Raw genomic sequence first — 51,499 nt, forward strand, 5'->3', positions numbered from 1 at the left:
GGGATCATGACCTGAGCCGAAGGCAGACACTTAACCATCTGAGCCACTCAGGCACCCCCTTTTTTTAAAAGATTTTATTTATTCATTTGACAGAGAGTGAGAGAGCAGAAGCAGGGGGAGCGGCAGGCAGAGGGAGAGGGAGAAGCAGGCTTCCTGCTGTGCAGGAAGGCCGGATGCGGGCTCAATCCCAGGACCCTGGGATCATGACCTGAGCCGAAGGCAGACGCTTAACCCACTGAGCCACCCAGGCATCCCAGCAAACTGCTTTTTAAACAATACTATTTATTGGGGCAGGGGCACCCGGGTGACTCAGTTAAGAGTTCAGCTCCTGGGCACCTGGGTGGCTCAGTGGGTTAAGCGACTGCCTTCGGCTCAGGTCATGATCCTGGAGTCCCGGGATCGAGTCCCACATCGGGCTCCCTGCTCGGCGGGGAGTCTGCTTCTCCCTCTGACCCTCTCCCCTCTCATGCTCTCTCTCTATCTCATTCTCTCTCTCAAATAAATAAATAAAATCTTAAAAAAAAAAAAAAGAGTCCAGCTCCTGATTTCAGCTCAGGTCTCCATCTCAGGGTCATGAGTTCAAGCCCCATGTTGGGCTCCATGCTGGGCTGGAGCGTACTTTAAAAAAAAATACTTTTTATTTTATCCCACTCTTTAAACTCTATTTTTTTTGTGGATTATACAAAATATCATATTAATATGGTCAAGGGTTTCCTCTAGGACATGCCCCAGGGAGGACAGGAGCCCATGGTGCCACTGTTCTAGAAAGGCGGGTCAGGCTGCTGGGCCGTCCGCCATCAGTGACTCAAGCCTTTCAAGTGTGAAGGCTTCGGGGTGCTGTCCAAAGTCCGACCTCACTCCACAGCTGGGGCCAGCCCACTGTCCCCCACCCCTCCACTCAGGCACTTGTGGAGGGGTGGGTATAAACAGCCACAAGCCCCCAGGGCTGGCTAACTGACTGGCATCCCCCCGTTTCCCCTGTGCCTTGTAGCATTTATTGAAGAGACTGTCTGTCCTGCCCAAACCCAGGATCAGGTAGAACGAGCAGAGAGTCCAGCTCCAGGTCGAGCTCGGGTTCTCCTGGGTGCAGGAACAAGACAAGGATGCTGCTCTTGCCACTTCCCCACATTGTGCTGGCAGTTGTAGCCAGAGGAGGTAGGCAAGAGCAAGAAGTCAAAAGCAGCCACGTTGGAAAGGAAGAAGTAAAACTGTGTTTGCAGATGACATGATCTTATACGTAGAGAACCCTCAAGAAGCCACACACACACACACACACACACACACACACGCACACACACAGCGCCAATAAATGAATTCAGCAAAGTTGTAGGACACAAAAGCAACATACAAGCATCAGTTGTGTTTCTATACACTAGCAATTAACAATCTGAAAAGGAAATAAAGAAAGCAGTAATTTATTTATAACAGTATGAAAAGAAGAAAATACTTAGGAATAGCTTTAGTCAAGGAAGTGTGTTAAGACTTGCACACTGCATACTACGAACCATTGCCAAGAGAAATGAAAGGAGACCTAAGTAAATGGGGAGACAGGGTGTTCATGGATTATAAGACTTCACATAGTTTTGTTTTTTTTTTTAAGATTTTTTAACGATTGAGCCACCCAGGTGCCCCAAGACTTCATATCGTTAAGATGTTAATACTACCTGGGGCGGCCGGCTGGCTCAATCAGTGAAGCATGTGACTCTTGATCTGGGGGTTGTGGGTTTGAGCCCCATGTTGGGCATAGAGATTACTTGAAAATAAAATCTTGAAAAAAAGATGATAATACTACCCAAAGCAATCTACCAATTCAATGCAATCCCTATCAAAATCTCAATGGTGTTTTTTTGAAATGGAAAAATCCATCCTAAAACTTTTTTTTCCATCCTAAAATTCAGGGACACAGAATTTCCAGGGACACAGAATAGCCAGGACAATCTTGAAAAAGAAGAATAAAGTTGAAGCACTCATATTTCCTGATTTCAAAACTTACTCCAAAGCAATCAAAGCAGGTGGTACTGTGTGCTAAGGTTAGACGTGTAGACCAATGGAATAGAATTGAGAGCCCAGAAAGAAACCTTCACATCCATGGTCAATTGAATTTTTTTTCAGATTTACCTATTTATTCATGGGGAGGGGTGGGAGGAGCAGAGGGAGAGGAACAAGCAGACTTCTCACTGAGCACAAGCCTAACCTGTAACTCGATCTCAGGACCCTGAGATCATGACCTGAGCTGAAACCAAGAGTCAGACGCTTAAGCAACTGAGCCACCAAGGCACCCCATGGTCAACTGAGTTTTGACAAGGATACCAAGACCATTTGATGGGGAAGAGACAGTCTCTTCAATAAATAGTTCTGGGAAAACTCGTTCTCCAGATGCAAAGAATTAAGTTGGACCTTTACCTCACACCATATACAAAAGTTAACTCAAAATGGATTGAAGACCTAAATTTAAGAGCCAAAACTATAAAGCTCTCCGAACAAAATGCAAGAGAAAATCTGCACGACCTTGGATTGGCATTGGTTTCTCAAAAGACACCAAAAGCACAGGCAACAAAAGAAAAAAAACGGATGAACTGAGCTTCATTAAAATTAAAACCTTTTGTGTATCAAAGGACATTATCAAGAGAGTGAAAAGACAACTCACAGAATGAAAAAAAATTTGTAAATCACATATCTGATGAGGATTTCATATCCAGAATATATATAAGAACGCTTATAACTCAACTATTTTTTTAAGCAGGCTCCACGCTCAGTGTGGGGCTTGAACTCATGACCTTGAGATCAGGAGTCACGTGCTCGATAGTCTGAGCCAGCCAGGCACCCCTAAGAACACTTATAACTCAACGACAAAAAGACAAGAAACTCAATCTTAAAATGGGCAAAGGGCTTGAATGGACATTCTCCCAAAGAAGATGTACAGATGGCCAATAAGCACATGAGAAGATGTTCATCGTTGGTCATTATGGAAATGCCAATCAAACCCCAACCAGTTTGCCACTTCATATCTACTAGGATGGCTATAATTTAAAAAATGGAAAATAACAAGTGTTGGTAAGGATGTAGAGAAATCAGAACTCTTGTACGTCGATGCAGAATGTTCCTATTTGCATTAAGAAAGGAAAAGGGGGTGGGGAGGCAGGTATGACCTCTAGGTCACAAACTCAGGTGCTGGTCACGCAACAGCTCCTGGAAGGCACCCAACTGGCATCTGTGGTTGCCGTCACTGGGAGGCTTACCATTTTTTAGAAATTTATTTTATTATTTTTTAAAGTAATCGCTACACCCAACATAGGGCTTGAACTCACAACGCCAAGATCAAGAGCCACATGCTCTGCTGACTCAGGCAGCCAGGGCCCCAAGGGAGTCTTACCTTTCATGGCATACTCTTTTGTTCCTTGAATTGTTCTTTCTTATATAAATATGTTACCTTTTCCAAAATTGCAAAAATTATATCCATCTGTTTGTTCATCTACCCTCCCACAAGTTCATTCACCCACTCATTCACCCAGGTACCCATTCACCCACCCATCCATCATCCTTCCTTCCATCATCCATCCATTCATCCACCCACCCACCTCCCCATCCATCCATCTACCCATCCATCTCTCCATTCATCCACCCACTTACCTGTCCATCCATCCATCCATCCATCATACAAATACTTGTCGAACACCAACTATGCTCCAGACCTTGTTCTAGGCACTGGGGACACAGCAGAGAACAAAACAGACAGAAATCCCTGCCTGCACAGAGCTGCCATTCTGGAAAGGGAGATAGACAGTGAACAAAGAAACAGAGAAACCCGCAATGTCAGGTAATGACGGGGTGTAAAGATAGCAGTGAAGTGGGTAGGTGGTGGCGGAGTTGGTGGTCGGGACTCTCAGCAACATTTGAGCTGAGCCCTGATTCAAGGGAGGTTTGAGCCTTGTGAAAATCTGGGGTAAGGACACATGAAAAAGCCCTAGGTTGGGACTTTGCTTTCCTTCATTTTTTCTTTGTTAATTCTGAAATTATTTTTTTTTTAACGATTGATTTATTCATTCTAGAGAGAGAGAATCTCAAGTAGATTCCATGCCGAACACAGAGCCCGACGTGGGGCTGGATCCCAGGATCCTGGTGTCATGACCTGAGCCTAAACTAAGAGTCAGATGCTTAACCCATTGAGCAATCACGCGCCCTCCCCCCACCCTTAAACATACTCCCTGCTTCTGTGTACTGAAGGGCCTGCCTTAGCATCCTGGGGCTGCTTTATGATAAAGTACTACAAACCAGGTGGCCTAGAAAAACAGAAATGTATCGTCTCACAGTTCTGGGGCTGGAAGTCTGAAATCCAGGTGTTGGCAGGGTTATGCTCCCTCCAAGGTGCCAGAGAAGGATCTGCTCCAGACCTCTCGGGGCTTCTGGTCTCCCGGTTTCTACATGCATCCCTCCGGTGCTCCAGTTCCTTGTCCTCACATGGCGTCTCCGTCTCTTCACTTCTTCTTCCCTCTGCTCATGTCTGGTTCTGTGCCCTCATCTGCTCAATTTATAAGGACACGGTCATATTGGATTAAGGCCCACACTAATGACCTCATCCTAACTTGATCACCTCTGTAAAAAGCCTATGTCCAAATGAGGTCCCATCCTCAGGTAGCGGGGGTTAGAGCTTCTGCATATCTTCTGTAGGGGAGCACCATTCATCCCATAACTGCTGTAGGCAAAGACAACGCAGTGGCAACGTTTCCATTGAGCCCTCAGCTCCTGGAGCTTTGCCTTTGCCACCTGCCTTCCTGGGGCGAAAGGCCGGATGCCCCATCCACCAGGGCAACACCCGGCTGAGTCTGAGGGGAATGCACAGGAGGAGGCTTGAGGGGGGAAGGGCCCTTTATGAGCCCCCCGCCTGGGCTAGCCAGGGGTCCTCTGCAGCGCATAGTGCGTGGGTTCCAGATTAGAGGAAGATGGGCAGTTTGGACATCCCTGCTCTAGAAGGCTTCATGGACTACCTAAGCCAAGGCCCCTTGTTACGTGTCCCACTGCCACTGACTGTGACACCCCCCGCACCCCAGCCCTCTCTGCCCCCGGGGCCTCCTGCCCTGTCCTCGCTCCCAGACCTTGGCACGGATCTCTCCCTCACCTCCGCAGGCATTTCCTCAGAGGCGGCTCCTCATCTAAAGTCCAAGCCTCCTCCTGACTTTTCCCATCCCCTCTCCACAGTGTCTATTGTTGGAAGGTGGGGAGCCAGCCCCCGGGGGGACAGAGGGCCTCAGGCCTTGGGGTGGCCTGTCTGCTGGAGGAACGGGAGTCCGGCTGGCGGGAGAGGGAGGCCTCCACAGGAGAAATGGACTGGGTGTGCGTGAGTGGAGACTCTCCCCCAAAGCCGAGTGACACAGGGTCAGAGCCCTGGGGACAGCTCAGGTTATGAGAGGGAGGCAGGGAGGGAGGGAGGGAGGGAGGGAGGGAGGAAGAAAGGAAAGAAGGAGACAATTATGGAGTTCAAGGAAAATCTAACTTAAGTGTTAAATAGGATCCAACCCTCTTCATTTTACCTAAAAGAGTATCATCTGTCACTTCCCAAACCCTTTAACCAAATTTATTTTCTTCCCAGAATTTATCATCTGAAATACTTCATATTTGTTTACGCATTGCCCGTCACCTCTCTCCGCATTATAATATAAGCTCATGGAAGCAGGGTCTTGGTTTTGTTCATTGCTGAGTCTCCAATGCTAAGGGTGTAATACACGCTCGGTAAAAACCTGTAGTATATACTTTTATTTTAAGTCATCTCTATCCCCAGCGTGGGGCTCAAACTCACGACCCTGAGATCAAGAGTCGCATGTTCCACCGACTGAGTCCGCTGGGCCACCCCTGCAGACGGGAGACTGGGTCTCAGTGAAATACTTGGTTCAGCAGGGACAAGAGTTGCATAATCATGATAAACTCTGGTTATTATTATTATTATTATTTTTTACCAAACTTGTGATGTAACCATTCTTTTTTTTTTTAAGATTTTATTTATTTATTTGAGAGAGAGAATGAGAGAGAGAGAGAGAGAGAGTGAGTGCACATGAGAGGGGGTAGGGTCAGAGGGAGAAGCAGACTCCCCGCTGAGCAGGGAGCCCGATGTGGGACTCGATCCCCGGACTCCAGGATCATGACCTGAGCCGAAGGCAGTCGCTTAACCAACTGAGTCACCCAGGCACCCGTGATGTAACCATTCTGGGGAGGGGAGTGTAAGCACTTGGGGGGAATGCAGGGAACGTGGCCATGGACTTAGGTGGTGAGGGAAGAAAGTTAAGTCCTTAGGAACCGTGGTGGGAAGTTAAGAGGTGATGTTTGAAACTGATACATCAGGAAAGAGCTGGGTAAACATGATTTTAGGAAAGATGGAGGAGGTGGTTCAGGGAAACAGCTAGAAGGCTGAGGGATGTGCCTTGGGGGAACCGGCCTGGGGAGGGGGAGAGAGGATGGACAGTGATTTTCCGGGATAAGGCTTTTAATGCACTTTTCCCCCCCTTTTCCTTTGTAAACTCTGTTCTTTCATTATCTTGTTAAAAATAAGCTAGTAGCATTGAGCTTGGAGGAAACAGAGATTCTCCGGGTTGCAAGAGGCCCTCGAGTTCAGCCAGTTGGGCTTCCGCTCCAGGGGCTCACCTCCAGCACGAGGGCCAACCGGTCACCTCTCTGCATCAACACAATGGGGCCTCACTACCTGCTCTAGGGAATCACGGGCCTCACTGTTCTGTGCGGAGCTCTGCTCCCATGTGGCCTGTGCTCACGGGTCCTGACTGTGTTCTCAACAGCTCCAGAGACAGAAGGGTTTTACTGGGCTGGGGGAGTGGCAGAGACGCCGAAAGCAGACACTTTCCAGGAGAGGCAGGCCCCCGGAGAATCCTCAGCAAACGGACATTCATTTAAGGGGGCTCAGCCTTGGGGAGCAGGAGGTGCTAGGAGGCCGGCAGAGGACAGGCTGGGTCTGCAGAAGCCCTGGAAAGGGACCCTCGGGGGCTCCGGGCCTTGCTGTCTCTGCATCTGCAGCTGTCAGGGCCTCTGGCCGGAGGGAATCATACGGCCCCTGGGAGCTGGTGGGCAGGTACCTGGTCACTACCGCTTTCTGAATGCCCGCCTCTGGTGCCTGGCCTTCTGGGCTTCCTGTCCCATTGGCAGATGAGGTCTCTGAAGATCAGGGAGGTTGTTAAAGGGAACAGGACCCAGGACAGAACATGGCAAAGGTCACTGATGCCAAATCAGGCTGCCCCGTCCGATGAGCTTCAAAGGGAAGGGAGTGGGTCTCCTCCGTCTTTGCCTGGCCTCCTGCGCATCATAGAGGCTGTGAACTTAAGTTGATCAGAAAGGGCACGTTTTGGACTCTCTGGAGCTCGGAAGCCGTGAAGCCCGCGCAACCTGGGCCCGGAGCCCCTGCAATAACCACCTTTGCCCACTAGAGGGCACTGCGGGACAGAAACGCTGTCCAGGCCAGCCCAACTAGCTGTCAGCGGGGACCAGCACCTGATGCCACGGGGACACGTTAGAAGGAGCTGGGGTTCCCAAGACGGGCCCTCTGTGACAACGACCTCCTTGGGTCCTCCCTGCAGAGCCAGGACGGGGTGCTCTTCGGACCCCCCACTTTATAGATTAAGAAACTAAGTTTCAGCGTTGTCCTAGGGTTTGTCCCAAGTCACCAAGTTGCAAGTGGGAGAGCTAGAGCGCGAACTCAGCTCTGATCCCAGAGCCCCAACTGTTGACCACCTGACTCCCCACCCCCCCAATGCTTTTTGGCTCTGCCTTTCCTCCTGGGTCCGTTCTAGATGGTCTCCTTGACCGTAGTGGGATTTACCCAGGCTTGCTTAGCAGTGAGGAGGGGTCTCAAGGATTCACGAGAATCGCCCTGCAGTGCGAGGCAGGGACATGGGGGGTGGGCAGGAGGGCCTGGGGAAGGAGCTGGGGCTATGGGACCAGCTGAGGACATGAGCAGGGAGATCCTGGGCCATGGGGCTGGGAGTCCTCCTACTCTGGCCCCTGGCAGAGCCGGGCCCCCTGGGAGCCCGCCAGGCTTATTAATATCCTGCTGAGTCAGGGGGCTCTTGAGTTTCCGCATCACAAGACTCGGGCTGAGCGCCGCAGGAATATTCTTGACTCCCCGATGCCCTCTCTCTCCCACCTGCGCTGCTTGCCTCGGGCCGGAAGCCCCACAGCTCTGAGTTGCCCTGTGGCCTGGGGACAAGTGTCCTGACTGTGGAGATAAGACCTCTCCTCAGGGCTGTAGTCAGGCAGTGCTCCCAAATGGCCTGGCCCACAGGAGGGGCGGAGAAGCAGGAGCCGTTCTTCCAGAGAATGCTTTCCTGGGGGCCTACTGTGTGCCCAGCCCTGTGCTGGGCGCTGGGGGGTCCTGCAGCGGGGGCGGCATGGTCAGGCAGCTCAGGGTCTCCCAGCCGACTGGGCTTAGCTGGGGACTGATGGAAGCTGGTCTTACCCTGAGCTCTCCTGGACACTTGGAGCTGGGTCCTGGGGTCCCTGGTCCTACGGGGTGGGCACTGGCTGAAGGGAAGGGCACCAGAATTCGGGGAGGGGATGAGGAGGGTCCATGTGGTAGTGACCACGACAGCAGAGGGGGCCAGACTGCAAAGGACAAAATAAGGCAGATACAGGAAAACACAACTGCCGGGAGGGAGGCCTCCTAGGTCCTGGCTTTCAGCCCTCTGCACCCCTTCCCGTCCCAGCTCCAGGGGCTGCCCTGCACCCCCAGACAACACCTGTGTTGCGGCTGCAGACCTCCATGCGGCCCTGCGGAGGCAGGCGGAGCTAGGGTCATCTGGGACCACCAGGCCCTCAGACTTCCTGAGTCATGATCTAAAAACTGTTTACTGAGGACGCCCCAGGCTCCAGGGCCTGACCTGAGAGACACACATCACCGACTCAGCTTCTCATGTCTGTTCTCCCATTTTATAAATGAGGACACTGAGGCTCACAGGGCAAAGTCACAGGCCACTAAGTGACGGAGCCAGGCCTCTAGGCCTGGTGTGATTCAGTCCAGAACCCTTATTTTATTTTTAAAAAGATTTTATCTATCTATCTATCTATCTATCTATCTATCTATCTATCTATCTATCTATCATCTATTATTTAGAGAGCACATGTGAGCAGGGGGAGGGACAGAGGGAGACGGAGAGAGAATCTCAGGCAGACCCCGTGCTGAGTGCAGAGTCCAGTGTGGGGCTCAATCCCACGACCCTGAGATCATGACCTGAGCCAACACCAAGAGTCAGACGCTTAGGTGACTGAGCCACCCAGGTGCCCCCCAAATTCCCCTCTTAACCGCCTCACCCATGCCCCCAGGCTGTCCTCCCTGCCTGGGAATTCTGCAGCAGAGGCCCCCCCTCACACCCGGCCCACAGCATGCAATGGCGGGGCTGCAGCTCTGGGGCCCTGTGGACTAAGCCCTTATCAGCCAGCTCCATGTGTCCCCGAGCCCGTGACAGGCAGCCACCTGCCCCAGCCCCTCACAAGTCCCGTTATCAGGGCACACATTCCAACCGGGCCTCTCCTCAAGGAGGGGAAGATAAAGCCTGCCACTTTCCGGCCCTTCTTCAGAGTTTTGTCAAGTGGTGAGGGGTTGCTCTGGCGGCAGGAAGGGGGTTATAGAAACAGGAAGACCGTGCAGTCTGCTTGTTTCTTCAGCCAGCTTGGGAAAACACCAGGGGCTCTGCCGAAGGGCCCTCGGGCCTAGAAACCGATCCTCCTCAGTGGGGGGGGGGGGGGGGGTGCGGCTGGGGTGTCAGCAGGGAGGGACAACTGCCTCCTTGGAAGCCCAGGGGCCCAAAGAGCCAGGGTGTGGCTGGTGAAAAGGGCCGGGTCTCAGCCAGAGGCTGGTGGATTCTTCTGGAAGGATCTCAAAACACCCACCTTCTTCACCTAGCTGCCTGCCTCATGAAGCCTCGAGTTTTTCATCCTTCAAGTTACTGATACTGCAAGTCTCACCTCTTGGGGCTATGGGGTAAAAATACGGCAGTGTGTGTAAAGGGCCTCGCATGGAGCCTGGCACCCGGCAGGCAGCGCTGGAAAGCTCTCTGCGGGCCTCACGCACTCGTTTATTCAGCGCTAGCCAAGTGGCCGGCACATGCCGACTTTTCTACTTGGATAAGCACTCCAGGAATAAGGCACAATGGTTCTACCCATGGTGTGGACGAAGAAAACAAGGCCTAGACCTAGGAATTGGCTTGTCTGGGGTCACACAGCTCTAAGTGGAAGAACCAGAGCTGGATCCCGGTTGGTCTGACCTCGACATGTAGGCTCTACATCGCTGTGGTCCCGGGCTTTCAGATGAATTCACTTATCACCTTGTGTACACAGCAGGTACTCCAGGGCTCCAGAGATCCCACCTGGAGCCCAGGTTCCTATGGCTATAGTGCTGTGGGGGGGTACCCCACCCACCCCCCAGCAACAACTGTGTGGGAGCTGGGTGGCTTCGGGCTCCAGCTCCCGGCCTGGAGTGGACATCCTGACCACAAGCAGAAGCAAAGCGAACCCTCTTTGCAAGAAGATGCCACGGCCACATAAGGCCCCCAGGGTGCTCACCGATTGGGGTGAATGACATTCAGCAGGAGCAAGCACACTCGAGGACCATGGGCCTGGGAACGCTCAAATCCAGAACCAGAATGGCCAGTGTGCCACCTACATACAGAGATCAGGGGCACACCACGAGGGAGCCGACTAAAAGGAGCGATCAGGAAAGGACAGAGTTAAAAGGCAAATGGGGAAGGGGGCGCCTGCCTGGCTCAGTCGGTAGAGCAGGAGGCTCTTGATCCTGGAGTTGTGAGTTCGAGCCCCATGTTGGGGGTAGAGATGACTTAAAAATAAAATCTTAAGGGGCGCCTGGGTGGCTCAGTGGGTTAAGCATCTGCCTTCGGCTCAGGTCATGATCCCAGGGTCCTGGGATCGAGGCCCGGATTGGGCTCCCTGCTCAGCGGGGAGTCTGCTTCTTCCTCTGCCCCTCCCCCTGCTCATGGTGTCTCTCCCGCTCCCTCTCTCTCAAATAAATAAATAAAATCTTAAAAAAAAGGAATGGAGATACACACAAAGATTTATTTTGATATCAGGCAAATTTAAAAGCATTGAGAATAGAGGGGGTCTGTACGTAATGAAAAGGTTCCAATTATCCACAAGTTGTAATAAATCTAAGCATATATGTATTGATATATAAATATACGTTCATTTCTTAGATTTTTATGTAAAAGAGCCTCAAAGTACCCAAGGCAAAAGCACACAGAATGCCAAGGAGAAGGGGCTCCTGGGTGGGTTCAGTTGATCGAGTGTCTGACTCTTGATCTCAGGTTGGGTCTTGATCTCAGGGTCTGGGTTCAAGCCCTGTGTTGGATGTTGGGTGTGGAGCCTATTTAAAAAAAAAAAAAAAAAAGGAAAGAAAAAAATGCAAAGGAGAAATCGACACGTCTCGCCATCCTGGTGAGAGAATTCAACCCACCTCACAGGTATGCCAAGCAGATCAAAAAAGTAAAATAAAATAAAATAACTCAGCAAATACATAGAAGATTTTAACAGCTCAAATAACAAGTTGCATTAGTTGACATATATAGAATCTGTATCTAATTTTTATTGATTGATTTGATTTTTACTTTTTATTTTTTTGAGAAAGCGAGAGAGTCCTCGCGTGAGAGAGCACAAGCAGGGAGAGGGGCAGAGGGAGAGGGACAGAGAGATCTCCAGTAGACTCCATGCCCAGCGTGGAGCCCGATATAGGGCTCAAAATCATGACCCTGAGATCATGACCTGAGCTGGAACCAATAGTCAGACACTTAACCGACTGAGCCACCCAGGAACCCTGAGTGATTTTATTTTTAAGCAATCTCCACATCTAATGTGGGGCTTGAACTCACAACCCTGAGATCACGAGTTGCATGCTCTTCCTGAGTCAGCCAGGCACCCCATATTTTTATTTATTTTTAATGCTTAACATTTTGATTTATTTTTTTAAATTCAGGTATAATTAACACAGTGTTATACTAGTTTCAGGAGTACAATACTATGAGTCAACAATTCTATATGTTACTCAGTGCTTATGGAGAAAAGTATACTCTTAATCCCCTCAGAATCCTGTATCTAATTTTTAGAAAATCACTTTCTTTACGTATGGAACATTTGCAGAAATCAATCCAAATTCAGCCGTAAACATTTTGAAAAATGTTCTTTTTCCACATTTTCTTAAACATTTCAAAATTAAAAAAATAATATTCTTTAAAAAAATTCTCTCACCACAGTGCAATTCAGACAGGTGTTAATAATAAAAGGATGTTAAAAAAATAATAAAAGGTGGGGTGCCTGGGTGGCTCAGTCATTAAGCGTCTGCCTTCGGCTCAGGTCATGATCCCAGGGTCCTGGGATCGAGCCCTGCATCGGGCTCCATGCTCGGCGGGAGGCCTGCTTCTCTCTCTCCCACTCCCCCTGCTTGTGTTCCTTCTCTCGCTTTGTCTCTCTCTGTCAAATAAATAAATAAAATCTTTAAAAAAAAATAATAAAAGGATGTTTTATAAAACCAGCATATGTTTGGAAATTGGATGAAAAATTTCTAAATGACTCCTGGATAAAAGAAGAAGTCATAATGAAAGTCTAAAAAAAAGGATGTAGAACTGAAAAAAAAAAAAGTAGGGAATATTGCCTATCAAAATGTGTGTGTATATGGCGCACCTGGGTGGCTGGGTTGGTTAAGTGTCTGCCTTTGGCTCAAGTCATGATCTGGGGGTCCTGGGATTGAGCCCCACGTAGGGCTCTCAGCTCAGTGGGGAGTCTGTTTCTCCCTCTCCCTCTGCCCCTCCCCCCAAACTCATGCTCTCTCTCTCTCAAAAGAAATAAAATAAAATCTTTAAAAAAAATGTGTGGGATGCACAAAAATGATCCCTCAAGGAAACTTTCAAGTTTAAATGCTTATATTAAAAGAAAGGCTGAGGGGTACCTGGCTGGCTCAGTCGGTGGAGCATGTGACTCTTGACCTCGGTGTTGTGAGTTCGAGCCCCACGTTGGGTGTAGAGATGACTTAAAAAAAAAAAAGCCTTAGGGCGCCTGGGTGGCTCAGTCGTTAGGCGTCTGCCTTCGGCTCAGGTCATGATCCCAGAGTCCTTGCACTGGGCCCCACATCGGGCTCCCTGCTCCGTGGGAAGCCTGCTTCTCCCTCTCCCACTCCCCCTGCTTGTGTTCCCTCTCTCGCTGTGTCTCTCTGTCAAATAAATAAATAAAATCTTAAAAAAAAAATGTCTAATGAAATATAAGAATTAGGCAGAAAATGATGCTATTTCACGAAAAGACAAATAAGAGAGAATGCATGCTAAACATAAGGAGTTCTGGTAGCATAAAGATGCCAAGAAATGCAGGTCAGCCACCTCATGCTTCTGGGACCTTCTCTGTGTGAACCTAGCAAGTAAGGACAAAAGGAGCCAGCTTAGGGGGTTTGGGTAAGTGTGAGCAATAGTATATTTGGTAGGCTTTTATCAGTGGAAGCTACTGTTATCATGCTTGTCTGGGGTAACCCAGACAAGGAGAGAGGGGCAGGGGGTTAACGTGGCTTTCCCTTCCATTTCCTGGGGTGGGGGTCGGGGGATGAGGACTGGTCTGGTCTGTGAGCCTGCTCAGCCCCCCTCTGGTTAAAGTGTGTGCCCTTCATTTCCATGACCGTTCTGACAGCCTCCTGTCTGCGCCCGACTGTGCTCGTTAAAAGTAACAGAAACCCTGCTCCATCCCGCTGCAAAGAGGCTTGATCCACTCACATACCAGAGACGGCCAAGGACTGAAACTCGGGCCCAGCCAATTTTCAAAACAACCCCACTCATCCCACGTTAGAGATGCTGATGCCGAGGTTCTGAGCAGTCAAGAGACTTGCCCAACGCTGTGCGACCCTAATGGGAAGTTGGTGCTGCAGCCTCGTCCTGCTGACCCAGAGCCTGGTTTGGGTTCATTTGCAGGAGGAAACACTGCTGAATTAACAGCCAATGACTCCAGCAGCCGCAGGACTTGCGTGCGCAGAATCGACACAAACCGGTCTCCCTCTCCCTCACCCACAGCGGGGTGGTAGAATTAGTGGTAGAATTAGGTACCTGGGCCTTTCTGAACCAGCTGGGACAATGAATCCCAGGACAATCTTGCTAAAGGCTCAGAGGCTTGGGCCACACCCCAGCTGGACGCCACTGATTTTTCCAGCTGAGGGTCCTGGAAGTCAGGGTTGCTGGTTCTCGAACTTGGCTGTACTGGAGTCACCTGGGGAGCTTGGAAAAAAATCACCCTGTGGAGACCACACCCCAGGCCAATGACATCCTAACCTCTGCAGGTGGGTTTCCTTCTTCTTTTAAATAATTGAAAGCTGTGGTTAGTCTCCCTATTATCCACGCCCTAAGAGAGGCCACCAGCTTCCAGGGACCTTTTCTGTCCAGCAGCAAGATCTTGCTCTCAGCAAGGCAGGCTGTGGACCAGCACAGGGGGAGGGCCGCTCAGCGCACTTCAGGTTCCTGAACAAGGGAAGGGCAGATGACATGGACACGTAACTCTCAAAGAAGAAAAACAAATGCAACAGCTAACAGTGCCTGAGAAAACGTTCTGTCTTTGGATGAATTTGCCGGGGCTGCCACTGCAAAGTCCCCCACACCGACTGTCTTAAACAACAGAAATACTGTTGAACAGAAGTAACAACAGTACGTGTACCATTTCTCGTTTCTAACCTCAGAGGGAAGGCCGTGAATGTTTCCCCATTTATCAGGCTAAGGTAGTTCCCCTCCATCTCTGAATTGCTGCGAAGTTGTTAGCATGAATTTATGTTGCACTCTTACAAATACAAGATGCTTCAGCCTCTGTTACGATGATCCTGTGGTTTTTGTTTCTTTAATCAGTTAATGTATTAAATGACACCGATTGATTTTTCATTTTTTTCTTTTTTAAAGAATTTATTTATTTATTTGAGAGAGAGAGAACAAACAGGGGGAGGGGCAGAGGCAGAGGGAGAAGGAGGCTCCTCGATGAGCAGGGAGCCCAATGCCGGGCTCGATCCCAGAACCCTGGGATCCTGACCTGAGCCAAAGGCAGACGCTTAACCGACTGAGCCACCCAGGTGACCCTGATTTTTCTAATAGTAAACCATTCCTTGCAGTCATGGGATAGAACTAATTCCATCATGTATATGATGCGTTTTTAGATACTGTTGTATTCAGCTGCTGTTTTAGTTGTATTTGTTTTATGTTTTACCTTTACATTCATGAATGAAATGTGTCTGTAATTTTCCTTTCTTGCACTGTTTTTGTCTGGTGTAGTTATCCAGGTTAGACTGGTCTAGTAGAGAGAGTGTCTCTCCTTGATCTGTTCTCTGCAGTAGTTTAATATTAGAAGGATCTGCTCCTTAAAGGTTTGGTAGGGTTCACCTGTCAGTCAGCCAAACCTGGTGTTATTTGTCGTTGTTCCATTCCTTAACACAATCCTTGAATAAAAGAATATTTAATTTTCTAATATTCTTTTTTTTTAAGATTTTATTCATTTGAGAGAGAGAGAGAGAGAGAGAGAGCACAAGTAGGGGAGAGGGGCAGAAGGAGAGGGAGAAGCAGACTCCCCACTGAGCAGGGAGCCCAATGCCGGGCTCGATCCCAGGACCCTGGGATCATGATTTGAGCCGAAGGCAGATGTTTAACCATCTGAGCCACCCAGGAGCCCCAAATTTTCTAATATTCTTTAATGGTTGGGGTCAAGTGTTCTACTTCTTGGGCCCATTTTGGTATAATTCTTTTATCCTACTGGACAAAGGGTAAGTTGATGAAACTTCTCTAGTGATCCATTTGGTAACACTCACCAAAAACCTTTTATTTCTTTAAAGAGTTATTTATTTATTTATTTGAGAAGGAGAGAGGGAGAGAGGGAGCAAGCAGGGGGAGGGGCAGAGGGAGAGGGAGACAAGGAGACTCCCCGCTGATCAGGGACCCTGACAACTTGGAGCTCGATCCCAGCACCCTGAGATCATGACCTGAGCTGAAATCAAGAGTTGGATGCCTAACCAACTGTACCACCCAGGTGCCCCACCACCAAAAACCTTTTAAAGAAATGTACACACACAGGGACGCCTGGGTGGCTTAGTTGTTAGGCGTCTGCCTTTGGTTCAGGTCGTGGTCCCAGGGTCCTGGGATCAGGCCCCGCATCGGGCTCCCTGCTCCGCGGGAAGCCTGCTTCTCCCTCTCCCACTCCCCCTGCTTGTGTTCCCTCTCTCGCTGTGTCTCTCTCTGTCAAATAAATAAAATCTTTAAAAAAGAAAAAAAAAAGAAAGAAATGTACACACACACATGCACACTCACCACTGGGTCTAACAATTCTACTGGTAGGAATTTAACACGAAAGCCAACGGTGCAGGGCGCCTGGGTGGCTCAGTCTGTTAAGCATCTGCCTTTGGCTCAGGTCATGATCCCAGGGTCCTGGGATCGAGTTGGGCTCCCTGCTCAGCAGAGAGCCTGCTTTTCCCTCTGCTTGTGAGCACTCTCTGTCTCTCAAATAGATAAAATCTTAAAAAAAAAAAAAAAGCCAACTGTGCAAAGAGACACAGACAAGGGTTGTAACTGCATGACTCGTATTTACAGCCAACCTGGGAGTCTGTTCTAATACCCATTCGAATGGCTACATTGCAAGTGCAGGGAAGTGTGGGCAGGGAGCTGGAGACATGGGACCCCTCACACCCCGCCGGTGGGACTGTAAATGGTGCAGCTACTGTGGGATAGGTGGCGGTTCCTCCAAAAGTTAACACACAGAATTTCCCTGTGCCCTAGCCACTCCACTCCGAGGTGCGTGCCTAGAAAAACTGACAGCAGGGACTCAGCAAATACTTGTGCATGAACGTTCACGGCAGCACCATTCACAACAGCCAGAGAATGCAAACAACCCAAATGTCCACCAAAGGATGGATGGATAGACAAAATGTGCTCCAGCCACATGATGGAATATTACTCAGCCCTGAACAGGAATGGAGTTCTGACACCTGCTACAACATGGATGAACCTCAAAGACATTACACCTAAAGCAGCCAGACATAAAAGTCACATATCGTATGATTCTATCTGCAGGAAGTGTCCAGAAGAGGCAGATCCATGGGGACAGAAGGCAGACTGGTAAATTCCAGGAGCGGGGGGTGGGGGGCGGGGGGGTGGGGGTGGGGAAGGACAGGAGCTCACAGAGAAGTAGGCTTGGGGTTTTATTTTGGAGTGATAAAAAGGGTTTGGAACAACCTCGTGAATATAATAATTACCACTGAATTGTACACTTTAAATTGGTTAATTTTATGGTATGTGAGTTTCACCTCAATTAATATGATGTTATATAAGGGATCACCATGAGGCTGTTATAAGTCAAGAGGTAGATGTTTAACTATTGATGTAGGAAGATATTCACAATATGTCAATAAATGAAAAAAGTAGGTCATAAAACTATAATGTAAACAGCTTTTTTTTGCTCAAAATACATCATATTTTTATGAACACATAAAAAAATGTCTCAAAGGAGTAACCAAAAAATGTTTGCTTTTGGCTTTCCTCTGTGTGCTCATTTTTAAATAATGAACATGCATTCTTATGTAACCAAAAAACAGGCTAACTGGGGAAAGAGAATGCTTTCTTAAATTCACCCTGTTCTTTGTGAGGCTCTCAGGAGACTCTCCGCACATCTGCTGGCCTGGGGCTCCGGACCAGACTTCCTCTCTTATAAAGGGGGGTGAGGGTGGGCGGCCGCCCAGGTCACAGGGGGAGGGGCAGGTCTGGGGCTTTCCCCAGGGACCCCTCTCTCTGCGCCAAGGTCCTCCTAGGACCGTGCTCACTAGTGTCTGTCCACACAAACCCTCCCGGCTGAAGGATTTCAGCTGAGGAATGAGGGTTTCAAGACCCTCTTGCGCTGACTCGTCTGCCACCAGGGGATGCTGCACGGGATGGAGCAGAGGCAGCTCTGGGCCTCCAGGGGCTCCCGTTGCATCTCTGACCCCACTGGAAGTCTCTCCTTGAGGCCAGGCCCAGGCTTCGGCTCAGGGTGGGGCTCTTCCCAGGGCTTGGCCGCTCCTGCCAGACCTTGCAGCTGGGTGGCTGGTGAGAGGCCCTCTCTCAGGGTCCCAGCAAGCCCTGCGCTCGGGCTGGGAGCCCTCCCTCTCCCACCAGCAAGCCTAGACCTGGGCCAGGCTCTTAGCTTCAGTAACGGGGGCCAGGAGCTGCACCGTGTCTGGGGGAGCAGCTGTGGGGCCGATGCCAAGACGCGGGAAGGTTTCAGAAATTCTGTCTGGGAGACAGCATGTCCTAGGCCGGGCCTGGGGACCCTACCGTCTTCATGAGTAAGAGTGTGTGTGTGTGTGTGTGTGTGCGTGTGCGTGCGCGCGCGTGCACGCATGCATGAACAGATACATATTAGGATTCCAAGATAAAATATAGGACATCCAGTTGAATTTGGAACTTTGAATAAAATGAACAGTTTTTTAGTATGTGTGTCCCAAATATTGCACCCTGCATTTTTATTTGCTAAGTCTGGCAAGCCTGGTACGTGTGCCAGTGTTTGAGTGTGCACATTTGCGCAAGAGCACACATATGTGTGTGTAGAGACATAGGCAAGGCCAGGTGTATGTCTGTATACACATCAAAATGCAGGCGTGGAGGGGTCGCTGAGTTCGAGCCTCTGTGTGTGCCATTGTCTACGTAGGCGTGTGTATCGATGTACGTACGTGGATGTGAACGTGCGTGTTTCCAGGTTTGCATCTACACATACCGCAAACCGTGAGACGTTAGATGTGGAAGTGTCTATGTATGCGCAGGTTCCAGAAGAGTAAAGCTGGAAGCCAGCTTAGAGGTTTCCTGTGTGTGATTGCACATGGGAGGAAACCAGGTTCCGCCGGCCAGACGAGATTTCCTGTGCGCACACGGGGAGGGCACTCTGAGCTCTGACCCCGAGCCAGACACCCTGCTCCTGCAGCACCCCGGCCCCACAACAGCCCTCTTATCACGAGGCGCACTTCACACTCGGGGCAGAGTCGGGGGGAGTGCGGCCAGGGCACCAGCCTGCGCCCGGACACGTGTGCTCACACGTGAGTTACATAAACGCCGTGGGCCACAGTGGCGGCCAGATGTTCAGTTTCTTCCTGGAGCCAGATTGGCAGCTGATCTAGGAGTCCGTGCATTTTTCTAACTCCTGCTATCCTTCCTCTTGCCCCTTCTGGAGTTTTCCGCAGGCGGGGAAAGGGACTGGGGACGCGGGGGTTTCCTGAAGAACTGGCCGCTCCCGCTTCCCCCGGGCGGGGGCTCAGGATGATGGGGTGGCCTCTGCAGAGATGCCAGCCCTCCCGGGCGGCTCCTTGCACAGTGCTCATCCCACACCGCCCGGAAGCGTCCCGGCTCCGCCAGCAGGGTGGTGCAGGCCTGGTCCCGGCGCAGCGCTCCACTGGGCTCCAGACCTGCCCCCAGCCTGGCGTGGGTCCCGCTCTCCCCGGAGCCTTGCTCTTCCTGTGCTGATGGGTGAGAGCCAGCTGACCCGATAGACTCAGTGCATTCGCGTCCCCGGGCTGCCTTCGCACAGGGCCTCGGATCGGGGGCTCAAACAACAGAAACATGTTCACTCACTGTTCTGGAGGCTGGAAGTCCGAGATCAAAGCCCCTCTCCTTGGTTGGTAGACCCCACCTGCTTCCTGGCTCTTCCCATGGTCTTCCTTTTGTGTGTGCCCTCGTCCAAGTTTCCTCTTCTCGCGCAACACCTGCCCTGCTGGGTTCGGGTCCACTCTCCGGACCTCCTTTTAACTGAAGCATGTCTTTAAGGCCCTGGCTGCAAATACAGTTACGTTCTAAGATACTAGGGGTTAGGACTTCAGTGTATTTATTCAGAGGGGGCCGGGGACACTGTTCAGCCCCTAATGCCCACGGTGGTATGTTTCCTGGAGAGGCTCCCTCCACCCCAGCCCCACCATTGCTAGGCCGACGTTGCCGGGGGGCTTCAGAAACCCCAGCTTCCCGTCCCTTATTTTGACATGACGACTTTATCGGGTGCCAAGTTCCAGGTCGGGGGGACCCTTCAATCCCAGCCGCGAGCTCCTTTGGAGAGAAGGTTCGGCTGACACGGAAGCAAACTTTATGGGGCTGGAGGGGTCAGTTCGTAGCCTGGAGCCCGGGAGGCTGGGGGCAGAGGTTCGGGGGTGGCTCCTTGGTGCCCTGGGCCCTTGGTGTGGCCCTGACAGCCTCACTGGACCTCAGTGTCACCCTATGTGAAGAGGCTGCTGGGCCGCTGATCCCAGAGGCCTCGGATTTAATGGCGGGCATGTTTTCTGGGAGAGGGGCAGTGGGGCTACTGGCCACGGCAGCAGGTACGGCTGGGGTGGCCTGAGGGAGGCACCCGGGCCAGGCTCCCCTCGCTGCCCTAACACTCACTGCGTGCTTAGGGGCTTAAAGTAACAGCAATTGACTGTCTTACCGCCTGGAGGGTCACAAGTCCACACCAGTCTCATGGGGGGGCTAAGATCCAGGTATGGCAGGGCTGGTTCCTTCTAGAGCCTCCAGGGGAGCATTCTTTCCCGGCTTCTAGAGGCCCTTCCTCTGCCCCCGAGGCCAGCAGGCTGAGCCCCCACGCTAGAGGCTCTGAGCTTTCATCCCGCCCCCTTCCACTTTCAAGGACCCTTGTGATTGCGTTGGGCCCACCTGGAGGAGCCGGGTTATGCTCCCTATTTAGGGTCAGCTGATCAGCAACCTTGATTCCATCCGCTGTCTCAATTCCCACCTAATGAAACATAGTCTCTGGTCCGGGGCATTTGGAAGCAGACATCCCTGGGGGGCTGTTATTCTGTCCGCCACAGCATGCCGCATGCGTCATCTCTTCCTCCCCGACCCTCGGGCAGTGGGGACTGTCATCATCACCCTTGATTTATCTGCGGCTCTGTAGTGTCGATGGCCCCCTCCGGGGAGCGGCAACGCAGTGGCTCACGCTGTCCGGCTGTCCGGCTTGGAGGCCTGGCTCCTGGCCCCCACCCCACGCCGCCTGGGCATCGCTTCTGCTCCCTTTCGCATCTCCGGGGATGTCCTGTGAGGAGACTGCCACAGATGTGTGCACAAAGAGGGAGCAAATTTTCATGGGGGGGGGGTGTGGGTTACAGCAGAGAAAACCTTCCAGAAGCCTAAGAAACCAGTACCTACCCAGAGAGGCCCGGCTAAGAAAATGAATGCACGTTAACTATACTGGAATTAGTATTTGAAAATTAATAAAAAGGGGAAAGCGAATTCAGCAGGGGTGCAGCTGACGGTCCTGTGGGACCCTATGGAAGCACCCAGAGATGTGTCCATGACATCCGATGACACGGGATGGCGATTATAAAACAATAGTCATCATTCTGCTTGGTTTGAAGTGTGTGTGCGTGCATCCCTACGCGTCTGTGAGCACAGCGAAGGGTCACTGGGACCAGTCCCAGGGCCACCTCTTCCCACGGTGGGGTTGCAGCATTTGGGGGGCTGGAGCCTCTCTTTTGCCAGGTCCGAACTGTAACCGTGATGAGGCCTGGTGCTCTGGCCCTCTCCAAGGGTCCTCCCCGCCCCCACTGCCTGTCCTCAGGAGGCCACCTCCCAGTGGCCTCTCTCATCCGTGAGCTTGGACTTGGAGGGGCAGAGCAGCGGCCCCAGCAGCCCTGGTGCTCCCAGCTAGCTCCGCCTCTCCGGCCCCCTTCCCCAAATCCTCCCCACCACACCGAACAGCTGTTTGTCCCTTTTCTGGGGCTGGAGTGGGGTTCCCCCCTCTCGCGGGACTTGAACCACGGTGACGATGGTCACAGAATCCCCGAAGCCCTGCGGTTGCCATGGAGATGGGAGCAGGTGGTCAGGTGGAAATCGCCCTTCCGCGCCACCCTGAGAGGTCCTCCCCGCCTCCGTCTGATGCTCCCGTGACAGCTTTCCAGAAAAACCGCTCTCGCGGGGGAGGAGCACAGACCCTCCACACCCCGCCCTGCCCTGCCCACCCCCACACCAGGGTCCGGGGAGCCACGCCAGGAGCCGGCCCGCACTGGTCCCACCGGGACATGGGCACACGCCCACCTCCAGGTTCCCGAGCTCCCACCCGACGCCTGCCCATCCAAGCCCCTAAGCATTCTGCCCCGAGCGCCCAGGGGACAAGCGCGGTCCTCTCTGGGGCCGCGGTGGTCCAGGCGGCTCATCCTTTCCTTTGCAACCTTTAGTGTGCCAGGCCTAAGCTGGGTGCTCTGCATCCCTTGCTCTAATGCTCCCACCTATGCAGGGCTAGTATTAAGCCCATTTTATAGAGGGGGAACTGAGGCTCGGAGGGCGTTTGAAGCCGGATCTGACTCCCATGTGGGCGCTCCACCACCCTGCCCAGCCCACCTCCAGCTTGGCCCTCTGACCACGTGACCTGGACAGAGGCAACCCAGGTGTGGGAAGCTCTGGCCCACGCCTTTGGGGCCGGGTTGCCTTGAGGGGACATGTCCTCAGGCCTTTTCCTTACAGCACCAGGAGCCCCTGAGGGCTGGGGTGGCCACCTTCTCTGTCAAAGAGGATCTGCCCAGATCCCCCCTAACATGCTACGGCCCTGCTGTCCGCACCCCCTCGGAGCCCTTAGTCACAGCAACATCAGGGACAAGCCACACATTCCTGCGCAGCCAGGGAAATGACCTTTGCAGGTTTCCATGGTCACCGTTCTTGCAGGTAGTCTCTGGATTCCTGTTCTTCCACACTCTGGGAAGGGATCACCTTCACCACGGTGGCTGGGCGTGGGGGTGGGGTGCTGGGTGGACGGGATGGGAAAGATTGGAGGTAGGAGGGCACCGGGTGAATTCAGGAGCAGCTCCAGCCCCAGGAGGAGCGAGCCGAGGCCTCCGGGGTCTGGGTCCAGCTGATGGCGGGGGAGGGGAAGGAAGGGTGGAGGAGGTGTACAGACAGCTCCTGGGGCTTGATCCTGCCCTACCTGACATCCAGCCTGGCATAGTGGCGGGGAGTCTGGCCGAGGCCGACTTCAGACAACATGGCAGCCCTCTGGCACGGTGGGATTTGACTTTGTTTTTTTGTTTTTTAAAGCAGTACACCTGAAACTAATGTAACATTATGCATCAACTATACTTCTTCTTGCCTGTAAAATATGGCTAAGTCCCCTCCCCTCCCGTCTCCCCTCCCCTCCCTTTCCCTCTCCCCTCCCTTCTCCCCCCCACCTCTCCCCTCCTCTCCCCAGGGTCAGTTGTAAATTGAAGGGTCAGCTCCACTGAGCGGTGGTTACTGAGAGGTTAGGAAAGAAGGAGAGGCCTGAGATCTGAGGGCTAAAGAAAAAATCATGCCCGTGCTGAACAGACTCTCAGAGACGTGGAAGAGGCCAGCATTACCCCGATGACCCGAGCGGACACAGACAGATCGAGGACACAGCACAAACATCCCTCACGGATACAGAGGCAAAAATCCTTAACGAAATCTTTATCCTGTCCAGTCTAGCAATATTTAGAAAGGGTACTGCGTCTTGACCCCTGGGGTTTATCCCAGGTATGCCGGATTGGTTTACCATCCAGAAACCAGCTCTCATCTCAGAATTCACCGTAAATAAAGAGAGCAGTTGTTGGCTCTGGTCACGGAAGGGCATTTACTGTACCCACGTGAGCACACGCACACACTGTCTCCGGTTCCATCCCTGGGGTGCTGGGAGCTGTCCCCCAGCCACCCCTGCCCGCCCACATCCCCCCTAGGCGCTCTCCACGAACAGCGGGGTGAGGGCAGGTTCCTGAGGAATCGCAGCCTCCCCCCCCACCAGTCCCTCTCTCCCTGCTATGCTCTTGCGGGCTCCCTCGGAGGAATCCATCCATGAGGCCTGGGTGGCATCCTTGAGCACAGACCTGCCAGGCTCCCACATGGAGGGCACCCCTGAGTCACACAGGACCTCCCGGGGACCACTGTCACCCCTATCTGACCGAGCAGTACATGGAGGCTCCGAGAGGGGATGTCACCCCTGCCCGGAAGTGCTGACATTGGCCTGAGCCTGGGTCTCTAGCTCCCAGCGTGACCGACACCCCACAGGATGTGCCTCCCAGACAAAGCTTCCCAGGGACCTTTCCTCTTAACCATTTATCAGGCACTTGGGATCCCACCAGCCCCCTCTAACCCTTAGGGGGGCTGCTGAGAGCCCTCCGTTCTTCAGAAACCCCTCCTCATCCTACAGACTCCAGAGACCACCCCCCAGCCCCCGTAGATGGGCCCCAGAGGGCAGCCGCCCGTTCCCCAGCCCAAAGCTGGAGGAGGACCCACTGTGGATGACAGATTTCCAGGGTGGGGGTGAGTTGGGGAAGGAAGACACCCTCACCCCTTCTGCTCAGCATATCAGAAACTCATCACCCGAGAGCATCTGGGGAAACATGCAGAATGTATTTTAAAAAGACTCCAGAAGCAGCCAATGCTCCAGATTGGAAGTTGGGGCTTTTCATCGTGGTGGCCTGGCCAGTTTGGTGCCCCAGAGCCCCTTTAGGGGAAAGACAAGGCGCAGATGTCCTGCACCCCCAGCAGGGCAGGGAACCCTGGGGGCTCAAGAGAGCAGCCCCGGGGTCTTGGGAGAGTGGGCGGGTGGGGGGGGGAGGGTCCTGTCCGCAGGGGCCATGCCCCGGCCTGGCTGTGGGGGGTGCCCACAACCATTGAGGATGTGGTGAGGATTTGGGTCCCCTGCAGCAGGAGGGGTGGGTGGTCAGCCCCGAGGGCTAGGCCGGTGGAACAGTCTGGGTCCGGAGACCCAACCCCCCTCCATCATTGGCAGCTGGGCCCCTCTGCCCATGGCAATGTGCCCTATCCTTGCCCTGTCCCCATGGCCTGGCTGAGAGACAAAGGTGGGTTCCTCCCCCAAAGGGTCATAGGTGTTATGGGTCGAATTGTGGCCTCCCCCAAAAGATACGTTGAAGTCCTAACTCCCGGTACCTATGACCATGACCTTATTTGGAAATAGGGTCTCTGCAGATGTGATGAAGATGTCGGTTAAAACGAAGTCACACTGGAGGAGGTGGGCCCTGATCTCCCGTGACCGCTGTCCTCAGAGCGGAGGAGGCACGGATGCGGGGAGAAGGTCCTGCCGGGGCTGAGCAGGGACGGAAAACTGTGGGGCCGTGGCCAGCATACCCCCAGGACCCCGGGCACCAGCAGAAGCCGGACGGGCAAGGCAGGGCTCTCCTCAGAGTCGCAGAGGCAGGATGGCCTCGGGGACCCCTTGATTTTGAGCCTCTACCTCCAGATCTGTGAGACAATAAGTCTCGCAGGGGCTTTAGGCCGCTGGCTTGTGGCACTTCTCTACGATAGCCCTGGACGCTGAGCCGAGTGGCGGGGACGTGGGCGGTGGGCTGCAACATACTGCCCCCTGCAACCTTGGGCAAGTCACCTCCCCTCTCTGGGCCTCTTTTTCTCCTCCGCACCATGGGCACGTCAGTGGCCCCACGTCAGAGGCCTGACATAAGGTGTCGAGCCCTCACACACTAAGCGCTCGCTCCTGGAACCCCGAGCCCCGGCCCCAGCCTGACGCGTCTCCCCCCTACCCTGCCCTCTGGGCGCAGCCGTGTGGGGCTCCCTCTCATCTGTGACAGGCACGGCCTCTTTGCTCCCTCCTCCCCCGCCTGGAACACTCTTCCCCTCCTTCCTGGCCGGCCCCCGGCCCGAGCTCCCCTGGTGCCCCTCGTCATGGCTCTCCTCGGGCTCGCCTGTGTTGGCCTGATGGCTTGTCCACTGGCTTGGGGGCAAGGAGCCAGGGAGACCTGAGGCTGGAGCGAGAGAGGGTCCGGGCCCCCAGGGGAGACCCCGACGGTGGCACCTTAGGGGCATCCCGAGCTGTTCATGACCCAGGCCCTGGACCCCCAGACAGTGACCTCAGGGAGAACGACCCACCAGCCTGGAAAAGTCTAGGAGCCCCTTGCCCCCTGACCACTTGACACCTTGGCCCGTCTGGGGCTGAAGAAATCCCACCCTGGTTGTCAACAGAGACTGTCCTGCCCGGAAACGTGCATCACATGAGAGAGAGCACGCGGGAGAGGGTCCGCTGCATGTCATCTGTATTGTCACATGAAACGCACATCCATAACGGGTACTTGGAAATGACCTATCAGGTCACACGGAGTCCGGCCCCTGGGGGCCAAAGCGGCACCGATGCCCGTGGCCGGGGGCTCTCCGCAGGCGGCACGCGACACCGGGCCTCCCCGGGCGCTGGAAGAGGCCCACTCTCGCTCAGGCCCTCCGGCTCCCGGGCAGCATCTCCCAAAACGTGCTTGAAGAGGCGGCGGATCTTTGGGGGTCTGCAGCTGTTCCTCGAGAAAAGGGGTCTATGGCCAAATAAGTTGAGGAAACATGGAGTTAAACCGGGTCTGACAGGAAGCGTTTCTACAGGACTTGTCAGAGCCTTTATGACAACAACGGCCCTTGTGAACGGCCAGCATGGGGGCAGAGTACGCAGCATTCCCCAAGGTTATTTGACCACAAAACCCTTTTTCTTCCAGAAGCGTCTTGTAGGCCGGCGTCCGGCATGGCACCCTTGGGAAAGGGCTGCCCTAAGCTATCGATGACCGTTAACGGCAGTGGCACCTGGGTTGGGCGCTGGCTGGGGGTGTCTTGCCAGGCATCGCGCTGTGGCATGGGGGGCATGGCCAAGCACTCAGCAGTCACGATGACAAAGGGACAGGACAAGACTTGGCCCTGCTCCTGCCACCTTGGTTCTCGCCTTCCTCCTCCAGGGCAGAAGCAAAGCACGGCTGTCCCACGGGTGCCCGGCCTGCCTCGAGAGGACACTCGCAGTCTCAGCGCAGGAGCGGGGACACCGGGCATTACCAGCCACACCGGCCCTCGGGGCGGCCTGGCCGAGGTCGCCAGCCTCCAACCAAGGTGGGGGAGATGAGGCTGCGGGTTTGCCGCTGTCCCCCCCCCCCCCACCGCCGGCCCTGCTGCTCCTGTCCCCTCTCTCGGGCCACCCCGGGTCCTGAGCCACGGCCAGGTGGCTCACCAGGCAGAGATGAGCATCTGGCAGGTGTTGGAGGACATCCAGACCAGCTCCACCAGGCGGAACTGGAAGTAGCCGATGATGAAGCCCGAGATGACATCCGTGATGTGGTGGCGGCCGATCATTACGCGCGACAGGCCCACGCAGAAGGCCCAGAGCACCAGCAGGACGCGCAGGGGCACTGCCAGCACCAGGTGGCTGAGGAAGAACTTGGACACCATGGCCGCGCGGCTGGCGTGCCCGGCAGGGAAGGCGTAGATGTCCATGGTGAGGTAGTCCAGGAGGCTGGGGCTCGTCTCGAATGGGCCGCGCCTCTTGATGAGCTTCTGGACGCCGGCCACCGTCATGATGTCCAGGAGCAGAGCTGTGGGCGAGAGAGAGAGAGAGAGAGAGAGAGAGAGAAAGAGAGAGAGGCCCGAGGGACGGTCAGTGTCCCCTCACAGCTCAGCACCCCCCACCCCATCTTGCTTTCTTCCTTCCAGCCACACTCACCCTGGGGCATGTTTCCACCTCAGGGCCTTTGCCTGTGCTGTTCCCTCTGGCTGAACGCCCTTTTCCTGGGCTATCCACTGGCTCATGCCTTCCCGACCACCTGTTTACCACAGCCCTGGTACTCTCTACCCCTCCCGGACTTCCTCCTTACAGTGTTTCCCAGCCCTGACACATCACACACTTTCTTAGCATTTCTCTCGTCTCTCTTCCCTGATGCTACAGATGCTCTGAGAGGGTCCGGACCCAATTTCTTCATGGTGCTCAGGAAAGGTGCTGCATGAAAGAGTGGGTCATCGGGAGGCATCGCTGGCCCCTGGGGGCCCCTCGGAGGGCCTGATCCACTGCCCTGGCTGGTGATTGTTCTCGAAGGACCTCACTGAGGTTCCTGCTGCGTTGAGAGCAGCACATTACCACCCCTGTTTTTTTTAATTTGTTTTTTAAAAGATTTTATTTATTTGAGAGAGAGAGAGAGAGCAAGCGAGCAAGCATGGGGGCGGGGTGAGGGGTAGAGGGAGAGGGAGAAGCAGTCTCCCTGCTGAGCAGGGATCCCAGGACCCTGGGATCATGACCTGAGCCGAAGGCAGACACTCAACCGACTGAGCCACCCAGGTGCCCCTCCATCCCTGATCTTTAAAAGTTAAGGTGAAATTCACGTCACTTACAACGAACCATTTTTTAAGTGCACAGTTCAGTGGCATTTAGTACATTCACAGGACTGGGCAACCATCACCTCTATCCAGTTCCTGCATATGTTGGTCACCCCGAAAGGGGGTCCCGCACCCAGTGAGCAACCAGCCCCCGTCCTCCCCACAGCCCACTTGTCTGCTTTCTGTCTCGATGGATCGGCCTCTTCTGGACGTTTCGCATCCAGGGAATCATCCCCGCGGCACGGGCCCGTTCCTCATTGCCAAGGCTGAATAATATTCCCCTGTCTGGATGTACACGGTTGGTGTCTCCGTCCATCTGTCCGCGGACATCTGGGCGGCGGGCACCTCCCGGCTATTATGAATGTTTGCGTGCGAGTATTTCTCAGCGCCTGTTTCCAGTTCTTGTGGGCGCACACCCACGGGTGGGGTCACCGCGTCCTACGGTGATGCTACGTGTCTCTTTAGGCGGGACCCCGTCACACTAGTTTCCGCGGCAACCAAACCACACCGTCCCCCTGTTACAGACGACAAGACAAAGCCTTGGAGATGGGACCGTTCATCCCTGCGGCTCCTCCTTTCCAGAGGGGTCCGCCCTTTCCCTCCCCCACTGACTTATTCTCCCTCATCCTTCAGGCCTCGGCATGAACGTCACCTCCTCAGAGAGGCCTTCCCTCACCACCAGGTCAGGCCCCGAATGGCGCGTTCCCAGCACATCACGTTCACCCTCCTCGTCACTCGCCCAGCTGCAGCCAAGGAACCCTCTGGCTGGCGAGATACTCGGCATCGGCTCCTCCCCGCCTCCCTGCACCATCCCTCCATGGAGGCCGGGGCCGGGCCCCCTCATTCACAGGTTTGTGCCCTGGGCCAGGCATGGAATGGAAGTCTCTAGATGTTTGTGAAGTCACTGCCTGGGGTGAATGGCCAGGGGCACGAGCTCTTCTCCCGTTTGGGAGCTCGGGGGAGGCCTGGGTCTTCATCCATCCTGCCTCCGCCCACCCACTCCATGCTGTGTGGTCTTGGAAGGGGTGCTCTGTCTCTCTGTGCTGTTAGAGGAAGGCATGGTGCCAAGGCTCCGGTTTCACCCAGCTGATCCCAGTGGCATCCAGACAGCCAATGGGGGGAGGAACCTCCGAGGAAACCGTCCCCACCCTTAGAAAGGCCCCTGGAGACCCCTATCAATCACAGCACCTGGAAACCCTTCTTCAGGTGACAGAGGAGACCAGGCATCGTGGTGTGACGGCCAAGCTCACGAGTGTCACAGAGACCTGGGTTTGCATCTCAGTCTGGGAGCCTCCTGGCTGTGCAACCTTGGACAAGTCACTCACCTTTCCTCACCAGGACGATGAGATCACAGACACCTACCTCCTGGAGGGGGTCAGGCCCAGGTGACCAGCCTTCTCAAGTGTGCCTGGGACAGAGGGGTTTCCTGGGACACAAGACATTCAGGGCTCAAACAGGGACATCCCAGTGCACTGGGGCAAGCTGGGTCCCCCGTCATGCCTGGCACAGCAGGAGGGCCAGAGAAAGGTGGAGGATTGATTGCCACTATGCGATAATTCACTGCAGCTGTGCGCTGGGAGCTTTTCTGGAAACTGCAGTGGATATCTAAATTGTTGGCCTACAACGGCTCTTGCTCAGACATGGGGAAAAAATCCAACCAACATTTGAAAAAAAAAAATGATGCAGTAGGTATTCACTATAGAAAGTTTACAAATTAGAAAACAAGAGTAAAATTTTAAATCACCTGTAATCCTGCCACCTACAGGTCGCTGCTGTTCCAGACCCTCATCCACCTACGGAGCATGCATAGATTTAATATCTGTAACACGCTCTGCACACGGTTCTGTAACCTGCTTGGGAAAATCTGGCCACACCCCGCCCCCCGACTCCCACAGCCGTGGCAGATGAAGCCCCGTGGCATGTTTATTGAAAGGTCCCAGCACGGGCCGTTCAGATCGCTCCCAAATTAACACTGCGTTCCCTGGTTAGTTGTGCGGAACTTCTCGGCCTTCCTTGTTACCTGCACCCTGCCCCCCCAACCCCACAGGACTGCTGCCTGCTATCTGGTCTCTTGGTTTGGGATCTGAAGCCCTGGCCTCTCGCGGGCCTTCCCCTCTCTATAGCTGATGTCTGCCCACCTTGGCAGGTGCCTGGCCAGCAAGGGAGTCCAGGAGCAGGGAGCCGTGGGCGGAGAGGCGCCGGCCCGAGGGAGGCCGAGCCGCCGGGAGTGAGGGAACCTCGTTCTATAGGCGCCCACCCCGCATTTCCATGGCAACTCGTTCCCGGGAGCTAGCCAGCTCCTCCAGGGGGAGGCGTGTGGCCGGCCAGCCCACTGACCCAGGTGGAGGCCAGGCCCAGGCAGGGAGCCAGGTGGAGCCTGCGGGAGGTCACAGTCCCAGCAGGAGGAAGGGACCAGGGCTGCCAGATCCCCAGGGCAGGGGGGAGCTGAAGGGAGGCAGCTGACCCCTGACGCTCTTGGCCTCATGGAGCAGGAACGGCAGGAGGCCAGGCAGGAGGGGGGCAGTTCTTGGGGTGGGGGTTCAACTCACAGCTTCCAGGATCACGGGTGGGGTCAAGTTCTCCCTGCACTACTTAAGGACGAGTCCTTCACTTTTCAGGACCTTGACCCCCTCACCTGTAGCGGGCTTGTCACAGGACACAGTGAGCTCCTCAGTGCCCGAGAGGCATCCGGCACAGCCTATGTGTGCTGGGTGATGGCATGGCTGCTGTCATCCTCCCTCAGTCTCAGTCGGCCCGACCTGGTGGCTAGCTGCCATCAAGCAGGTGCATCGGTGAAAGGGTTTCCTTCTGTGAGCTCCCACCAGGGTCAGACTTTTACATGGCCCCGGTCCTGCGACCTCCGTCACCTGAAGGGAAGTCAGAGCATCCAGGGCCCGAGCTTCCCTGGTGCTGGGGGGCAGTGGCCAGCCACAGTCTGCGTGTCAGGTGGGCTGCCGGGGTCTGAGGGGGCTAACGTGGACCAGAGCCAAACAGGACACTAGCCACTGGAAGACACAGTCGTCTGTCCAACCGGTGACCAAGTTTCCTAGCCAAAAAACCAGGGTTCATCAACTTGGCAAGTTGCTGCTGGTTTGAAATCTGCCTTCCCAGACAAGTGTGAGTCCTGGGGAGGTGTCCGCAGAGGAGTTGGGCGGGAGCAGCGTTGGCACGTCTAGGCTGCCCAGTGGGGGCCCTGGGCTCAGGGCCTGGCTCAGATTCGGTGGCTGAAGGCAAGAAGGGCTTCTGCCCCCACTCCCCCCACAAGCCCCAGCTCTCCTCATGGGTGGTCAGGATCCACAGGCCAAGAACTGAGCTAGACCCACACCCTCCACACAGCAGCAGAGTGTTTTTTCCCCGGTGAAAGCATTTACAAAGACTCAGTACATGAACCAGATGACCAAGGCCGCCGGGTGGTGAAGCTGGCGGGGGGTGGGGGGCTTGGCTCTGCGACCCTCCCCTGCCCCCCTGACGGAGGCCTCGGAGGCTGCCTGTGTCGCATGATTTAAGAACCCTGCATCTGGGCCTTGGGGAACCTGCTGCTATTTCTGGCTGGTTCTGTCTCTTGAGGCCATAATGTGGTAGAGACTCTACCCCTTTGCCCCGTGCCCCTCGGAGACCGCTGGGCCATCCTAAGCCGTGTTCATTCATTCACTTGACCTCCAGTTCTTGGGTAGGTCAGGCGGGGCCGGGCCTGGGGCTGGAGAATCAGGCTGGCCGAGGCAGCAGGCGGGCAGTAAGCACTGGATACAGAGTTCCCGTACAGGTGCAGCGGGCCGGTGGCCTCCCCCGCGCCACGCTGCCTCCGACCTGCCCCGTGCCGAGGCTTCCCCGGGCCCCCCACCCCCCAGCCCCTCTCCTGCTGCCCCGACAGGGCCGCCCTCCCCTCCTCCAGCGCCGGGGCCAGCCCTCCCTGTGACTGTGATTCTGACACTGTCAGCGCATAATCTACGGCCCAGAAATAGAAGCAAATGGCGCCATCACTCAGGGCTCCGTGAATTCTGCTCGCCCGGCGTTGTCAGGTTCCCTGACCTACATTCCTCCTGGACTTGGAGGGAGGCAAGGGCTGCCCCTCGGGGAAGGCCCGCCTGGCAGGACACTCGGGGGCGAGGGGCAGGAGAGTAGCCGAAGCCCGCTGCCCCCTGACAGCTAACCTGAGCAGGGCCGAGCAGGGAACCTCCTGGCCTCCACTCCCTGCCATCAGCCAGGGCACGCACCTGGGCTCCAGAGTCAGAGGCCAGCTTCAAGGGCAGCTGCTTGCAAACAGTGTGACCTTGGCACGTACCTCTGTCCGAGCCTCCCTCCCCTCACTGACAAAATCCCGGAGGCCGCCCGAGGGCTACTCGTAGGAAGCGCTACCTAAACAGGGCCTGGGACAGGGTCGGGCCTCCCTCACCGCCTCTCATGCTTGTACTGGTGGCCATCGCCACGCTCAGACCCTCTCAGCAAGCAGGACTCTGAGGTGCCTGGACCCCCAGGCCCTGCTGCCCCAGTGGCCTCCCGGCCTCAGAGCAGGGTGAGACCCTGCTTGGCACCCTCTGTCCTCCCCCAACCCAGAGACCCTGGGGGCCTGTGCTGCCCAAGGAAATGGGCCTGCCGGGGTGCAGGGGCGAGGCAGGAACCAGAGCTTTCTTAGAAAAAAACAGCTATCATGGGGGATTTGGAATTGGCTGCTCCTGAGGTCTCCTGCCCGCCTGTGGCTGGCTGCAAGTGCCTGCGTGCATGTCTGCCTGGAGGCAGGGGAACGGCTGGGATGACCTCTCACGGCCGCTGTGGAGGCCATGCCCTCAGGAAGGAGTAGAGCTGGGCCGTTCGGGGGCTCCTGGTTGGCTGCTGGGGGGACAGGCTTGTGGGCCGCGACTCTCCCTGGCTGAGGCTGGGGGTCGACCCCGCCTCTCATCCCCCATTCCAGCTCCTTCAGGAGCTGGGGGGGGCAGCCCACAGTGCTGGGGGGCAGTGTAAATGGGCCTAAACTTTCTGAAGCGCATTTGGCCTCAGACTTAGAAGTCTTTGCAACACATCTCCCTTGATTCAGTTCTCCGGCCCGTAGGAATGGCTCCTCGGGAAATAATTAGGGATGTGCCCCATGATTCACGGTCAAGGGTGGCCACTGCAGCATTCTTCATAACATTGAAAACCGCACCAACCCAGTGCCCTTGAGTAGGACCGGATGGGACACATCGTGGCCAAGTCTAGACAATGGTGCACTCTGAGGCCAACGCCAATGATGAGGTAGATGTGTATTTATAGCCACCGAGGGAGTGCAGTGGGGTTTTCTGTTAAGTGGGAAAGGCCAAGCCCCAAACAGGATTTACAGTAGGATGCCATTCTTATAAAATAAGATGTAGATGTGTTTAGAGGTAGAGAAAAAAAGTCTGGAGGGCACCGCACTGAGTGGTAACAGTGCTTCTCTCTAGGTGGGAAGATGAGGGTGATTTTCATGGTCTTTTTGTAATTCTGTATTTAAATTTTTCCTTACCACAAACAGGCATTACTTGGGCACATTTTTAAAAAGTTATTTTTACAGGGGCACCTGGGTGCTGCAGCCAGTTAAGCGTCCGGCTCTTGGTTTCGGCTCAGGTCAGGGTCTCAGGGGCGTGAGGTCGAGCCCCACATCCGGCTCTGTGCCGGGTGTGGAGCCTGCTTGAGGTTCTCTCTCTGCCTCTCCCCACGTGCTCTCTCTCTCTCTCTCAAATAAATCAATCTTTTTTTTTTTTTAAGATTTGTTTATTTATTTGAATCAGAGCTGGGAGCAAGAGAGAGAGAGAGCACATGAGCAGGGCGGGGTGGGCAAAGGAAGAAAGAGAATCTCAAGCAGACTCCCCGTTAAGGGCAGAGCCTGACGTGGGGCTCGATCCCAGGACCCTGAGATCATGACCTGAGCCGAAATCAAGAGTCAGACGCTTAACCAACTGAGCCACCCAGGTGCCCTTCAAATAAATAAATCTTAAAAAAAAAAAAGTTATTTTTACAAAAGGACAAATATTGCATGACTGCACTTTTATGAGGTCCCTAGAATAGACAAACTCATAGAGACAGAAAGAAAGTAGTGTTTACTAAGAGTTGGGGGATGGGTGAGGACATTCTGCCAAGTGAACTAAGTGAATGAGGAGTTCTTTTTTTTTTTTAAGATTTTATTTATTTATTTGACACAGAGAGAGAGAGATAGTGAGAGAGAGAGCACAAGCAGGGGGAGCAGCAGGCAGAGGGAGAGGGAGAAGCAGGCTTCCCGTGGAGCAGGGAGCCCGACGCGCGGCTCGATCCCAGGACCCCGGGATCGTGACCTGAGCCGAAGGCAGCCGCCTAACCGACTGAGCCACCCAGGCGCCCCTGACTGAGGAGTTCTTGATTACTGGGGACAGAGTTTCACTTTGGGAAGATGGCAAAGTTCTGGAGGTGGATGGGGGTAAGTGTCGCACACACTTGCACACCCAAGTGTGAATGCACTTAATGCTACTGAATTTTAGCACTTAAATACGGTTAAAATCATAAATTTTATGTTATGTGCATTTCAGCACACGCACACCAAAGTTATTTTAAAAAACAAGCACGTGGTCCCAGCAGGATGCGGCTCTTGGGGAGGGGTGAAGGGAGCAGAGGGGTGGGGTGGGGGGGGTCCTAAGAGTAGGCGAGAACCTTCCAGTCTCTTAGCACTGGGACCTCTGCTCTGCTGGGTTGAGTAGTGTGTGTATGTGCGCGTGCGTGTGCGTGTGTGTCCCCATGCCCGGCACCTCTCCTGACCTGGGCAGCCCCTGACGTCAGCCGGAGCCACGCCCCCAGCCCCGGGCACCCGCGAAGCCGCCACATGGGCCCTGGCCGGTCTCTATCTCCCCTGGCCTGAGCGATCCTGAGCACGTTCTGTAACTTTGCAGGCTTCCATTGCTCAACTGAAGAATCCAGATACTAAAGTCGGCTCTATCTCTGAAAACCATCGAGGTACAAGGAAATGAAAACTACGGGCATTGGAGTCTGACGGCAACATCTATTCACTCAGCTGAGTGCCAGGCGGTGTAGACACGAGCCTGCCCAGTTGCACATGGCCACAAGGGCAGCTGTTAGGACGGCGCCTGGGCAGGGGGCGGCTGAAGGCCCCCCAGAGGGACCGACATCTCACCGAGCCCCACTGAGACATGACAAGTGAAGCAGGGGTGGGGGAAGGAGGGGGCCTTCTCTCCCCCTGCAGAGCTGGCAGGGAAGGCTAGGGGCAGCCTAGGTCGCCATCGATTAGGGACAGGCTCTGCAAGTCTCGGGGACGGTCATCACCACGCTGTCCCTGAGAGCAGGACCCGGTGGGCAGTGAGGGAGAGCCGACGCCACAGATTATACGGAGGGTCTGCCCAGGGGGGCTGGGTGGGCGTAGGGGTGATGCAAGGCTGAGGGACCCGTTCTGGTTTCTGAACCTTCCAAACCTGAGGCAAAGGGACGTGGGGCCGAGACCATGGTCCCGAAGAGCACATTCACGGCCCAGCAGGTCCTTTGCTACCCGTGAGAAGGAGGCCAAGCTGGGCAAAACACCCCAGGAGGTCATTTGAGAAACAGATGCTATGTGAGCACGTGCAGAGTTAGGGTGTCACATGGGGCCAGAGGCCCATGCAGCGGATGTCACTCCTGGGAAGGGGGGTTCAAGGGTTTTTTTCGTCATCTGTCCTTGTAATGTTTGAGTTTTCCTTACTGTAAGAACATACAATGAGGGCGCCTGGGTGGCTCAGTTGGTTAAGCGACTGCCTTCGGCTCAGGTCATGATCCTGGAGTCCCGGGATCGAGTCCCGCATCGGGCTCCCTGCTCAGCGGGGAGTCTGCTTCTCCCTCTGACCCTCCCCCCTCTCATGCTCTCTCTCTCTCTCATTCTCTCTCTCAAATAAATAAATAAATAAAATCTTTTAAAAAAAGAACATACAATGAAAAGGTGCTCAACATCACTAACCATTAAGGAAAAGCAACTCAAAACCACGAGATACCACTTTTCACGCTCACTAGGATGGTTATTATCAAAACCCAGAAAACAGCAGGTGTTGGCAGGGACACGGAGAAATCGCGCAGCCCCTGTGCATCACTGGTGGGAACAGAAAACGGTGCAGCAGCCGTGGGCAACAGTACGGGGGTTCCGCAAAAAATTAAACATAGAATTACCATTTCACCTGCCAATTCCACTTCTGAGTATTTATCCCAAAGCACTGAAAGCAGGGACTTGAACAGATGTATGCACACCCGCGTTCCCAGCAGCACTATTCACAATAGCCGAAAGGCGGAAGCAACCCAGGTGCCCACTGATGGATAATGGATGGACAAGGTGTGGTCTACCCACACCATGGAGTATTATTCGGCCTTAAAGAGGAAGGAAATCCTGACACCTGTGACAACATGGAGGAACCTCAAGGACATGAGGCAAAGTGAAATAAGCCAGTTGCAGAAGGACAAATACCGTGTGAGTCCACTTTTCTGAGGTCCTGAGAGAAGTCAAGTTCATAGAGACAGGAAGTGGAATGGTGGGCACCAGGGGCTGGGGGAGGGGAGAATGGGGAGTTAGTCTTTTTTTTTTTTTTTAAAGATTTTATTTATTTATTTGAGAGAGAGAGAATGAGAGATAGAGAGCACGAGAGGGAAGAGGGTCAGAGGGAGAAGCAGACTCCCTGCTGAACAGGGAGCCCGATGTGGGACTCGATCCCAGGACTCCAGGATCATGACCTGAGCCGAAGGCAGTCGCTTAACCAACTGAGCCACCCAGGCGCCCGGGAGTTAGTCTTTATGGGGGCTGAGTTCCAGTTTGGGAAGACGAGAAAGTTCTGGAGATGGGCGTGGTCATAACATGGTGAATGTTTTTAATGTTTGTGAAGTGTGGATTTAAAAGTGGTCAAAATGGTAGGTTTTGTATCGTGTCGATTTTTTCACAATAAAAAATGATACAGCGGGGCGCCTGGGTGGCTCCTTTGGTTAAGGGTCTGCCTTCGGCTCCCTTTGTGATCCTGCGGTCCTGGGATCAAGCCCTGCATGGGGCTCCCTGCTCATCGTGGCGTCTGTTTCTCCCTCTCCCTCTCCCTCTTCCCCACCCCTGTCTGTGCTCGCTCTCTCTCCCACTCTCTCTCTCAAATAAGTGAAAAATTACAAAAATGATATAGAACAAGAAGAATGTATAGTTTTCATAATCAGGAAAATCTCAATAAAGAGATCATGGCAACAAGACATGGGAGCCGTTGTCCACCAAGCACAGGCCCACCAAGAAACCGGATGCACCTCGGTCACCTGTCAGGTGGCTCCCTTTGGGATCAACAAGCCGAGAGCGGCAGGGGAGGGACAAGGGAGGGGACGTGGCATCCACAGGCGTCTAGAGCCTGCAGGGGACCTGGGACTGCCTTTATTCCGGTGATGATGAGAATGGTGATCACCACTACTGCAGGAGAGCTCACAGGCCCTGGGACGCACCAGGTTTCTTATGTGTATTCTTTGGTGAACAGTCCCAGCCACCCGTTTGACAGACGAGGGAAATGAAGCTCACAGAGGAAAGTCCCTTGCCTGAGTTCCCACAGCAGGGCTAGGATTTGCACCCAGGTCCAGCCGACTCTGGAGACCAAGGTCTTGCCAGTGGCTCTGATCCCTTTGGGCTTTTTCTCCAGTCTGGGCAGCATGCCCTGGGGGAGGGAAGGCGGAGCAGGGGGGCCCGTGCAGAGAACTTCCTCTGGGCCCAGCTGGGACTCCTCCCAGGCCCCGCGGCTAGACTCCCATTTCCCAAGGCCCCTGAGTTTTCTGCTCTGGGGCCGCAGAGAGCCCAGGTCCCAAATGTACAGGTGGGGCCTCCACTCTTAGGGTACTGGGTGGCATTGGACCCCCACTGGGAATGGCATCGGACACCCCCTGTGCCCAGTGCTTTCTCAGCTTCCCATAAACTGCTGGAGCCCCGGGTACAGATCAGGAAACTGAGGCTCAGGGATGGGATCCGGCTTGACCAAGTTCACAGGAAGAGAACGGGTCAGGGGCACCTGGGGGGCTCAGTCGTTAAGCGTCTGCCTTCGGCTCAGGTCATGATCCCAAGGTCCTGGGATCGAGCCCCGCGTTGGGCTCCCTGCTCGGCGGGAAGCCTGCTTCTCCCCCTCCCACTCCCCCTGCTTGTGTTCCCTCTCTCGCTGTGTCTCTCTCTGTCAAATAAATAAATAAAATCTTTAAAAAAGAAAGAGAGAGAGAGGGTCAGAGAAGGACTGGACAGAGCCCAGTCTGACCCCGGAGCCTGTGCTCTAGGATTGAAGGCTGCCCCCTCGGCCCCCCAGAGACCGAAGGATGGACAGAAGCCTGCAGTTTGTGCTCAGTGGATGGGCTGTTCTCCCAGGTGGAGAAGGGCGCCAGCAGCCCCCTTGGCAGGCTGGGCCAGAGCCGTGGGATTAGAGCCCACCTTGGCTACTTGCTGGAGTTTTCTCCCATGGAACTGAAAGGCTTGGTCTGCATCCCCCAGAGTGAGCCGAGCCCACAGAGCACTCTGCCGGCTCTGAGCGGCTGCTTTGTGTTGGGCCCTCATTTCTCCGTGGTCTCGGTAACTAGAGGGGCTGGGAGGTGGAAAACAGCCCGCCAGACCCTTTGCTCCCTTACTGCATATGTGACCCTTCACCTCCTTGCTGTGTTCACGCCTCTGGAATGGATTGGGTGGTACGCCCAGGCTGCAGGCGAACAGTGATTGGGGAGGGGAGGGGTTTCCCGTCTGGAGGATGTGGCTTTGGTTCCTGGGCCGAACACTAACACTTGTGTGCGGTGGGCATGTCCCTTGACCCCTCTGAACCTCAGTTAACTCCTCTGTAAAGTGGGTATATTAATATTTATCCTATTAAATCATTAAAAATATTTTTAAAATTATGAAATACAGGACATTCATGGCTTAGTATTTGGTACATGATAAAGCTCAATAAATTCTTATTCAAGAAGGGAGACATCTCGAATCTTGGTCTTCATCCTCTGAAGCAGACACCTTTGTGCCCACAGCGGCGGGTTGCTGGAACGAGCCAGAAACGCCATCTCCACAGGCTAGAGCTGCTCCCAGTTCTCACCCCTGCCCCATCTCTGACTAGCTGCATGACCGTGGGCAAGCCGCTTCCCTGTGCCTCAGTTTCCTCCTCTGTACGAGGGGAAGAGTCACTGCCTCTCCTTCCCGGGGCTGTGTGAGGATTACAGCGACGGTGCGCTGGGAACACCAATGCTGGGCACACAGTAAACACTGAACACATTCCCAATACGGTGTCACCACCTCCAGCGTCATCCAGGGAGGGACGTGGGGGCAGGGTCGAGGGGGCAGGGTTGAGAGGGAGGCTTGAGGGTGCCTTCTCAGCCCTGTCCTTGGACACCAGACAACCTAACTCCCAACACAGCTTCCTTGAACTGCCGCTGTGTCTGGGGCTGTAACAGTCCCGGGGAAACCTTGGGTATTGAGCGTAGGGTTCTGCCCGTGGAAGCCCCTGGCCTGGCGCCTCAGCCACCTTGCTCTGCGCGCCCCCCCCCGCTCCCCCCCCCCCCCCCAGCTCCCAAGCCCACGGCACTGCGCCTGGAAAGAGCACAAGCCTGGGTGTCAGGCCGACCCGGCGCCAATCTCCAGCTCTGAAGCCTTGGCCAGGTTGCTTTATTTATAGGAACCTCAATTTCCTAATCTGTAAAGTGGGAGTGATAATAGCACCAGGCACGCGGGACTATCTGTTCGGGAGAAATAACAAGTAATGTAAACAATTTAAAAATGAGAACAAGAGAACACGGAGGGCGTAGGAGGCATCTGACCGATTCCTCCTCCGCGCGGCCCACCCACAGAGCGTCCAGCCCCAGCCCCTCCGGTTATCCTGCCTTCCTCTGGGACCACAGCTCTTAGTGGCCCAGCCCACATCCCTTCTGGAGCTGCGTTCCCCCGTCAGTGTGTGCTGAGCCTGAGACCTCCGGCTGCCTGTGCCCAAAATGGTGGCCACGCTGGGAGGGCCGGGGGGGTCCACGTGGGCCCAGCACGGAGGGTGGAAGCTTGGCGTTCCCCCAGCACCTTAGGGATCTGGAGGCGCCTGGAAGTGGTCAGGACGGGGGCCGGGTGTCACCTCGTGAGTGGAGGGGAGGGCCTGCCTTCCACATGGGTCCCCTGTGGCGCCTGGCACAGGGCAGCGCTAAACTGAGAGACGCTGGTGGCAGAGACTATGGTAGGACAAACCAAGGACCAGCTCACCTGCCGCTCCTCCAGTGACTCACCGAGGGAAGCAGGGAAGCAGCAGGTAAGGACCCTTGGTGGCCACAAGTGGGCGGAGCCACAGACTGGACCTCCGGCACCCCCAGACCCAGGCACCTGGCAGGGTCCCTGAACCAAGCAGAGGGGGCATCGGGGCAGCTCACAGGCGCGGTCTGCAAGCAGCCTAGGAACTCAAGGGCCCCAACCCATGGGATGGGAGTTACCCCGCTCTAGCACACTTACCGGGGATCCCTACCAGACTCCTGACCGCCTCCCTCAAGGCCACAGTGGTGCACTCTGCCGACAGCTGGGCCTTTCCTCGGAGGGCCCCACAGGGCCTCCATATCCTCGAGGCCCCCACTTTGGAGGGGGCCCCTGGTGGCACATCCCCAGTTCTCTCTTTCCCAAGCTGGAGGCTTGCTTGTTTCTGGGGCACCCTTCCTGCCTAACCTCATTAGATCATTCCAGTTGGTTTCTGAGGGCCCCACTCTTCCTGGCCGGGGTGGGGTGGCGTGGGCTCCCTCCCGGGGGGCCTGGCGGGGTGGGATGGTGGATGGCAGGCACACTCACCTAGGAGCAGGTTCATGAGCACCTCCTGGCCGGCCAGCGTGCTGCTCTTCACCAGGCAGAGGATGGTACCCCCGATCCAGGGGATGCCGTGGCCCGTGATGCCAATGAGCTTGACCATGGAGCGGGCGCTGGCCCAGGACGCGGCGCGGCCGGCACACACCCCCAGCCGCTTGGACATGCAGATGTCAATGGCCAGCAGGGAGTTGAAGGCGATGCCCTTGAAGGAGGGGTTCAGCTGCATGCAGTCCTCCTCGGGCAGCTGCTGTGACTGGCGCCGCTCGCGGGCCCCATCGCCAGGGGGCGGGGGCTGCGCCGAGGGGCCCGGGGCCTTCCTGCCTGAGCTGCGGGGCTCCGGGGCCCCCTTGGGGGGCTGGCTCAGGGACAGGAACTCAGCCCGGTTGAGGACATTGCTGCGGTCCCGGGCCCGGGCGCGGCTCTGGGAGGCTGGCATGGTGACGCTCACACGGCGAGGGCTGGTGCCAGCCCGGCTGCGAGGCCTTGTCCCCGAAGACAGGAGCTGCCCCGGGAGCCACCACCACTCCCTGCCTCCCTGCCTTCTCCGCAGCAGCTGTTAAATATAGAGTGGAGGATTGCACGTGGCTGTTTACCTCGGCTGCCACCGGGCTCCGAGGGGACGTCAGTGCCAGCTGGGCAGCCAGTCGAGCCCACCGATGCGGGCCGGCGCCAACGGAGCCAGGGGGAGGCGGGCGAGTCCACAGCTGCCCTGGCTGCCTCGGGCCTGGGCTATTTAAATCTTCCAACGGCTCACTCCCCGGGATCGGGGCACTCTGGGAAATGTAGTCCTTCTGCTGTTCTAACCTCAGCTGGGCCCACATGTGGGCCCTGGACCAACCCCTGCAATTTTACCAGGTTCCCTCTGAGCAGTGCAGACCCCTGTGAGCCAGCCCTGCCAGCCCCCCTGGTCCCGCGGACGGGGCGGCGGAGCCAGGTCAAAGGCCCGTCCGGGCACCAGACAGAATGAAAGACGTCACTGACAGCATCATCTTGGGTCCACTGGGGCCAGGCCCAGCACCTCCCCTCTGTGAGAGCATTTCATTAAGCTGGCAGGCTGGGGTTTTATTTTTATGTTTTAATCAGTCTTGAATTTGACTTCCCTGCATCAGAGTCCAATCAAGTGGCAATCCGTAAGATTTGATTTCCATTAGCGGGAGAGCTAATTGATCTGTTGGTAATGGATCTGCCCCTTGGAGGCTGTCTCCAACAGGGGCACTCCAGCAGCTCAGGCAGGCCCACGGCCATCAGACACCCAGCACGGGCAGCGAATGAAATGTCTGTCCCCGTCCCCGGGAAGCTCAGTGCAGTGGGGATTAAACCTGCAACGTGTAAATGATTGCAGGTGTAGAGATGTGGGGTAGGGTCACAGAACTCCGGCCCTGGGTTTGGCCTGGGAATCATGAGGGGGGGCTTCCCCTGGAAGAACAGGTGGGAGGCCCCAGGCAGGGGCGAGCCTACCCCGAGGAGGCCCGGGAGGCCCGTGTGGCTGGTGTATTGCACAAAAGGACAAGAGAGGCTGAGAGCCCAAAGAGGGCAGACCAAAGGGCCCAGTCAAGGATTTAGGGTTTGAGTCAGGCCTCTCTGTCCTCCTACCCCTGGTGACTAGAGGAACCGGAAGTCTCCACAGCCCTTATAGGGCTGACTGGGCCTGGGTTCAAGGGAAAGTCACTGGTATAGGGTGAGCGGAAGAGTCAGGAGCGAATGCCCTGGTCTCACAATTCAGGACAGCCAAGATCCTGTCCGCCCAGCTGGGCTGGAGGCAGGAGGCAGGAGGCAGGAGGCTGTGACTTCCCTTCCAATCATGGAGCCCACCCGTGAAGCCCAGGGCCCACCCCACATCCTGCCAGGCACCAGTGAGCTGCCTGGGGTGGGGTGAGTGCTCTCTGGCCACAGGGCACCAGCCGTGGGGTTCAGATTCTGACAGATGGGGGATGATCTGGGCTCTGCCCCCAACTAGCTGTGGGGTCTTGAACAAGCCACTTGAAGAATGCCAGGAAGTCTGTAAGGAACCCTGGATTCAGGGCTCCTGGAGTCTGGCTTCGCACCAACAGGTATGGCATAAGGGCCCAGTCTCTGGTGGAGGGTCCTTCTGACGGGGGCACCCGGAGGGGAGAGAAGACTGTGCCTTTTCTGCTGAACAGGATCAGTTCCTAACCCATGGAGTGAAAAAGCTCACTATGTGTCGGGGACCCTGCTCGGTGTGTAACAAACATCATCTTATCGGATCTCACGCTAGCTTTTTAAAGGAAGACACTATGATTCCCACGTTACAGGTGGAGAAACCAAGGCCCAGACTTCCCGGCATTCTTCTTCCAGAGGGCCCCATTCAGACCACACAGCTACAGAGGAGGATGTCCCAGCCTCTTGGGTAGACATGATGGCTTATGCTGCCTCCTCCCAGACCCTGGACACACGCGGATGGAGATGGACTCAGAACGCGCCGATAGTGGGCAGTGTACTGAGCTATGCGCTCTAACTTATTCACATCCTACAACCAACCTTTCCGTGAAGATGTGATACCACCCCCATTTTACAGATGAGGACGTTGAGGCTCAGAGGTGTGAAGGCCTCCAGCCAACAAGCCTAAAAGAGAAAAGAGTGGATGTTCAACTCCCAAGCAGTCCCTGGGGAGGAACACAAGGGCCTCCAGACACAGGTCCCTCGGACAGCAGGGACCTGGGTGTGCTCGCTCAGTTCTCCACCAGGGAACTCATCTCACGTTCCCTGGGTGGGGCCCCTGACCTCGGCTGACCTCTGGAAGGGAAGAGGAGCCCAGCCCAGACTGGGGCTATTAATGCCCTGAGGCCTGTGTCAGCATCTTGGTCTGGTCAGAGCTGCCAGCACGTTCTGAGGGCCACAGTGGGCTCTATGCTGAGGGGGTCCATGAAGTCCAACCGGGCTCTGCCGTGAGACAGCCCCAGGTTCAAACCGAGGCTCAGCCACCTCCAGCTTAGTGGCCACAAGTGAGTCTCGTGAGCCCTCCTGGCTCTGTTCCCCACTCTGGGGGGCTGGTGGAAGGACGGTGTGAGGGGCTCATTCAGCCTGGGACCTGCTCCTCCCTCTGTAAGGTGGGGTGACCCTGTTCACATTCTCAGACAGCTGAGACGCAGGCTCCATCCCTTTATGAGGCCCTACCATAGACCACACAGTCCCACTTCTCAAGGATTCTCAGAACCCACTCATTCACTGAATCGATGCTTTCGTTGATCTCTTCATGAAGCCTAGTTGTGGAGATAGGACACACACCCCGCGAAATAACTAGCCAGTTTATGAAACAGTTTACTTTTACCAATACCCTTACTTTTTTTTTCTTATTGTCAAGATACTACATGCTTACTGAAATAAATTCAATAAATGCAGACAATATAGGTAAAATCCTACTGCCTGGAGACCACCACGGTTAACATGAGGGTGGTCAGGTTATAAAGGAATTCTCACTTGTCTCATTTCCAATTATTATAATATTTTACGAAACTAAGTATTACTTTATTTTTTTAAAGATTTTATTTATTTATTTGACAGAAATAGCGAGAGCAGGAACACAAGCAGGGGGAGCGGGAGAGGGAGAAGCAGGCTCCCCACGGAGCAGGGAGCCCGATGCGGGGCTCGATCCCAGGACCCTGGGGCCATGACCTGAGCCGAAGGCAGACGCTTAATGATTGAGCCACCCAGGCGCCCCCTAAGTATTACTTTAATAATCAGAAAGAATATATATTAAACAAACTGTATGTGTATGTATCATATATACACAAATATGCATTTTAAAAAATGGTTGTGGGGCGCCTGGGTGGCTCAGTCGTTAGGCGTCTGCCTTCGGCTCAGGTCATGGTCCCAGGGTCCTGGGATCGAGCCCCGCATCGGGCTCCCTGCTCTGCGGGAGGCCTGCTTCCCCCTCTCCCACCCCCCCTGCTTGTGTTCCTGCTCTCGCTAGCTCGCTCTCTGTCAAATAAATAAATAAATAATCTCAAAAAAAATAAAAAGATGGTTGTTTTATATGCCCTTTAAAAAAATAACGTACATGTTTTCACTTAATATAAACCTGGCTATGTTTCCATGACAATCCACCATTTTTCAATGGCTGCTTGGCATTTTGTCATGTGGACGGGCCATATTTTATGTAAGCGACCTCTTATTATTGGACATGTAGATTGTTTCCATTTTATGACTATATAAAACTATTCTGCCATGGCCATCCTTATACACACACCCCTGCACACCACATATAAATGTAATTTATTTATAAGTATATAAACACGAACATAAATACGTGGTTCAAGTGGCAAGTGCCAAAGAAGACCATGTGCTCAGCTGCCTTCACATAGCTCTGATGGGTCACCCTGAGCTACGTACTGCAGTATCCAGACCTGGAAAAGCACGGATTATAGACGTTTCCAGCCAAACAGAGCAAGTCCAACCACCCTTTTCCCATGTTAGAGATGAGGAAGAGCAGCCTAGGCATCACCTGTGAGGCCACAGAGCTGGTCAAGGCCAGAGATGGGACGTGGGCTGGCTGGTCCCTGCAACTCTGAGCCTGCAGTCTTCCCTTGTGGCCACAGGTCCCCCAGCTTCTCCATTCCCTGACAGCTTGGCACTCACTAATTCACTCGCCTATTTGTGGAACACTTCTTGAGGACTGCTACACACCTGGCCTCATGCAAGGACCAGTGGGAAGTGCAAAGGTGACTCGGAGGTGCCCCGAGCCTGCAGAGCACCTGGCCTCCGCTGAGCCACTACCCCACCTGGCCCGGGGTCCACACAACCTTCCTGTTCCAGCCCTGTCAGGTGCTGAGAGAAGGCTGAAGCGACTTGCTAGGGCCCACAGCTGGGAAGAGGCACAGTAGGATTCAGACCCAGGTTGTGGGATCTAGAGCAGTCTGTACACAGCAGACACTTGCTGTCTTTAAATGTTTAAGAGAGATCAGGGCGCCTGCGTGGCTCAGTCGTTAAGCGTCTGCCTTCGGCTCAGGTCGTGATCCCGGGGTCCTGGGATCGAGCCCCGCATGGGGCTCCCTGCTCCGCGGGAAGCCTGCTTCTCCCTCTCCCACTCCCCCTGCTCGTGCTCCTGTTCTCGCTGTCTCTCTCTCAAATAAATAAATAAAATCTTTAAAAAAGAGAGAGAGAGATTTACTATACTACAATTTACTACTTCTACTACTAAGCGTGTGTATCATTAACTGGTACTTAGTAGTTGCTCTGCGCCTCCTCGGAGCTAAGTGTGTGTCCCTGAACTGTCACAGTAACGTGACGGGCTTTTAGTCTTCATCGCCCAAATGGGAACATCAAAGCTCAGAGGTGCAGGGGTTCTGTCCCCGTCATCGAGTGAGCCAGAGGGGCACCCCGGGATTCAAACATCACCCCACTACCCCTTACCCTCTCTGCTCTTCTCCTTTTCCCTTGGTCATAACACTTATTCTCTGTGTGTTTATGGCTCGTGTCCTCACAGCAGTGTCAGTCCAAGGGGCAGGGACTGTCCTCTACTTGTTCACCTATGTGCGGCGGCGGGGGCGGGGGGGGGGGGGGGCAGGCAGGGTCTGGCCCACAAGAGGCGGCCAGTACGTATTTATCAAATAAATGATTCTGTGTTTCCGAAGGCCGGGCTCTAATCTACTACAAGCTTCACCATCAAAGACGGATGACCAAAGGAGGCCGGTTATTTGGGGTGATAACCCCAGCAGGGAAGGGGAAGGGAGTGGGGGGGAGAAGCTCCGCGTGGGGCGGGTGGGAGGCGTCCCGGGGAGACGCAGACCTGGACGGGGGAGGAGGAGGGGCAGCGGCAGGGCCCTTGCCTGGAGGGGGAGGGAGGCCTGCGAACAGCATTTTTCACCACCGCCTCCCCACCCCGGGTGCTCCCGCCCGGATGGCTTTCGCAGTTCGCATTTCGAAGGCCGCTCCTGGGTTATTTCGGTCGGGAAACCTGATCCTTCGCGGGGTTTATTTTAGCACCTTGGAGAACTCCCAGTGCCGCACCGATCCGGGCCGCACCCAGCCCGCGGACGCCGCCTCCGGGCGCCTCCGGGCGGTGGGGCAGGGGGCGCGGGGCGCGGGGACCCGCGGAGCAACGCCCGCACGCGGGACCCCCACTCCCGCAGATGCCGTGGGGCGCGAGGGCGCGAGGGCGCGGGGCCCGGGGGCTGTGCGCACTGCGGCCACTCCCTGACCTTGGGGCGCCGGCTGGGGCGACGATTGTGCGGGAGAGCACGACCTTGGATGCCCTGAACTGTGGCTCTGAAGGCTCCGCTGGGGAAGCCGGACCAGAGGGGCGGGGAGAGTCCCTACCTGGGACCCCCAGAGGGCGCCCCCCTTGGGAGCCAGGCTGGGAGGAGCAGCCCCTAGCCACCCTTGGGTGACCTCCACGTGGCCAGTGGACTCTCCATCCCGCAGGTTACCACCCCCCCGACCTGGGAAACCACCTCCCATACGCCTGTAGGCACAGACACACATGCACACCCTCACATACACTCACATTCAAAAATGTGCTCAGCTACACTCACCATCACACACACATCCACTCATCCACGGGACGCACACTCGCCCTCACCCACAGACACATGCTCATATATACCCTCTACAGACGCAGGGACGCATTTGCCATCCTGCACACTCACACACCCACATGCTCATACAGACATACCTCTCACAAGGCACACACACTGTCATACGTGATAAACACACACTTGCTCATCGATACCCACACCACTTAGGTTCATCACACCCAGACACACTCATACACACACACAACTGTCACATGTACCCTCCCACACAGAGCTGCACAAACCCACAGTCACATACACTCACACCGTCACACGCTCACACATACACTCAGTCACACACTCTAACCTCTACTATGCTTACCACACACACTGTCGCAGCCCCGCCCCCCGCCCGAAGTGCTTCCTTCACCCTCCCTTCCCCAAGCTCAACACTGGACACACACAAATCAAAACAATTTACTCTCTATATCTGGATTTATAGCAATCAATGCTTACTCGTAACCATTTCAAGTATGAATTTGCACTTATATGTTATTCATGTTATTCATACCTCCATTCATCATTCCTGGTTTTACCCTGACGTCTCTCTGACCCATGGGACGTTAAGTGCCGCGGGGACCACGCCCGCCGTCTGTCCTGGCTCTGGCTGTGTCCCCAGCGTCCTCTGAGTGCCCAGCCGAGCACAGGTGTCCAGTCAATACTGGGGAAGGAAGGCACGTGCGGATGGTGGAAGGACCAGCTGAGAAGTCCCGAGCCTAACACACCCTAGAAGCAATGTGGTTCTGAACTTGTGGCCCGAAAGGCCTTTGCCTCCAGACATGCAGCCACCCGAAGCAGGCGGACTTAATGCCTTCCAGACATTTCCCAGACCACCCCACTGCCTCTTAATGGAGAATGACCTAGTTTCTAACGCGGGGGGCCCTCTCTGGATGACCTCGCTGGGCCCACGTTCCCCATCTGTAGGGGGGGCCGCGGACCAGCCCTCTCCGAGATCCCATTCCTGCTCCCCGCAGAGGTGGGGCGCATCAGTGACGTCAGGTGAGCTCTGCAGCGGGATCCACCTCCTAGCCACCCGATGCCCACCTCCAGCCATCTGCCTGGCCTTCCAGCCCTTGCCCACTCTTTCCCAGGTGGGCATTCCCAGCCTTACTACTGGCTTCCAGTCTGGTCCCGAACAGTTAAGGAGAAAACCCTGTTTCCCAGGGCAACAGAATTCCAGCATTAACATTTCCATCTGCAGAACAAGGGCTTTTATTTCCTGGGAAATGCCTTTCTAGGCCCATGATGACAACACCCTTGGGGGCCAAGAGCTCTTGAAGGGCTGGCATTGGCCTTGAGATGCAGGTTGGCCAATGAGAGAGATGGAGCCCGGAGGCCACCTCCGATGGCCATGAAAGCGAGGCCCCGACAATTACAGGGACACGAGGGAGAGGGCCTGCTTCCTCGAATCACCAGCCTCCGGGTCTTAGAGCTGGGCTGCTGAGTGCAACCCGCACCACTGCCTTCCCCGGGCCTCGGTGTCTCAGCTACAGAATGGCATGGTGACAGGAGCCGGCTCATGGGCTCATCGTGGAGGGCCGTGAAGAGGATACGTAGGATGGCTTATAGTGATGCTCAGTGAGGAGAAGCTGCATCCATCCAGCTCTTTCCGCAGACCTCGGAGGACTCTCAGCTTGTTTGGGCTGCATGTGAAAACCCAGCTGGGCCAGGCCACATAGTTTTGATCTCGGATTTGTTGTATGGATGGTTCTCCATGGCCTCTCTGGGCCAAACGTGCCCAGAATTGAGGGACCTTGCCCTCCCATTGACCATACTTTGAGTCCCCAAGTTGCCACACTGGGGAGTTCACCATCTCCGGGCCGGCGTCGGGGCTGTGCATCCAGTCCCCCCTCTTTCCCATTCACTGGCGACTTTACCGACTTTACCAGGGCTCTAGGGAGACTGAGGTCTAGGGGAGGGGAAAAGGTCGGCGGGGGGCACTGTGAGTGTCCCCATGGTGTTGGGCACATTACCACCAGATGTCCCCTTCCTCCGATCTGCAGATGCTAGCCTTTCACACAAGTGTGGATGCACCCCGAGCCTTCCACAGATGCTGAGGCAGCCATGGGTCGGTGCCCAACACCCACAGAGCTCCAGAAAATGCTGAGCGGGAAGAAGACCGAGTCGGGAGGCAGGAGGGCCAAAGGGGAGCTGAGGAAGCAGCCAGAGCCCTGAAGGGCCCAGCAGGAGCTGGGACAGGGCATGTACAAGAACCCAGCCCCTGGAGACCCTCTCTCGGTCAGGGCTGGCCTGCAGGGAGCACTCTTCAGCTCAGAGCCTGGTGAACAGGCCCACGAACTCTGTCGTAACCCTCTGCCCACAAAACCAGCCTTCAACTAGCCCAGGACGAAGTACTGCACGGGGCTTGATGTGAAAGGGGCGGCGTCTATGGGGCTGAGGTTAAGGGGGAGGGCGCTTCTGTTTTGCAAGAGCCCTCACCCTATGGGCACCTGAGCACCTCTTCCAGTGGGACTCCCTAGGGACAGGGCTTACCAGGGGTCAGTTCCACCCCATTCAGAGGGACTGGCCCCAGCTAGTAAAGGGCAGCATCCCTGTAGGAAGGAGCTGAGTGGGCTTTGGACTTGGCCAGGTCTGGCTGGGCATCCAGACTATGAAAATCTCCTGCCCCTCAAACCCCGGGTCTCTGTCTGTATAGCCCACCTCCTGGGGTCAGTGGTCACTCAGGCAGCATCATCTCTAGGGCTTTGGCTGTTTAGTGACAAGGTTAAGGCTCTGGCCTCTGTCTTTTTCACATCAAATGAGAAAAATGTGCAGTTTGGCACATGTTCACGGAACACCCATGTCCTTGTCACCAGGATGGCATCTGTGACTTCAGGGAACACCCTGGCCAGTGGGGGCTGCTTTGTTCCAGGCACTGGGGGTGATGGGGGTTGGGAGATGAGACAGACATCCCCCCAAGTTAATATCTTACCGACATAGAAACTGAATAGCATAATAATTATCCGAAGGCAAAGCAGGTGTTGAAGGCCATAGTGAGACCCAGAGGGGCAGAATGCTTTGGGGGAGCCATGACTTGACAGCAGGGAGAGGCCACCTTGGGTTAAGAGGCCAGGGAAGTCTTCTTTGTGGGAATGGACATTTACACGGGGTCCCTGGGAGACATGTGCTGTCTGGGCTTCTACTGTGCAGCAGAAAATAGGTCATGAGGGCCACCCTCCCTTCGTCTCAGTCAGCAGGACTAGAGATAAGGTACCTGTGGCCTAAGCTGGTGTTGGCATGCGACGGACCCCTTGACCTGGCTGGTCATCCCTCCAAGTGGCCGGAACCCTCCCTCTCCAGCTTCTGCCCTCACTGGCACTCAAGAGGCTCTAGCTGGAGAGTGGCCGGACCACCTGCTCCCCAGCGGGCTGTGGGTACCTTTGGAAGTCAGAGTCATGGGGCTGGGGCAGGGGCAGAGCTCGGCTCTAATGTGGCTGCCAGGTTTTCTGATGTCACAAACCACCTGGTCTTTCCCTGGGGGAGGAAATTGCAAGGTGCGGTGGGGCTATTGGCTTGAGGCAGCTGAGAGAGGTTCACAGGGCTGTCCAGGGTCAAACCCTCCTTGAACCTCGGCACTCAGACTTCTGGGGTCCCAGTATCAGCTGGGACACCTGCCAGGGTGGGGCCTCAGGCAAGTCTCTGGGGTCTCCCAGCTTTGAATTCCTGCTCTGTGAAGTACCCGTAATAGACCTCCCTCCACAGGGTGTGGCTGATGGCAGATGAAAATGATGAAGCTTGTGCAGCACTTATCACAGTTGGGGCCCAACAGGCCTGACCACCTGTCAGGGTGCCAAGAAGCTCAGTCCCAGGAACACTTTCCCCAGACTTCTCTCCCCCACCCCAAGCTTCCCAGCCCTGGGACCTCCCAAGACCCCTGCACTGTTTCCACCCAGCCATGGCCTCAGGAATACCAGGACCGTGCAACCCTCCTCCCCAGAGAGGCTGCCCAGTTGAAAGGGCAGAGGAGCCCACCTGGACCCGAGACAGAAAGCCGCGAACTACACTACCCAGAATTCCCGGGGCTAGCCCGAAAGGAAATGTCGTTTATGCAAGGAGAGGCTCAGCTCCCCACAAGCTGCAGAGGGAGAGAGAGGGGGGAGCCGGGGAGAGGATTAGCAAGGGGAGGG

General features: G+C 55.1%; 1 protein-coding gene across 2 annotated transcripts; it reads right to left on the reverse strand.

Moving 5' to 3' along the window:
• Positions 1-23,753: 23,753 nt before the first annotated feature.
• Positions 23,754-41,555, reverse strand: PLPP7 (phospholipid phosphatase 7 (inactive)). Of its 2 annotated transcripts, XM_027615788.2 has the most exons (3): positions 40,828-41,555; positions 26,953-27,313; positions 23,754-26,278 (listed from the first exon to the last, which is right to left on the reverse strand). In XM_027615788.2, coding segments are annotated over exons 1-3 (813 nt in total). In that variant the 5' UTR covers positions 41,279-41,555; the 3' UTR covers positions 23,754-26,277. The 2 variants fall into 2 exon arrangements, with proteins under 2 accessions (XP_027471589.1, XP_027471588.1); XM_027615787.2 differs by having other exon boundaries at positions 23,754-27,313.
• Between the last annotated feature and the right edge of the window lie 9,944 nt (positions 41,556-51,499).

This window comes from Zalophus californianus, chromosome 13, assembly GCF_009762305.2.
Source record: "Zalophus californianus isolate mZalCal1 chromosome 13, mZalCal1.pri.v2, whole genome shotgun sequence".
Classification (NCBI taxonomy): Eukaryota; Metazoa; Chordata; class Mammalia; order Carnivora; family Otariidae; genus Zalophus; species Zalophus californianus.

Excerpts from the sequence above, each read along its gene's own strand:
- PLPP7 (XM_027615787.2), bottom strand. The coding sequence starts at position 41,278 with ATGCCAGCCTCCCAGAGCCGCGCCCGGGCCCGGGACCGCAGCAATGTC. Across the intron at positions 27,314-40,827 it reads GCTCATGAACCTGCTCCTAG|CTCTGCTCCTGGACATCATG; the intron begins GTGAGTGTGCCT and ends TCTCGCCCACAG.